Source organism: Sorghum bicolor, chromosome 1 (genome assembly GCF_000003195.3).
Source record: "Sorghum bicolor cultivar BTx623 chromosome 1, Sorghum_bicolor_NCBIv3, whole genome shotgun sequence".
Taxonomy (NCBI): Eukaryota; Viridiplantae; Streptophyta; class Magnoliopsida; order Poales; family Poaceae; genus Sorghum; species Sorghum bicolor.
Window position 1 is genome coordinate 57,358,636 of NC_012870.2, and position 70,053 is coordinate 57,428,688.

The window sequence follows — 70,053 nt, forward strand, 5'->3', positions numbered from 1 at the left end:
TACATTAGTGCTCCTATAGCAATTAGATACGGCACCTCAGGAAAGAATTTCACTATCACATTCTAGAGGTCGGAAAGGATCTTTGGTTACATCAAGGGATCTAACAACCATTGAGGTACTCAATGGATGTGCTTTGTCCATGTAAATTTGCTTTAGTATTTTTTCTGTGTAAGTCACTTGATGCAAAAGAACTCCATCTTCAAGATGTTCTATTTGCAAACCAAGGCAAAACTTTGTTTTCCCTAGATCCTTCATTTCAAATTCTTTCTTCAAACAATCTTTGGCCTCGGTGATTCCTTGAGGAGTACCAATTAGTTTAGATCATCAACATATGCAACTATGATCACAAATTTGGTTCTAGATCTTTTTATGAATATACATGGACAAATAGAGTCATTATTATACCCTTCTTTTATCAAATACTCACTGAGGCGATTGTACCACATTCTCCTAGATTGTTTCAATCCATATAGAAATTTGTTCAATTTAATTGAATATTGCTCTCGAAAACCTACTCCTGGCAGTTTAAATCCTTCTGGTAGTTTCATATATATGTCACTATCAAGTGACCCATATAAATAAGTTGTAACAACATCCATTAGACACAAGTCAAGATTCTCTTTCATTGCTAAACTTATAAGGTATCTAAAAGTTGTTGCATCCATCATGGGAGAGTATGTTTCTTCATAATCAATTCCAGGTCTTTGAGAGAATCCTTGGGCAACCAATCGTGCCTTATATCTTGTGATTTCTCCTTTATCATTTCGTTTTCTAACAAATACCCATTTATAGCCAATGGGTTTGACACCATTAGGTATGCGGGTTATAGGCCCAAAAACTTCTCGTTTTGCAAGAGAATTCAATTCTGCTTGAATTGTGTCATTCCATTTTGGCCAATCTATTCTTTCTTTGCATTCCTCGACTGAGTGAGGTTCTTGATCCTCATTTTTATCCATAACTTCTAGCGCAAAATTATATGCGAATGCATCATCGATGATGACTTTATCACGGTTCCAAATTTTTCCTAACATGACATAGTTTAATGAGATCTCATCTTCTGAAGAATTAGGTACCTTTGTCTCCTCTTGAGTCATGCCTTCATTTCCCTCAACAATTTATTTTGAATTATTATTTCCTCGATTTGACCATCTTGATTCTTTGCTACCTTTCGTTTTCAAGGATTTTTATCTTTGGAACCCAATGGTCTACCATGTTTTACAGTAGCCTTTGACTCATTAGCAGTAGATGGTTGTCCCTCTTAAATATAAATTTTTTCAGGAGCATTAGCAGCTGGAATATATGACTTAGTCACTCTTTTTAAGTCTGTAAAAGCATCTGGCAAATTATTTGCTAAACTTTGTAAATGAATTATCCTTTGACCTTCTTGCTCACATTGTTTTGTGCGAGGATCGAAATGAGATAACGATAATTCATTTCAGCTTATTTCTCTATTTAGCTATTTCTTTTCTCCCCCTGTTGTTGGGAAATTTGATTCATCAAAATGACAATCAGCAAATCTTGTTGTAAACATGTCACTCGTTGACGGTTCAAGATACTTTATTATAGATGGGGATTCATACCCAATATATATTCCCAACCTTCTTTGAGGTCCCATCTTTGTGCGCTTTGGTGGAGCAATTGGGACATACACCGCACAACCAAAAATTCTTAGGTGGGAAATATCTGGAATATCTGGCTCTTTGCCAAAAACCACCTGTAGAGGAGAAGAACTATGGTAACTTGTTGGCCTGATGCGAATTAATGCCGCTGCATACAAAATAGCATGTCCTCATGCAGACATTGGGAGTTTCGACTTCATAAGTAACGGTCTCGCTATTAATGGGAGATGTTTAATGAATGACTCTGCAAGACCATTCTGTGTATGAACATGTACAACTGGGTGTTCAATACTTATTCCAGTTGACATGCAATATTCATTGAAACTATTTGATGTAAATTCACCAGCATTATCCAAGTGTATAGTTTTGATCGGATTATTTGAAAATTGAGCTTTTAACTTGATTATTTGAGCCAACAACCGCGCAAACGCTACGTTGCGGGTTGATAGTAAGGAAACATGTGACCATCTAGTTGATGCATCAAATAAACCATAAAATATCTAACTGGTCCACTTGGTGGATGAATTGGTCCACATATATCTCCTTGTATACGCTCTAGAAAAGCGATAGACTGATGTCCAGTTTTAGCCAGTGATGGGTGCACAATCAATTTTCCTTGAGAGCATGCGGTACATGGAAAGTCATTTGATTGTAGAATCCTTTTGTTCTTCAGTTTATGACTGCATGAACTATTAATAATTTTTCGCATCACTACCGATCCGGGATGGCCTAGCCGGTCAAGCCATATTATAAAATTTCTATGGTTGAACTTCTGTTCCACCATCATATATGACTCATTCTCTTTGAGACTTGTATAGTATAAACCATAAGGTAATTCTGGTAATTTTTCCAACACATACTTTTTCCCTGATGATATCTTTGTAATGTTGAGGTACTCCACATTACCCTCACACATTGTCTCTATATGATAGCCATTTTGACGTATATCTTTAAAGCTCAATAATTTTTTTTGAGACTTTGGGGAATAAAGTGCTTTCTTTATGTCTACCTTTGTCCCACAGGGTAACATTATTGTGGCTCTTCCTGAGCCCTCTATCAATTTAGCACTTACAGATATTGTATGAACAATTGCATCTTGTAATGTAAGATAGGAAAAATGAATTTTACTCTTCAGAATAGTATGTGTTGTTTCACTATATTACATATATTTTCTTCACTTGCAAGATCTTGGGAAAATGGTTCATCCATTATATTCAAAATAAAATGTACTAATAAGCATTACTATCTATTTTAAAACAATTATTATGTAGTGAAACATATAAAAATGAATACTATTTAAATACAAGCATAATATAAATTTATTCATTACTTTATAAGATGAAACATGCTTCAGTAGACTACTGTTACATTGCACTTATTCATTCATGAAGAAGAATTAACGACAAGATCATTATTCTTGGACGAAGAAATAAGAAACATTCAGACGAGATGCGGTGTTGTGGTCATATCCTCCTATATCTGTTGCACTAAGTATATTGTCATCAAATATATTATCACCACTACCACTTGCAAAGTTTGTCTCCATATTTTTGTTCTTCTCGAGTGATTCTTGATAGAGATCAACAAGATACTTTGGTGTGCGACAATTGCGTGCCCATTGAGATCTTCCACCGCAACGATGGCATGCATTTTTTTTGTTTCATCAATTTCTCCTTTATCTTTATCTCCCCTTTCTTGCCTCTTATGAAAATTTCCAGTGTTCTTGAATTGAACACCATAATTTCCTCTACCACGACCATGTCCATACCCACGACCAAGTCCACGTCCGCGTCCGTGTCCGTGGCCACATTCACGACCGCGGCCACTCCCGCTATTTTGATTATCATATCTTGCTGCATTTACTTCAGAGGGTGGATTTGAACCACTTGGACGTGTCTCATGGTTTTTCATCAAAAGCTCATTATTTTGTTCAGCCACAAGGAAACAAGAAATAAGTTCAGAATATTTCTTGAATCCTTTCTCATGGTATTGCTGCTGAAGCAGCACATTTGATGCATGGAATGTAGAGAATGTTTTCTCTAGCATCTCTTCCTCTGTTACTTTTTCTCCACACAACAGTAACAGTGATGTGATTCTAAACATGGCTGAATTGTATTCAGAAACACTTTTATAACCTTGCAACCTTAGGTGCAACCACTCATAATGAGCTTTAGGGAGGATCACTGTTTTCTGATGATCAAATCTTTCTTTTAGTTTGTTCCAAAGAACAAGGGGATCCTTATCAATAAGGTATTCAGCCTTTAGATCTTCATGGAGGTGGCGGCGAATGAAAATCAAAGCCTTAGCTTTATCTTGGCTAGATGCACTATTTATTTCTTTGATCGTATCACCAAGCCCATTGGCATTCAGGTGAGTTTCGGTATCTAGCACCCATGACAAGTAATTGTTGCCCGAAATATCCAGAGCCATGAAATCAAGTTTGGCAAGATTCGACATAGTAAACTACAAAATATATAGATTGCAAAAATTCAAACAATCATAATAGCTAATTTGGTCAAACTTAAGATGCTTTGACTCTCCAAGATTCTTAGAATGATTTATACTTTAGGATGGAGGAACTAATATGTTAATGTGGCACCTTAACACGTTGTGTATATACGTGCATTTTTTCTGAGCGAAATACTAGCAATTTTATCACTCAATATATGTAAGCATTTGCCTATACAGTTTCAATACATTTGATACAACTTCACGAATCACGATGAACTAGTAAATAATCATCTGCGAATAACCATGTAGTTTACTCCCAATTCACCCGCCAACGCAATAGCAAGAATATCATGTAATCCAATTGTACTTGCTCATGACGCTTGAGGACATATTGCCTGCTTTAGCTACCACCATGTGCTCTTCTTTAGCCTTGATATATCATACCCCAACCCCATCCACCATATTCTACCGCAGATCCTTTGCCCAATTGCACTGCACCGTGGGAAGAAAAGATGTCAGATGGAAAGGAGGAATTGGATTTTTACTTTGGTTTTTTTCCGGTTATTTTTCCTTTTCCTTTGTTTCCACAATATTTTAATTATTCAACTATTTAATCCAGTAATAAAAAAATAAAGGTTATGATTCATTCAATCTCTTACCTCATAAGTGATAATTAGAGTACCGTAGCAAAGCCCGGTGATTAAAGACACACATGTAGATAGTAGGCTCCAAAGTACATGGAAAATACATCTCCATATCACAAGGAAACGGCCAGCATTTGAGAACCCTTTGTAAAAGCAACACCCAGGGAATCATCACTGTCCCCAAATGGTTTACTTCCTGTGATTCCCTTAGGCCATAGATGCCTGCATATGAGGGTAGGAATCACAAGGTTCATATGCCACTGGCTTTACTTTGGCACCACTTGATTCAGTGCCCACATGCCAATTCCCCAAAACCCCATCTGGAAATACAGCAAGCTTCAGACTTGATCCAAGCACATGCAGGTATCTACCAATCGGAATCCAGGGACTTTACTTTTCTTCTTCTTCTTCTTTATCCTCTCTCGCCAACTTGCCTATTTCTTTTACCCTTCACTAGTTTTATTACAAGAAATCCCCATTTACTAGTATCCGCAGACTGCATGCAGACCTTCATTTGCTACTAGCAATTCTCATGCATCTGACCTTTTCAAGTCTCCTCTTGGGAGTTGAAGTTCCGCCCTGCCTCACCGCCTCACCGGACACTCATCATTGGCAGCTGCAGTGCGGAACTTCAACTTCCCGTGGCCCTCCATCCATCCGTCCATGTTCTTGTCCAGCTCACAGCATTAGTGTTGTATATATATTGCGACGCTACAGCGCAAAAGGTGGCGCGCGGGAGGCGGCCGGCAAGGTGCTTGCCCCCTCCGATCCACAACCGCAAGCAAGGCAAGGCCTACATCTGCATGCCCACCACGTTCTGATCCTTGTTCTTTACTGGCATCTCTCTCTGTGCGTTCGCATCAAACTGTTCCGGATGCATGGAGTGAGGAGGAGTCTCGTGTCCTCCTGCTCACCGCACCCAACTGCGACTGATTTGTTGGCTGGCAGATTCAGCTGATAAACTCAAGCGAACATTGCTCTTGCACACCATGTCGTGCCTCCACGAAAGGTCTCATATGGATTGCCAATCAGATTTTACTTTTGCTCTCTTTTGAAAGGCGCCAGAGACAAAACTAAGATTATTGGCATTTCAGTCACTTATCCTCCTACAGATATCGGAGGTAAAATTTGTCACCATTTAGAGCCTGTTCGGTTAGTGTGAAATGAGGCCAGGAATTATTTTCGCTGATCAAAGGTTATACAAATTAAACAATCGTTCCAGGTGAACGTTCCTGGGTAACCGAACAGGCCCTTATTACTTGTGTTCCATCCTGGAGCAAATCCAGTCACTTGGGTGTAGGTGTCGTCGATTGTTTTGCAGTAACTTCACTGCATAGTCACTGCTTGTTTCTTATCTGAAGATAACTGAACTACGCTTTAAAAAAATCATAAAGGAACAAGACAGCAAAACCTGATGCTTTCCTTTTGGGTTACGCAACAAACCAATGACGCCATCGCTTGTTCTAGTGATCTTTCCTTTCCACAAATGGTCTATATCAGGTCTACTGAGATTTTCTGAGTGAAACTTCCACTGACGCTCTGCAATTTCAACCCGCTCGATCTGTGCATTCATTCTCAGAGGTTTCAGGTTACTGAGAAGTAACTGCATAACGCAGCGCACGTTTCCTGTTCCGACGACGCACACACAGTTTTGGGATGGACAGCCGAGGAACATGCCATGTTCTGACTAATAATCACCCGTTTCTTCATTGCCTCCACGATCTCCACCATCCCTCCCACCATGTCCGATCCCAATTTACCTGGCGCTCTGCTCTCCCGCTGCCGCCGCGAATAATCTCCACTCCACTGACTGGACTGGAGTAATAAGGCGGGGGAGAGAGAGAGAGAGAGAGAGAGAGAGAGAGAGAGAGAGAGAGAGAGAGAGAGAGAGGAGACGACAGGAGACAAGCAGTGTGCTGTGACTCACATGCGCACGCACAGCATGCAGCACAGGCGATCGAGCACCCACCGGTGCGGACCGGAATAACAATCGCGGAACCGAATCCCGAGCCGATCCATCCATTTCTCATTGATGATCCATGCATGATCCGTCGAACAATGGCAAAAATCCCGAGAATCCTGACCCCATCCACCACCACGATGCAATAATCCACCTAACCAACTACACACCACGAGCTCGATCACCTCACCTCACTAGGGACGACCAACACCTATGTACCAAGAACAGCAGCAGCAGCACCAAGGGAGAAGACGACGACGACGAATTGACACCACGCCACCACCAGCGCCGCCCAGGACCAAAAAAGAAGAAGAAACAGCGATCAGACGGTGAGCTGCGTCTGACTGTGACGGTGGCAGCCGGGCGCCGCTCCTGCGACCACGGCGGCGGCGGCGGGGTCGTCGTGGTGGTGATCGGACGTGCCGGCGGCGGCGGCGGCGTAGCAGTGGTGGTGCAGCCGGGGCGCCTCGACGACGGGCGCGGGCGGCGTGTCCAGGTAGGCCATCTCGCTCTGGAGCACGGCGCAGTAGGAGGCGAAGGCGGCGGGCGTGACGTTGAGGTCGAAGGCGATGCCGAAGAGGAAGTCCACCTCCAGGTAGTTCATCTCCACCAGGCTGATGCCGCCCACCCGCGCGAAGTAGGCGTTGTTGTAGCATCTGCCACCACCAGCAGCAATGCAAATTTTGTTTTTTTTTCAGATTATATGTATGCAAACAAAACAACACACACAGACAATGGCGTATCGAAGCGACAAACTATATGGACCCGTTTTGGAACACACGACGACGCGAATCGTGGGAGTATATATATATTTTTTACCAGGAAAATGGATAAAAGTTCACGCATTTCAGCTTTAGAATGTAGGTTGTTTTCGAAGGCGATGTTACTATCTTAGCATATATAAGACAGACAGGTTGCATTGGGTAGGACAACAAGGTGAATGTGCTTTGGTAAGAGTGGTGGATCTGCGCTGTGAGTGTGCTGTGGGCGCATCAGCCTCGGGTTCGACAACTGTCCTTGTGACCAACCCAGTGGCTTGTCTTTGATGCAATGCCAGTTGGAAATAATGACAGGGAAAAGCCAGGTTACCCAGATCGATCTGGGGCCCATGTGTATTCCAATTCCAATTCCAATTCCAGCCCTGTCTGGTCGTTGCACACAGTCATACGAGTGTGCAAATCATGCCAACGCCAGATGGGATCATCGCAGAGTCGGATTTTCAAATAAAGAAGGCCGGACGGAAAACACCAAGCAAACGAAACTAGTTATACCGGATCACGCGATCATGCATTTTCGAAGCTCACCTATATATGTGACGACCATGACCCTGAATTTCTAGTTGGACATATATAATGTACTAGCATGTCGTTTTCAGAACAAATTGTTTCCGAATTCTGAAGTCAACAGTTTGCAGAATTCAACTTGATCAACAGCTATGCTGAAGAAGCACTATGTTTTCATTTTTGTTTCCGTATTTTGAAGTCAACAGCTGAGCAGAATTCAACTTGATCCACTATACTTTTTTTTTCTGAAAACTTCCCATTTAATCAGCTATACTATCTGGCCATTTACATCGCTACTAGTGAATTCTGGTTGTTCCTGACGATCGATCGTTAGCAGTTTACCAACGCCAAAAGATAATGAAAAGGGAGCTAGGTAGTAGGCAGCACGTACATGTCGTCGACGAACTTGACGGCGGTGAGGACGGAGGTGATGAGGAGTCGGTGGACGTTGAAGGAGTCGACGGCGAGCGCGGGGCGGCGGCGCAGGAATCGGTCGAGGTAGATGTAGGCGACGACGTAGCAGGACGGGCTGCAGCTGGCGAAGCGGAAGATGCGCTCCAGGTAGCCGCCGATGGAGATGGCCGGCTTGGTCAGCCCCTGGAACGCCGACACCGGGCGGCCAGCGGCGGCCGCCGCCGCCACCACCGCGCCGCCCTCCTCCGGCTCCGCCGCGGCGGCGTCGTTGCGCTCCGCCACCCGCTGCAGCAGCGCCGACAGGATGGAGACCACCCGCGGCACCGCCGCCGCCTCTGTCGTCCCTTCCCCCGTCGTCATGGACGATGGATCGATCAGAATTCAGATGGTGAGTTCTTGTCTGCTGCTGCTGCTGCTTCTTGATGCTAGTGGCCGCTTGTTGCTTGCCTTGGGCTTGGGACTTGGGACGCCCTTGGAGTTGAAGTTGGAGGGAGGAGAGGTGATGGTGGTGGTTATAAAGGGTGGGAGGGAAAACGCTGGGAAAGGCCGTCGTCGTAAAAAAAGAAGAAAGAAAAGATTTGAGCTTTGCAAGTTGGCATGATTAGCCAGCCAACCAAGCCATCTCCCTCCTGGACCCTCTCCCTGTCATGGTCTCCATGGTCTCATGGATGGAAGGTCACTTGCTTTTTTCACCCCTGCCCTACTACGTTCTGGTACTGCAGATGGAGGATTTGTCGGCTGCCAGTAGCGGTGCAGTAATAAAAGCGACAGGCAGCGGGACTCTGGTAGCAGACTTGGGATCGCCTGTCAGGTTGCCTGGATGGACAGGTCTCGTGGCCTCCACGACCCGGCGCATCCGAAGCTCAGCGCTCTGAATGAAAAAAAAAAAATAAAACAAATCAAATCATCACCGGGAAGGGGACGGGGACGGGGACGGGGACGGGGCCGTGCCGCCCGTGCGTGCGTGGGCGCACTGCATGTCGCTGTTACAGAGAGAAGAGAACGGAGAAGAGGGCGGCAGTTTCAGTTTCAGAGTTGGCTAGACAGCACGGCCTGCCTGATGACGATGTCTGTTTCCATGTCATTTCCACAGCTGTTAGTGTGTTACTGTTAGGTAAGTAGGCAGTTTGCGCGCGCGCTCCGGGTTCAGCGAGAATTAGGTGTTCCGCAGTAGTACTAGTAGTAGTTTCGGCGGCCAGGTACCGTCGGTGTCTGTGCAATTTCTCTTGTTTTAATTTTTTTCATTCATTCACACGCCCATCTCGTGCGTCCTAGCAATGGCTGATGGCTGCCAAACATTTTCCGTGCGCGGCTCACCGCCGGGGTTCAGTGTTCCTCTGGCCTAGTACTTGTGTCTGCCCTTGATGAAGTGCTTCAGACAGTACAATGTTTTCCTAACGGATTTCGTGTTGAATTGAACAGACAGAAGGTCCCAGTCAGTGATCAGTTAGTCAACTCGATCGAGAGTGTGTCGGTGTCAGCTGCAGCGTGCGGTAAAATGATCATCTGCCGCAGTCGTCAGGAGTGACAGATAAACAATGCCTGGACAAGTGAACACATTTGAAATGGCAGTGTGGATTGAGAGTACAGTGACAGATAATTAAATATGATTATTCATCAGGAGGAAAAATAAAATAAAATAAAAAAGCCAGGGAAGGAAGGAAGAGGAAGCATGCGAATATGACGACATGCCTGTGTGGAACAGACATCTGGTTGGGTAACGGAATCAAGGTCAGTCACGCTCACGCTCACGCCGGGACGACACGACAGGCTTGCTGCCTGCCCGCCCTGGCGGTCATGCCAATGCCATGCCGCGCAACAGTACGGCGCGTGCATGCAGCAGTAACATGCACGCTGTTCAGCACGTCGCCAGGCGAGAGAGCGTCCACGATCCACGCATGTGCTGGCAGCTGCATGCCTGCCTGCCTGCCCTGCACCATCACAAGCAAGCAACGAACGGAGAGCGAAAGTGTTGGTCCGATCATCGATCGATCCCTTCACATTCACAATTCACAAAAGATAAGCGGCAGATGGATGGAATAAATGGAACCTAGCTAGCTAGCCAGCTTAAAACACTTTGTTAATTAAAGATTACTACTGATAGTGTCTGTAGAGCACTCTCTCTTCTCTCGTCGATCGGAGGGGGAGGAATATGCCCACAAGAGAAAGAGAGCACATGATGGACACCTTGGCACGTTGCTGCTATGCAAGCAAGAGTGTTGTTGGGTTCATGTGTGAGCTCCTCTTCGCTGCAATTGTCTGCTTGCCCCCAGGCCGGGCCCGGGCCTTTCCGGATTTAATAGCCGATTTTATCGGATCCCGTGGTCCACCGATCCCCCGCTAGCTGCCTGATCCATGCATCATGTGGCCAGGAGACTAGTTTAATTATCCCGCCACTAATCAAAAAGGAGGGGGCCTCTCTGGTAGTTCCCTCACAACACAAAAACTCCTCCTCCGTAGTCCGTACTCACCACCATCTTGCAATTGCGCGCGCAAAAGCCGGCCTGATCATGCAGATGCGTGCTAGGTGCATGTACTGTACTGCATCATACATACCCTTGCCTGTGCGCCTCAGATGCTAATCATCGATCACATGCAACAAAGACATCATCAGTTGTTTAATTAATTGTGTCGTTTTGTTTTCCTAACTAAAGATGGAGATCAAAAGAGCGAGAGAGGAAGAACGTAGTACTGTAGCAGCTAGTGTGGGCATCGCATGACACGAGATCCCATCTATGTGCCTGCCAGGCAAATATAGCAGCAGCAGGTAAAGCTAGCTAGCGATTATTCAGTTTGCAGCAACACATATATCATCCTAGGACTTGTTTAGTTGTAATTTTTTTACAAAATAAACACGGTTGCATTTCGTTTGAATTTGATAAATATTATCTAATTATGAACTAATTAAACTTAAAAAACTTGTCTCATAAAATTATAAACAAATTGTATAATTAGTTATTTTTTATCTATATTTAATATCCTATACATGTGTCTCAAAATTTTTTAAAAAATATGAGAAATCTTAAAAAATTTATAATTTTTTTTGAGAAGTAAACAAGGCCTAATCTATCATGAGCAGAGCAGGGGCAGGGGCAGGGGCAGGGGCTGAGGGACAGGCGGACAGCATCTAGTGTGCCGGCCGCGTGCGAAACCGTCACGCTTAGCTCTGCTCTGCTCTGCTCGGTTGCTTGATGGTCCCTTGCCTATTTTAGCTGACCGACGGCGATCAGTTGGCGATTCCGGCCTCTGGAGGCACTAGCGAACCAAAAAAAAAATCCCTAGCCTGGCCCAACTATTCTATTCTAGGCCCAATGTGGACTGGCATAAGCAAGCTACGCTTGGAGCCGACAAGAGATGCAGCATTGTGTTAAGAATCGGGCCTGTACAGTACAGATGTTCAAATCCATTTTCCCATCCCGAAAAAAAAGTGTGACGACATGGTAAATCAATTTATATCTTTTCATCGTTCAACAATTAATATGTGTATTCTAAAGAGCCAAGTTTGCTCTCTATTTTAGACTAGCAATAAACTCAAAATAGGGGATGACTATGGCCTTGTTTAGTTCCCAAAAAAATTTGCAAATTTTTTCAGATTCCCCGTCACATCAAATCTTTAGACGCATGTATGGAGTATTAAATATAGACAAAAATAAAAACCAATTGCACAGTTTAGTCGGAATTGACGAGACGAATTTTTTGAGCCTAGTTATTTCATGATTGGACAATATTTGTCAAATACAAACGAAAGTGATACTATTCCTATTTTACAAAAAATTTTGGAACTAAACAAGGCCTATATTGAGAGATCAAAGAGCAACTCGAAAAATAATTTTTTTACTAATTAATATGTTGGAGATTTTGATAAAAAGGACCCCCCTCCCGACATTTTTTTAATCAAATCTCCAAATACAACTATCCTCTATTATGCATTTCTCGCTACTAAAGCTAGAGAGTGGGGCTGACTTTCTAGAGTGCGCACAAAAATAGAGAAGCTATTGAAGGTTGGAAAGATATATAGAGTGATTTGTATTCAAATGTCTCTCCAAATGATAACTTAGAGAGTAAATTTAAGACAGACTCATGGAGATGCTAACTTCAGTAATGGATCAAGCCATCAAGGCATGTACCATGTTCACCTAGAAACAAACTCAACAATTAGTAGAGGCTCTCTAGTCCAATACCTGACTTCTCAGTTGCCATCATTCTTATTAGAGAGGCAAGATTTCTTATTTCCATAATTTCTGTTCAAGTAGATGTTGTCTATGTGCTACTTTTTTGTGATGAGTGTGCACATGAACTCGCTCGGTTTCGGTTGGGATCTGGATCGATCTCATATTTGGATTGATCATTTCCAAGAGTTTGTATATTTTTGGGTGGCTCATGATTGAGGTGAACCTCCGGCAAGACAATAGATGGGTAATCTGATTAAAAAAAGAATATCACATCTAACACATGCCCTGTTAAAACTCTTAAAACCCAATAGAAAATTATAGACGAAGATCACACTTAATGATTTGCGCATTGTGGCCTCGTTAAAACCTTGTATAAGAACCTTTAGAAAAATCACTAATAAAAAAAATACAATAAATGTCTTTAGGATAAATTCTGATCTTCTAGATATCATCGTTATGGATTTTCCAAATTCTTTAACAAGCATTACATTGGAATACTCCGTACACTTGTACGCACGTCCTTGCTGCAATTGCTAGACCTTGTTGAAAAAAAAAGAGAGAAGGAAAGCAACACAGAAACCACCACGATCAACGAAATGGAATGAATACTTTGGTAGTCGCATCCGCCGAACATTTGGGAAGAACGGCAACAGCAGTCCAGTGCAGCGCGGTCCACGGGCCACGGCTGGTGGGTTCGGCCTCGGCGACGGACCCCAGAGACACCACCAGAAAAGGAGGGAGGGGGCCTCAAAACCCAACGAAACCGACGCGGACAAGTGGAAAAGTCACGGTTTCTGCCAACACACGCCGAGTGGACGGGGGCCCTTTATTCCCAGTCGCCGGCGCCCAGCGGCGAGCAGACCGTGCGACCCGTTAAAAAAAAAAAATACGCGTCCAAGCTTCTCCTCGAGTCCCTTGACCCAACTCGAGCCTTGCGTGTGTCTCTAAAATAAAAATAGCGCCCGAATCGTACGCCGGATCGCGGCGGCAGGGAGGGGGCACATCGAGTAATTTATCGAGCCAGGTGAGGTGAGGAGGGGGGCGCGGGGAGCAGATCTCGCCGGCCGGGGGCCATGGGTGCTGCCGGCGCGATCCGGCGGGCGGCGGCGTCGGTGGTGGACAGGGCGTGCGCGGGTGCGCGGGGCTTCCGCCGCGCGCTGGCGCGGTTCGCGCCGCGGCCGTCGGCGTTCGGCCCCGCCGCCGACGCGGAGGCCGCGGCGGTGCGCGCCGTGCGGAACCTCCGGACCTTCCGGTTCCACTACGCCGTCCTGCAGTGGGTGCTCCTGCTCGCCTCCCTGGCGCCGCGGCACCGGGCCTCCGTCGTCTTCCTCATGGCGGCGTCCAAGGGCCTCCTCGTCTACGGGGGCCTCCTCAGGGCGTTCCCCAACTCGGCGCTGCTCCGGAGGCTCCTCGACCGCCGCCTCGTCGCGGCCGTCTTCGTCGCGCTCGTGCTCGCGGACATCGTCGCCGCGGGCGCCGTCGCCAACCTCCTGGCCGCGCTCGCCGCGGGCGTCCCGGTCGTCGTCCTCCACGCGTCCTTCCGCGTCCGGGACGACCTCGAGGGGCCCTCGCAGGACGCGGCAGCCGAGAACGGCAAGGAAGACGAGGCGTCCGCGGTCGTTGAGAAGAAGGAGGACGGCGACGTTGAGGCGGGGCCGACGCGGCGGTCCATGGCGGCGGCACCAAGATCGCCCAAATGAGGAATGAATTACTAGTAATACGAGCTAGTAAAAACCACACATTTTTCTTTTTTTCCATAGATTTTAATTAACTACTGGTCCCGTTGTCATGGAATATAGGAACAATTCATGGTCAAACCTGTCTTCCTGCCTGCTTCTTCATTCATACATACTGTGAGCCTAGGAATTTTTTTTTTGGGAGAAGTTCAATCAGTAGAATGTAGTGGTAACTGTGACAGTGAAGGTGGAATTGAGGATGAATACTTATATATTATAGGAGACTCATTTGTGAAGTCCTCTATTCATATTCCTTGAGTGTTGACAGATCCTTGATATAATCTAATCTAATACACTTATAAAGCATGCTCCACTGATCGATTATCTTACTGCTATTCGTTCTGGCTTTTTCAGATACATTGATTTTTACTATGTATCTGGACATACTCCTAGTGTATATTTGAGTGTGCAGTGAAAACTTATGTGATTTGATCATACCGTGTATGATGTATGTACTTCATGTTAGCAAGAAAATTGGCCCACGGCATGGTTGAGTGCAGCTCAGACATGCGGCGCTAATGTGCTCCGCGTGGTCTGCGTTGGGCTGTAGGCATGGGTGAATCCTGTATTCACAGGCTCACCGCTCACAGTGGTGTTGGTGTTGATTCCCCAGATCTTGGAGCGCCGTGGTGGAGACAAGACGAAGTGAGGAGGAAGAAGAAGTGCACCTCCCCCCTCCTACCCATGCGTGCCCACCTAACAAACAAACCAACCAACCGACTTGGAAGTGCTCTTTTCACCGACAGCTGCCCCATCAAGCCAGCACAAAAGACAGGTGATGCCTCGAAGGAGCAAGCAACTCGCCTTCCCCAGTTGTTGACACTCAGGGGATGTTGATGTGTGGGCCTGTCTTTCCGTGTAGCCTTGCAAGTGAAGTTGCAGTTCGCAAAGAAGACAACTATAGTCGACAATTACAAGAAAATGTGAAAATCCTTTGCAGTTACACCCTAGATAGAGCAATCACAAGCATTATGACGACAATCCATCACACGTCCCACAAGCTGTAGATCATATGCAAGCAGTGGCGGAGCCATGATTTTAATCTTGGGTATTCTCTTGCTGGTATCTGGTTGGCCACCACTCAGCTGTTGCCTCTAATCTCATGACCGACGTGTGCTCTCGTCGGTCGCCATGTAGGCATAGTATAGAGATAGAGGTTGCGCCCGCACTACATGCCCTGCGCGCTAGGAGCTCAGGATACTAGAAACCAGCAATACTGCCACCACGTCATGCTTGGTCGACTAGGGTTAGAGATTTATGAATAAGGATTATGGAATTGTCTCCCACTCATGCCTCATTCACTCACACGAAAAGAATACTTTATTATACATGTTGCCATGTATATTGAAAAAGAGTTTGAAAACAAGATATGATTTGTACTAATATTTGTTGGCATGAGTCGATATGTATGTGGTCTGGAGATAAATAATTAGATTCATATTCGCAGAAACAACAAAATAGAATAATTTTGGCAATCGAACTAACGTAGAACCTATGTGGAAAAAAGAATACAAGGATAGACTAAAAAGAATGAGAGAGAAATTTTATTTGCTAAATATGAAATTCTCTATATATATATAATATACATACATACTTAGTGCATAAAAAAGTTAGATATTCTTAAGAATATTAGAAATACCCTATGTATCCCCCCATGTATGCAAGTCCTGTTTCCTTTTCTTCTTCAGTTTCAGAAGAGTGAAAGAATGAGGAATAGAGAGGTGGATCTTGAACTGATATATGACTAGCAGTCCATGAGTATCTTGTTCCAAACCCGAACTGGACGTCCAACTGTTGTCTCAGGAAGGCCCATCAGCCGGAATGCCCACCCTTCAACAGCCCACAGGTGGATGCTGCGAATCCAGTGGGTTGGGCTCCTACTGCTTCCAAAAAGACTGGTCTAATTGAGCCCACGCGGTTTCTCGAGTCTCTAGGGTTTGCACGACCGACGACGCCGCTGAGGTGTCGGCGTTGGGCGGCCTTGCCGGGCCGGGGGCCCTATATATGAGAGAGAGGACCTCCGTCTAGGGTTTCCTCCGACGGCGCCGACGAAAACCAGACCAAACCCCCCCAAACAAGGACCCAGCGCCCTTTTGCAGTCGCCGCAATGGAGAGCACCTTCATCATGATCAAGCCTGACGGCGTCCAGAGGGGCCTCGTAAGCATCATATTTTCCCAGTTCGTTTCCGTTCATTCGATTCGATTTGGTGATGCGCGCGAGCTTGGTGCTCCGATTTGGTACTAGATTGTGTTAACTTGATTCTGATTTTTTCCCCCAGATTGGTGAGATCATCAGCCGTTTCGAGAAGAAGGGCTTCTACCTCAAGGGTAATCTAGCGTCCATGTTTTGATTCAAACTTACATTGAATTCTGAAACTAGCTACAGTTTCTTCTTGTAAAGATTGAAGCTGTGGCTTTAGACGGAAATTGAACCGTTTGGGCTCAAATGAGTTGTCATTTTACCAAAATCTGTTGATAAAATTCAGTTTTTTTTGGTGCACAGCTGCTAAGTTTTCTTTAATCTGATTACGGATTGTAAACAATTTTTTGCTTGGTAACCTGCCATCTGAAAATGCAGCCTTGAAGCTTGTGAACGTGGAGAGGTCGTTCGCCGAGAAGCACTACGCTGATCTGTCCTCCAAGCCCTTCTTCCAGGGCCTCGTGGACTACATCATCTCTGGCCCTGTGGTGGCCATGGTCTGGGAGGGCAAGAGCGTCGTCACAACTGGCCGCAAGATCATCGGCGCCACGAACCCCCTGGCTTCTGAGCCCGGCACCATCCGTGGTGACTTTGCTGTCGACATTGGCAGGTCAGATCCCAGTCCCAGTTTTGTAGCATATGGTTTATATTACTGTTATTCATGTCTGTGATGCGATGGTTATGCTTGATTGCTTAATTTGTTAATTAAAGCTGTTAAATCCAATAGGAGCTGCCGTACATTGTGGGTAAAAAATGTTCACATTCTGAGTTCCTTCATCATAGTAATATCCTAAATTTGCTGTATTTCATGGTGATGCTAAAATTCTTAACTGACTAGTATACGATTTGTCTAGAGGAACAGTTATTTATTTTTTGAGAATCTGTATATAGATGTTTATGACCAAAGGTGGGCTCCCAGTTCAGTAGTTTGTTTCTATCTTAGGGCAATGGAAACATTTTTGGTTGTCTCATGATTGCAGCCATGCTGATATTCAACTGTCTTAATGCTTGCATTATGACTTGTTACATCCAACTCATGGGTCCAGCTGGTACATCCTCTGTGGCATGTGGTCACCAGATCTCAGCTTATACTTGTTCTGAATCTGATGTGGAGTCCACAAAACCTTTAAACATCAGTACAGTCATGTGATGTACTTTCCTGATATTAGTTGTGGGGTCTGGTCTGGTTGCTGTTGAGTCTGATATAGTGATATCTGTTAAGCTTGTCTTACCCATGAATAGTAGGGCACTGCATCTGATTCTGGTTGGTTGATGAAGGTCTGCTGTATTGCACTTCTGATTTAATCAAGAAGAACCAATTTGAAATGTAGTGTTAAGCCTTTTGGATTCTCTGTGATATATTTTTTTTACTATGGTGCCAAGTTCTCATAAGACCTTTTTTTTGTGCTATAGGAATGTCATTCATGGAAGCGACAGCATTGAGAGTGCTAACAAGGAGATTGCCCTGTGGTTCCCCGAGGGCCTTGCTGACTGGCAGAGCAGCCAGCACCCCTGGATCTACGAGAAGTAAATGGGGGAATGTTTCACATTGAACCTTGAGAGCCAGAGGAAGCATGGCACCAGCTGTGCTTTAGCAATATTTAGAGTTTGAAAAGATTATGATCTGTATCTCAAAACCTTATTTCCGTGGACCGAATTTCCTTCCTTGCCTTGCATTTTATAAATGCTTGACATTTTGCTTATGAATCTTATATGTTTATGGTATTGATTTCATGAGGTACCCCCAAGCAATACAACTGGCTTTCTTAGGCTTTTCAAAGTCGGGGCTTGAGGACGACCCAAATTGAGCGTTCTGGTGCCTGGTTTTGTCTTGCGGCGTGGGAACTAGGTCGTGGGCGGTGGAGGCATGGTGCCTGGTTTTGTTTGGTGCAACACTCACCGGCAATGGCATCTCAACTCTATAAAGTACTCCGTTCCAAATAAGTCAAGTCATTTCAACGAAATTATAAGTCATTTCAACGTACTAGCGGAGTCGAAAGATCTCATGTCTTTGTTCCACCTTGCACAATTGAGCTAGCTGCCTCGTGTATGCAAAAATAGTGTTGATCAGAGAGGTGTTCCAAGTCTTTGTAGAATGTCCGAGAAAATACTGTTTGTTGATTTGTTGTGAAAGAAAAATACCGAATAGCTGATAGATTCGATAGATAAACTCAAAGCTTAGATAAACTCAAAGCTTGTGGGTAACTAGAATTTTCAAATGGAAATCAATTTGGTCCTATATATGGCACCAAGGTTGGACCAAATGCAAGAATTCCCATTATAGATTTGATAAGTGCAAGTCTTATGCAAGTGATGTCCAAATATTCGATATAAGGTATAAGGCCTTGTTTAAATCCAAAAAGTTTTTAGATTTTGACATTGTAGCACTTTTGTTTTTATTTGACAAATATTGTTCAATTATGGAGTAACTAGACTTAAAAGATTCATCTCGTGATTTATAAATAAACTGTGCAATGAATCTAGTTTTAGGGTTGTAAACGATCAAATGAAGTTAGGTCTGGTTAGTACCTAAAAAATATTCAAGATTCCGTGTCACATCAAATCTTACGACACATGCATAAAACATTAAATATAGATAAAAAATAACTAATTACATAGTTTGTCTATAATTTGCGAGACAAATCTTTTAAACCTAATTAGTCTATGATCAAACAATAATTATTAAATATAAACAAAAGTGATAGAGTACCTAAACTAAAATATTTTTCCAACTAAAGAAGGCGTTAGGCAAACAACGGATCTGAGCCAGTGTAGCCGCGGTGGACAAGCATACCATGGCTTGCCTGAGATAAAGAAAAGGCAGGTGGTTGTCCTCCAGTCTCTTATGCTCTATGTGTGTTGTTAGGCCTTGTTTAGTTCCAAAAAAATTTACAAAATTTTTTAGATTTACCGTCACATCGAATCTTTAGACGCATGCATGAAGTATTAAATATAGACGAAAATAAAAACTAATTGCACAGTTTGATCAGAATTAACGAGACGAATCTTTTAAGTCTAGTTAGTCCATAATTAGACAATATTTGTCAAATACAAACGAAAGTGCTACAGTGTCGATTTCCTAAAAAAATTTTGGAACTAAACAAGACCTTAGTATATGGTACTCTATTATTATGTTCTTTTGAGCGTTAATTATTTGTATTGCCACTCTAATGCAATATATTTACACCCTCCATTGCAAAATTTGTGACATTCTCACTTCTCGATAAATCAAATATTTTGATTAGATATATTTTAAAAAATATTAATATTTATGGTTTATAATTAGAACCATTAGATGACTCGTAGATTTATTATGGTTTATTAATATTTTCTCTCAGCAGAATGAAATCAGAAGTCTGAAGTTTCTCACAACCATTGGATGACTCGTTGCAACGTCAGACTGCTGATTTCATTATGGTTTATTAATATTTCTCACAGAAGTCTGCGTTGCATTCAGTTACCATAATGAAATCAGAAACATATTTTCCAGAAATATACTAGTACTATCACTCCAAACTTCCCATCGGTTTTGCTCTTAAAGCTGGTACAATTCAACAAGAATCGGTTTAAGCTTAAATCTCACTCGCACTTGCATGGACTATATTAGGTTCCCAAGCCTGGTTTTGTACACGATGATTGGAGTACCATGTTATATAGCTAAACTCTTGCAGCCGTTCAATAGTGGCCAAACAAATCTAGGAAAGCAGTATAAAATCTGGCTTTGATGCATCCCTTATTCAGGCACGATTCACACCATGCACGTAGAGGTCCATTTGGATCATCCGTAGCAACGGATGGGGTCATTGCAGCCCTTGGATGCAGACTGCCTGAAGCCGAAGCGGCCACCCTTCTCCAGGTACTGCTGATGGTACTCTTCTGCTCTATAGAACCTCTTCGCCGGTAGAATCTCAGTGACGATTGTCCGGTTCAGAAGCTTCTGCTGCTTCTCCAGGGATTCTCTTGCCGCCTTCTCTTGCTCCGGGGTGTAGAAGTAGATCCCTGACCTATACTGGGTTCCAACATCATTGCCCTACATGCAAGTATGTCGTCAGAAACTTATTCCTGTCAGACATGCTTCAAAGAATTGATTGACTTAACTACTTTAGCTTATGCGATTATTCAGAGACAAGTTCCGATGCCAGATTCAAACAATGCTTTGGTTGCTCAGAGATTCAGATTAACACTTAAGAAAAGCTTATCTAGCACAGAAGTTGGATGCAGGGTTACTGTTAGAAACACATCGATTCAGTATATAGGTTGATGACGCCCTAGCAAGATTGTAGATAGGCCAGAAATAGAAACTGCAGCTCAAGGTAAATCATGCACCACACGACTGTTAGTCTAACACAAGAACTAGTACGAAAGCTGAAGTTGTAGGACTATAGTACTCCCAAACATCTCGTGGTCTGCCATTTTCTCAAATTCAAGTGTCTCTGTAAATTTGCAATCAACTAAGGATACCAGATTGGACTCGAGAGCCATGATGGTTGATCATTGATCAATGGCAGTCCCTCCTACAGGAAGCAGTGCCCGCTACCTTGATACATCCATAGCAACCAACGATGGCAACCTTAGTTATAGACTTCTAGTGCTACAACTACAAGCCTACACCAGTCCTTACCCCTGTTCTTGTTCTTCCTGAAAAAGGGAGATTCCACAGCGACACGGTCTACCAGAAGCGTCGCTTTGGCCGAGTGGTTAAGGCGTGTGCCTGCTAAGTACATGGGGTTTCCCCGCGAGAGTTCGAATCTCTCAGGCGACGAGTTTTTTGTTTGTCCAATTTTTTTTTTTTCGCAACAGAATTTATTTGTTCCAGTGCCGACTGCCCCCATCGAACAGACGAACCTAACGAAAGAGCAGCCTAATTCCGAATCCCCCGTAAAATCGTTCACAAATTCGCATCAAAACCCCCAAAATTCTGTCTCAAAATCAAGTGCCTGGGTATCGCTGACCTGTCGGTTGGGCGTGGTGGGGTCGTGGCGCGCCCAGAAGGTGTCGAGGAGGTCGTCGAACTTGCAGGCGGCGGGGTCGTACTGCACGCGGACGACCTCGTTGTGGTTCGTGGCGCCGGTGCAGACGTCCTCGTAGGTCGGCTCGTGGAGGTTGCCCTGGCTGTAGCCGACCTCGGTGCGCGTGACTCCCGGCACGCGCTGGAACGCGAGCTCCACGCCCCAGAAGCAGCCGGCGCCGAACTGCGCGAACTCGTTCCCGGGCGCGGGCTGGTCCTCGTCGGGCCCCTGCGCCAGCGCCGCCGACGCCTCCGACGCGCGCGGGCTGCCGCCCAGCCCGCTCAGGCCCAGCTTCCCAAGCCAGCTCATCGCGGGGCCCGGGGTCGGGCTCGGGCGGGTCTTCCTGCGCGGCGCGAGGAAGTGGACCGAGGCGGCGGCGCGGTGGTGGAGAGCGCCGACGCGGGAGGCGAGGAGGAGAGGGGAGGAGGCGGAGGCGGGTGAGGTGAGCAGCGGAGGCATCGGGGGCGAAGAAGGCCTTGTTCCTTCCCCTTTTGTGGCGGCGTGGCCCAGAACCTTCGACTCGACGGCTCCAAGCCTGGTTGGTTGGGAGTAGTTGGGTGTTTCCACGTCCGCAGCTGTGGTATTGTATTGTGATAGGAGGCCTCACCCTGAATTGCATGGCCTCCCTTTGCTTGTGCGCTGCAGCAGGCTCTGGTATTGCAGCATGGATACCCTGCTCTGTACGTGATAATCATGTACGGGTATTTTCAACTACTAGCACAATAAACAGTTTATAGTTTTCATAAAATCTTGCAAAATAATCAAAGTTAAAAGATTCACTTCGGAGAAACCTACCTAGAATTTTGCACAAATGAAGTAATAAGAATACTCATGTTCTAAGCCATTCCTTTTTTATGAAACAAGATAGGTCTAAGCCTCTACTAATTCATGCTCCATTCATCCAAAGATCCAAGGTATCCAAGCGATTTTAAGACAAAATAAAAGTAATTGGGATTGAGGGAGTAGTTTAGTTGTTATTTTCCTTAATTATTAGTTGTTTGTTTGGTGAAGCTAAGATTAAAAGGAATCTCATATTTTCTGTCAAAACGAAAGAGAGAGGTGGGTGTTGAGGACCTACAATACTTTGTATTTTGATAGAAATTTTGAACTTCGGTCACTTATATATTTCAGGACAGAGGTCGTTTATAATATCTAAACGAAAAGGAACAATGGAAAATAGCTTAGGTTCCAAGTCATTCCCAAAATTGCCTCGGATCAGCAGCTCAATGATTTCTACCAAAAATGGGACTGCAGTTTTTTCTCTGAGCCCTTTGATCTATAAATGAACAGGAGATCTCAATGAACAACCACCTAAGGCTGTCCCGGCTCCATTTCAGACAGAAACGATTGTGTTTTCAGAAGTATGTCAAACCTACTGCCTGAGCGCCGGTTTTATCAAAGCTATGATATTGCTTCATCCTCGCATGTTTCGAACTAAGAACTTTTTGCAAACAAAATTAGATAACCTCTACGTGATACTTTAGAATTGCAGACAAATTCTTGTTCAAATATACGGTGATTGAACGAAAGGTTTCTGGTATGAAAACTTTGACGTTGCTGAAGCCGAAGTGCCTGTCTTTCACCGGGGGAATGGACATGTGGCTTTGTTATGGTACAGCATCTCTTGGATAGGGATAAGAGAAGATCGATGCGGATTGCGAAGGCGTTGCGGCCCTCCGGGACACGTAAGGACGAAACAGGTAAGTAATTGCTGCGAAAATGGTCTCCTAGAAAACATGAAGTATGATGTTGACCGATGAAAACTGGACGTTAACTGTTAAGCATAAATTGTGTGATCAAACAACGGAACACGTCGACCTCGTCAAGTCGTCGTGCACATAAGGCCTTGTTTAGTTCACCCAAAAAAACCAAAATCTTTTTAAGATTTTCCGTCACATCGAATCTTACGCCACATGCACGAAGTATTAAATATAGACGAAAATAAAAACTAATTACACACTTTACCTGTAAATCACGAGATGAATCTTTTAAGCCTAATTACTCTATAATTGGATAATGTTTGTCAAATAAAAACAAAAATAGTTTTCAGAACTAAACAAGGCCTAAGTATACGCCTGATAAGGTGAAAGCAGTGCAATCATGTCCCCAAACTTTATGAAGTAAAACTACGGATTGCGTTGCCAAGTACACTAACAAAACTTACTTCCATAAAAAAAAGTACATCTAAAAAAGGCGCAAATCGCACGCTTGCCGTGTACGGTGCACGCCCAAGTTAAATATTAGTATACTACAGTACAACACTAGCAACACAACGGATTAGTACGTCTTCAGTACAAGTGTTTACTTACATCAAGACGGGAACACATTTAGGCTATTGTCTTGCCTGTATAGCTAGATGGTCACAATCAGCTTACTGGTGTTAATATATAGGTATGTACGGTGGAACGACCTATGATTGTTTTGCTGTAAGTGCTGTGTTCTGGTGAGACGATGAACATGCAGCATCAGAACCAGCTGATCTCCTCAGCATCCTGGGCTTCCTGAAGCTATCGTGGCATGGAGCAAAGAACTCATGCCTCAACGCGTCCTCTGATGAGAGCCTGCACCTGGGGTTGACGGCCAAACATTTGTCCACAAGATTAAAAAAGGAGGTAGGTATCATCTCGAGTAAATCTGGCCTGCGTGTGTTGGCTGCACACCACTCCCTTAGATTCACTGGGCACAATGGAAATTTGACGTCAAAGAGATCCTGAAAACGAAGAGGAATGTTTTAGGAATCATTCAGCAAGCTATTTGAAGGATGTCATAACTTGAGTTGAGAATTAGCATACGGATGGGTACGAAGATTCACAGCTGTGCAATTTCGCTACTTCCCATAGTTCTTCGCTGCCTTTCAGCTTCGCTATTTCCTTGATATTTCTTTTATCAGACAAATGCAACATTTTAGCAACATTCTTCAATAAGAAATTGAGGACACACAACACTGTAATGTAAAAGTCAACTCACTGTTCAGGATCTCCGCCAAAAGGTGTTCTGCCAATTATCAAATACAAGAGCGTCACTCCAGCCGACCAGACATCAACTTTACAACCCTGGTGGAAGGACCTAAGGAGAACCTATACCAAAAAAAAAAAAACAAAGAAATAACATCACTTCAGTATATGTATCTTCAAGGATGAAATACTCTTTGCACAGCAGAAATCATAATCAAACCTCTGGAGCACGGAATCCTTTAGTTCCAACACATGGACCTTCTCTTCGATGTTTTCCATGTCCTGCACTGCCAATTAGTTAGATCATCTAATATCTAAGGATGTTCCACTGACTGGCAACTAGCAATAAAGTGCAATAGACAGTTACTGGGAAAACCCACCTTTGTTGTTGAACATGCCAGAACCAGCAACAGCACTACCACCAGACCGCAGGGGCATTGGCGTCAGTATAAAGAGCTTTCGATCCACACTACCAAAAGGGGCAGCAACCCTCTTCCTTTGGGAAACAGGAGTAGGCATAGTACTTTTCTTTGGACTTTGCATGGTCTCATGTAAGAAGTTCATTAGTTCTTTTCGCCCTTTGTAAGGCATTGGCTGCTTTAACCTATCTAATGATGTTTTAGTGCTTGTAGGATCCTTCGCAGATGTTACACCAGATACATCTGCAGCTTGGTTACCATGCCTACTTTTATTGTCAATCTTAGGCGCACGTGCACTATCCACTGGGCTTCTATTAGATCTTTTCCTCTTCAAAGGAAGGGGTTGCTTTGAATCAGCAGCTGGTTCTTTGACATGAACTACGGGGGCAATAGTTGATAGAGCTTGAGATGTGGTATCCTTCCCACTTGAAGTTGCATCAGATTTGCCTAATCAAATAAACAAAAAATTCATTTGCATCAGTGAGGCGCAGAAAACAAAAATACATATGCACTAATCTGAAAATACAAAATCAATAAGCACTTCCTAGCATTTTATTAAGTAATATAACTTCCAGTCAGATAGTGACCATTAACAACTACAGTACATAATGTTGAAAATTTTCAGTAGCTCTGGTTCAGTCACTATGCCAAGTTACTTTCAAAAAAAGTCATTATGCCAAGTTACATTAAAAAAAAGTCATTATGCCAATGAGCAAAGAAGTAGTATCGAACCAAACTTTTCATTCCACTTGTCGCTCAGATATCTTATGTGTACAATGTAGGTGTTCAAGCTAAATGAAATTCATCACCCTATCAGGATCATCACTATGACAATGCTTTTTCAACAAAAAGTTTGATCTGATCCAGTGGATCCGGCTCTGGGACTGAACTATTGATTATATCTGAACTCAATATTCCAATCCAATGCTCTTTTAGGCCAACATGATGACAAATGTTCCAATTTTTTTGTTTTTTCTAGGATAGTAATAGCATGGAAAATAATATGAACTGTGTTCAGTGCATGGAGTCAAAAACTGAGACAATAAGGTATTCTGACAGAAAACAATGAGAAGAAATTCACTATTACACACCAATTAGTTATTCAAATTTAGGAAGTGAACTTACAGTTCTTCAAGAACTTTTGGTGGAGATCCTGCATGTGAGGTCAGGAAAACACACAATGTCAAAATTTCAGACTCACTTAACAGCAAATAGTAGACTTAAGTAGGAAGAACAGTAAGTGTACTAACATTTGCCAGGTTAAAGTCAATAAGATACCCCCTCTTCAGTTTGCGACAGAAAAGGAAGTTTCCAGGTTTGACATCTCTATGCACTACCCCCTGGAGACAGGAATACTAGTTATCAGATACCCAGGATTAGAAGTAAGCAACTGAAATCAAAAGTTGACTAGGGTAGCATGCAGTTATACAGACCTCTTTATGTAAGCTTGCAAGAGCTCTGAAAAGACAGTGCCCATACCACTGCAGCTCAAGCAAGGTTATGTCCTTTTTCAGAATCTGTGATATAAAGAAATACTTTAAAAAAGGATGAATAAATATGGGTGCTTAATAGGACAGCTTCAGAGCTAGTAAATTAGAAAACACTAAACCTCTGGTCTGTCATGCTCAACATGTTCTAGAACAAAACAGTCTAGGTCACCGCTTTTCAAAGAGCATTCATATTTAATCACACAACTTTTGCCTCTGCATAGGAAATCATGGCAATCACATTAAGGTTACTATGGATAACAAGAACTCATAAAGTTTTAGGGAGAGGGACAGGTAATTAGTACCCAAAACGCTCCAGCATCTTTAGTTCATTGTTAACATGGTGCGAATGAGCATTTGGGTGAGGACCTGTTAGCATAAACATACATAGTTAATATCTTCCTCACAAAAAGCCTTCATAAAAAAAGGAGAAATGAACACATCAAAACTAGTGGTTTGGTGTTCATACATTTTATAGCGAATGTCTTTCCATCTTTTGTCCTTTGAGCCCTATAAACAGTCCCATAACCTCCTGAAATAATGAACATCACCACTTGGTCAGCATTTAGAAAAGAAAAACCGAAATGATAGTTCTGAAATAAATTTACAGGATTCTTACCAGACCCTTCCTCCTCTTCTATGACAAAACCCTTGAAGACAGGAAGTGGTTTTGGTGCTACATGACCCTGAAAACAATGGCAGCAGAATGACAACAGATTTACATAAAAAGGTCAATAAATAAAATCTTGTAAACAGTGATGCATAAAAGAAGTTACTAATCATGAAGTCACCATATGTAGTCAAACTAACCTTTTGAGTCTTTGCATTGTGGTCCTTATCTTCTTTTGTCTGTTCATTTTTCTTGCACTTCTCCTTTTGCTTCACAGCCAATTTATCCCGCCCATTCTTAGATACATTGACCTCCACCTTGTTCAAGGACTGCTCTCCATGATTTAGATATCTGATGTCTCTATTTTTAGAAACAATATTCAGGTTCTTCCTGTTCATGCCATCTTGCCTTGTAGTTTCTTGCGGTAATGTTTCAGATTGAACATTTATGTTCATTTGAGGTGCTATAGATCCAGCTTTGTTGCCCATAGAAGGCTGTAACAAATTTTGCGTTGTCTTATCCGTGCAAACTTCTGCATATGTACTAGCACCAAGTGGATTCTTTTCCTGAACACAACTTGGGGCATTCTGATGATGCCCATCATTTAGGGAATTGTATTGTAGAGCATCTGCTTGGTTGAGATTCATATCAAATGCTTCAATACTATCAGTTGTTTTTGTATTATGATTAATCAGACTGCCATGATTTTTGCCAACAAGATTTAGGTCTTCATCAGCCCCATATTTGCTTTCTCCAACTAAAACATCATGACTGACCATGGGAAGGACAGACTCTTTTCGTAGATCATCACTATCCTCTACTCTACAGTTAAGTAAGGAAACTTGTTCAGATTCACTAATCTTGTTACTTTTACTATCAGCTTCCACATTGATGTTTTTCAATTTCTCAGCATCCAGTGGAGGAAGATTGACAGAACAAGGGCAATCTGAAAAACCTGTTGGCACCAGTGCTAAAGACATGTTCCCAACAACTGTGCCATCATCACCTCTAAGAGGCTGGTAAAGTTTGGGCTGAAGACCAAGCATGGTAATTTTAGCAATATTGGGAGCAAGAGTAATCCCAGTTGAGAACCCCAAGGAAGGTTCACCGAGAAATGTGCTGAGAGTGGGAGGCCTATCCTGCAACTTTTGCATAACCTCCAAATGTACCTGAGTCAGATATGACACAACATGTTGGATGTGAACAAACCAATATGGATGTGAAAATATTGCACAGAAATTTCATCATCATTATCCTTGTTAAAATGTGTCCCAATTAGTATTTTATTAAGCATTACAATTATGAATTTCAACTCAACTAGTGTCAACCAAAAACAAGAAAGAAATGATGTCTTGAAGATTGAGAGGCCAAAAATTCACTTCAAGCTATCCCCCATGTCATTTACTCTAGTGATGGACCACACCACTCCGAAATTGTGACAGCCCACTGATGAAAACCAGTAAGCACTACGGGACAGAGAGCCAAATATCTCTAATATTTTGTGCAGATGGCCTATAAAAGGAAACAAATGAAAGGATTTCAAATGACCAATCAAACTAACTACAAGCAAATGAAAGCAGATAGGGCTAGATTGGCAATTTGTTGGGGATTTGGATCTTCGAGATCTTTGATTTAGGACATGCTGCAATGAAATAACAAGCATACAGCCAGGAAGAGACATCATACCTCTCCAGTAGCAACCGTTGTACAGGTCTGCGCAACCAGCTGACACGACTGATGCTCCGTTTGCTCCACCAAATCTGCAGAAATGTTCCCGAAATGAGCTCAGAAAAAACGGATAGCCCTCGAGAACCAGCATGCATAGAGCACGGAAAAGTGAATCTCCTCTCTAAGAAATTAAACTACCTGCGTCCGCTGCCAGTAGTCGGCGCCTCTTCGCGCTGAAGCACCTTGCATCCGACCCTTGCCGCTTACGCTCATACGTAATCGACACCTTCCCCAAGCACCGCCTCGCCTCCGAAGGTCTCAGGCTCACCTTAGGCCTCGGGATATCCCATCCCATGAACCTCAGAAACGCCTGGACGGCCGTCTCGGAGGGCGTCACGACGCCGTCGTCAGAGATCCATAGTGGCGACCTAGGTAAGCAACACAGCTGCTCGACGGCGCGCGTCGAGATGGAGGGCGCTGCGGCGGCGGCGAGTTCCGAGGGGGCGGCGGGGCGGCCGAGGCGGATGAGCACGGTGAGGAGGTGCCAGGCCCGCTCCATCTCCGCCGAGGAACCCCCGCCGGAGTCCATCGTAGAGGGCGAGGCGCGGGGATCTGATTGACTAGGCATGGAATGGAGGCGGAGGCCGGCGAGGTTTGGCTTGGAGCTGTGTTCTTCTCTCGCTTGCTTCTTCTGTTCCACAAGAGGGGGAATATGCTTTTGCGATTTGGTCCTCCGAGTTGTTGAGTTTTGTGGATCGGAGGGCAACGGGAGGCGGGAAAATTTGTGCGCTAGTGGAGTTTTTGGGAGCGGCGATGCCAGTGCGGTGCGAACGCGTGCCGTTTCCCGCCCGAGCTTTCCATCTCGGACTCGTAATTGCTACGGTCCCACACAGCTAGTGTACACACAACTCCAGCGAGCGAAAGCTATCCAGGCGCTTACGCGTGGGACCCACACCCACATGACTCTGAATGAGGCGCTTACGCGTGGGACCAACACGACTCTGATGGGTAAAAATGTGTCTGTTATAGGTTAGTTCTAAAAAAAATTGCAAAAAGTTTTAGATTCATCGTCACATCAAATCTTGCGGCACATGCATGCAACATTAAATATAGATAAAAATAATAACTAATTAGACAGTTTACCTGTAATTTGCGAGACGAATCTTTTGAGCCTAGTTAATATACGATTGGACAATATATGTCAAATACAAATGAAAGTGCTAATATTTCTATTTTGCAAAAAATTTTGGAAGTAAACAAGGCCATAGTGTTATTTTAGCCAACCCTTGCAATTGCAAGCTTGAAGCCCCACGTATTCCAGAGAGTAGCATACATATTACATACAGCACTGAATAAACACCTGACTCTATTTATAAGATTAGTACAATTGTGCACAAGTAAAGAAACAGCGATAAGAGCATCGTGTCATCCTTCTTACATTCAGACATTCAGAACAATGAGTTCTGCATCAATTGGAGGAGCAAACGTTACACACAGCTAATGGATATCATTACTGGCAACTGTACTTTACAATCAGAGTTAATCTACATTTTCTCAAAGAGAATTGTTCTAATGAAATGGATATCATTACTGACAACTGTACTGAACAATCAGAGTTGATCTGGATTTTCTCAAAGAGGATGAAATCAAGTACTGCAAGCTACTGAAAAAACTATCAAAATTTTGCTAAAATGCAGAAAGGCGATGCCCACTGCTATCTGGTTGTTTTCCGACTTCTGCGGCGGCATTCAAAGCAGTCTGAGCATGGATAGTAGGCCTTCACTCCAGTTTTATGACCTATTTGTAATTTGGTTGGTGAAACCTTAAGCTCTTCTATGAGAATCTGACGCAGATTTTCATTTTCCTCTCGCAGTTCCTCAATAACTTTTTGGTGCTTCAGTACCTGGAAAAGCAAGAAATTCAGAACCAGTAGGCTTGCATTTTGCTAGGAAAGACAATTAGTTGTGAGCTAATCTTAACAGAAATACAATATGACCAAAAAGAATAACCAACCACCAAATGGTTCTCTACTGTCTCCCTACATGTAATGAGAACTTTTAGTAGCTAAAAGGATTAGAGGCAGAACATTTTGGGCTAAAATTGGGATGAACGAGTAAAACACAACACAAGAATTCAAGAAAAATGGTTAGAATTGCCAAGCAAGCATCATAATAGTGACTGAACTCACCAACTGAAGTACACTATCCATTCCATGTAAATTTCCAGGCTGTAAAATTGTACAGAGAAAATCGTTCATTCAACTTGAGCAGCAAAAGACATAGATGAAGCTACAATGGGACAAACAATATGCTTAAGAATGTTTTAGCGCGTACAGCATCTCTGAAGTCCATCTTTGTATCATTCTGGAACAGTGGACTCTGTAGAAAATTGGCAATGACCTTTTCAGTTCGACTTGCAGTCAATGCTTCTGGCTGAGTAGGTACTCTTGACATTTCATAACTTGAAGTGTGGTTCAAATTACTTTCTGCAGTCTTAGCCTCTAGATCCATGGACATGCCATTATGAGTTTGTTGATTGCTAGTAAAAGAATGAGCCATAGGATTTGATGAAGACGGCATCTCAGGGGTATCTTTTAACTTTGACGTCAATTTGGACATAATCTCCTAAGGAAAAAAACTAATGTTGTCAATGTTAATGCACTGAAAATGGAAAGAGAAAAATTGGGGGCAAACTACAGTTCATATTTGTACCCCAACAGATGACTGAATTCCATGAAGCACTCGTGGCTTCAATGCGATTCCTGAAAGTTGAAGAGATACTTATTAGTTTTGCTTAATCTCACAGGAAGCAACTTCACAACTTGGTGCAGGAAAAGGTAAGTGGTAAAAACCAGCTGAACGCATTGCAGCAGTGGAAGAAATGGCCATACACACAACTTATGGATAGTGCTTGCTGCAAGAAATGAAAAGGCAGTCTCCTCCGTTATCATGAAAAGGTATTGGAGTAAGGCTCAAAGGATAGATGAACTAACTACACGCATGCAATGAACAGAACCGCAAATGAGGCACAGAAAATGAACCAAAGGATCACTATGTAAGAACAATTACATAAGTCCTGCATTAGTTTTATGAGAAGGAATAGGCGAGAAAAAGGCATGTATACACTGTTGCTCTGGATTTAACAGGGAAAGAAGTAAAGGAAACTGAACTGGAGACAAGGCATCATAATTGAAGATAAGCGAGGATAGTTCTTATAAGAACATGGACAGAGAGATTTACAGAGTTAATTATTTAAAATAGCTGAAACATATACCTATTCCAAAACCATGGCCTATACCAACTCCACAGCCAATCCCTGCTTCGATGTTCTTTAACCCAGCCGTCCTTAGCTAAAACACAAAAACAGAGATATATCACACTCAGATAATGACCAAATAAAGGATCAGATTAACATTGTGCTTGTGCATTTGTGGGCACAGAAAAGTGCTACTCTTATCCTACCGCGGAATTGACATGCCTTGTGACACCAGAAAAAGTATCTGTGGCTCCTCTTGTAGCACTCATAACTTGCTGAAGCCCAGGTATCATACCTGACCATCGATACAGAAACTAACCGCTTAGACAAGAAGTTGATCATGAAACTAATCCATTACCCTATCAAGCTCAAGACTGCATTTGACGTGCAGGTACCAGAATTACAAGCATGAACCAATCATATAGTTATATATTTCGAAACGCAGTAATCTCGATCTCAAAACATATAGCTTTATTCGATTAATTTACACACAACACGAACTGTTCGACGGAATGCCACAGTCAGTGAGGAGACAGCCCCTACTTCGACAGTCAACTGTACCACGAAATGCCAACCCAAAGCACACTACTCAGCTACCTATGACCGATTCGACTTATCTGAACTCATCTCAGTCACCTAAACGAGAATTCATTACCTAGGTAGATGGGTCGTCCGACGCCGATGCCGACGCCGCATCCGACGCCGAATCCGGTGAAGACCTGCAGCACCTTCACGCTGAAGGGGTTCTCCATCCGGAACGCGGGCGGCGGAAGCCTCCGCTCCCGGGGGCTCGACATCGACGACGGGCGACGGACGCCGGCGACAGGAGGGCGGAGGAGGGGAGGTCGCGGACCGCAAGTTGCAATCGTTGGGCTTCAATCCGGGCTGGACAGTCACAGCTTGATCCAATCCAACAAGGGCAGGCAACGGGAGAGCGACCAACGAAAGCAGCCAGGAAAGGCCGCAAGATGGGCTGGCCCATTTAGGCTTGTGCTCGCCCTTCACGTCGGCAAGGTTAGGTAGCACGGGCCTGGCATGTCAGTAGACCGGAACTACGCTGGAGAGCATTGTATTTCTTCCTAGCACGGGCCTGGCAATTGATCTTAGGCTCTCCAGTTCTCCACAATGTGGAGTGGTGCTACGAAAAACAGGCATCACATTTAGTATTTGGCATCGCTATACAAATCCTACAACGTGCAAGCATCACTAGAAGTACAGTAGGTCATGCGTAACAGTCAATTCAAGAGTCTTTGAGCTCATCTAGCATGCGTTGTGGTAGTTGGAATCAACAGTAAAAAATACTTCTTTTAAGAGATGGCATCGCTGCAAGTACTTGCGCCGCTCCATGTTTTGCTAGCGTTAGCATCGGTGGTCGCGGTGTGTGGAGTGACTCCATGATAATCTCTCTTCTTTTAGCAGCGCTTAAGCAATACATTGTGGAGGGCCTTAGTGCCCGCTTGGTTGGCACCAAAAGTTGCCATGCCAAAGTTTTGGCAAGAAAAAGTTATCAAAAGTATGGCAAAAAAAATTACCATAGATTTAGCATGCTAACTGTAATATGTTGGCAAAATTTAGTAGCAAACCAAATGCCTACAAAAAGTTTGGCTTGCCTAAGTTTTAGTAATCAAAATCTAACCAAGCTCTATATCCATATCCAAATCAAAACAATCCAATAAAGGTCCAACTATTTACACATCCATCCTTACTCTAAATTAAGGCCCCCAATAGGCTCCAGCTTTTTCAGCTTCTCACAAGGAGCCCTACGGGGCATTAAAAAATGGTCATAAGAAGTCGGAGCTATTTTTTATAGAGGAGTCGGAGGTAGAGAAAATAGCTTCTCTGATATCCTCCTCATAAATCTAATACAAATTATTATAAAATTGCTACCACATATGTTTTTGCCAAACATTTTGTTAAACGACTCGAACTCCATGAGTGAAGCTGCTACATATGAGGGCTAGAACCAGAGACCTCTTAAGAGGAGCCAGTGCTCTACCAAATGAGTTCTAAATCAAAGAAAATATATTCCAATCTAGTCCATCTACTCAAAATCCAACGTCCACCTACTATGGGCCTGTTTAGTTCCCCAAATTTTTCTTTTCGTCATATCACATTGAATCTTTGGACGCTAATTAGTCTATAATTAGACACTAATTATCAAATAAAACAAAAATAATATAATAACCGAATCTAAAACATTTCATGAACTAAACAAGGCCTATATTCAAATAAAGTCACATAAACCAATGAACCTCGTTGAAGAAGTCGACCAACATCATAGTGAGGCCCAATTTGGCAGAGATCGCATAGCTAATTCTCTGCTGAATCTAGAAGTAGGTATACAATGTGATCCAATCTATTATTTCCATACATTGGTTGTTTGCGCCATACGGTTGTTATGTTGTTGATGTTCAATTTAACTAGTATGTTAGAGTTTTACATGAGTATCTATTTTCATGTTGATTTATGTTCTGAAATTAATCATAAACGTATCCAATTATCCAACTGATTCTAGCTACCAGGTCCCTCGCTCGTGTCGTCACTAAATTTCGACTGCATCTAAAGGTGATGAACTCTGATTCCTTCTACCAGATCCGCGTCGCCTGTGATCGTGCCATGTGAACGACGATAACCCTTTCTCAATCAGCACCTGGCACCTTGGGAACACCGAACACAAGCACGTCCACCATGTGAACTACTACTCCGTAAGTTGGGTCAACTAGGATCTGTACGCGATTCACGCATTGACTAGCTTTATTTTTTTTCCAAAAAAAAAGATAACTTTTTTGTTTTTTTCTGCGACCTTGCCCTTTGATGCTTTGACTATGCTATCGTGCCAGTGGTACTGGAGTGTAGTCTAGAGTATCTAAATCTACAGTACTCTAGCTACCAACGTTGGCGCAGCGCAAGAATTTTTCGCCCATTCCTAGGTTATAATCTGGTTGTATATTGTAACGTGTTCCTTCCGACCTTGTACATGCAGCGTGAGGAAGTACGGTGCCCTCGCTGGCCGGCCACCTCGAGATCGAGGAGCACAGACTCTCGGCCTGGTTCGAAGCAAACCCAGAAGCAAATCAAAACCAAAAAAATAATTAAAAAAATGGTCAAAATCTGCACCTTATCTTCGGAGATCAGATCATCTTCCCAATCTCGTGAAAGGTCGGCGAGCGCTATCTCATGATCCTCGCGACCATTTTTCTATCGATCCCCCAATCCCCATTCCTTTTGCTGAAAGCCTTAAAGCTAACGGTGTGTCATGTGTGTCGTCGACCCTCCACCAGCACCGCCGCGCACCGGTGGCGGTGGGGCACCGGCCGGGGCCCCCCCTCTACCACTGCCGTCGGTATGTCGACGGACGGTGAAGTGGTCGCGGCCGCGCGGGAGCAAAACAGCGGCGGCCAAAAAAGCCACCTCGATGGGTCCCGGCGCCCCGGTGTGGGTGGCCGTTGGTGGCCACGTCCGCGTTGCGCGCACGACGGTGATGGGCTGATGGCGCCGCACGCGGGCCTCTCACCCGCCGTTCTCTGCCCGTCGTCCCTCGTGCTCGTGCTCGTGCTCGTGCGTGGACGGACCACATATCCCTGGCGAGATCCACATATCCCGTTCCAGATTCGACCTCACCCTTCCTTCATCTTTACCTGTCTGTTTCTGTTTCTGTTTCTGTTGTGGATAGACTGTGCTCCTTTGATTCAGAGCGGCATCTCATCTCATCTTTGTTCGCTGCCATACGGTCACACACATCGACCAACGACGGGATGGCCCAATTATTGTTGGGGGGGTGCATCGGGAGCTCAGAGCCACACGACTCCTTGCGCTCGCTGCCTCCTCGGATTGGAACAAGAAACGAACCCACTTGCAAGGAGACAGGGACCCATCAACCCCCCAACCCAATCGGCTAATCCCAGTTGATTCCCCTCCCTTGATTAGTTGATTTCATTCACATACTGTACATACTACAGGTAGTACAATGCATTGCAATTCAGGACGTACTACTGACAGTACATAGCAGTACAGTGCAAACTAGCATCGGCTAGTAGTCTGTCAATCCGATTTCTTGCGCAACATACAGTTTTGCACCAACGAAAACGAACCAGCCAAAACTTAAGCATGCATGCAATTTCACAAACATTCCTTCTGCACCACCACTGCTGCTACAGCTGCTAGTAGGAGCATAGTATCACACGGAACTACAGAAAACCAGCACGTACGCCATCGACGAACAACACACAAAATTAGCATGACAAAGACCAACAAGACGGGAACTGCTGGCTGCGGCAGCCTGACGATCGAGGTGATACTGAACGCAGGGCTCGCAGGAGTCTGGGAGCCGATGCGAGTAGCTCGGCGGCGTCCCCAAAGTCACAGGACTTTGATGGCCCCTGCCAGGCCACCGCAGCCGCACCGAGCAGGGGGCGCGATGCTGAGCTCCAGACTGTCGACGGCGATGATGCTGAGGTTCAGACTGTTGGTGGATGATGAGGCTGTTTCCAGGCCGGAGGCCATGGAGAGCGATGTCTCCAAGTGAACATTTGGGTCCTTCTTGAAGTAGTAATAATCAGTTAGTTGATGATTAACCTGCCGGAAGAATTGAATCAGGTGTTCACTTGTCAGTTTTTGCATGCTCAGATTGTAACGTTTTACTCCTAATTAATACATGAATATGTCCTTAGTCCTTACCTGCATGTTATTGCCTAAAATCTCCCCGAAGTCGCCTCTATAGGGCACATCGCCACGGTCGGTATGAATTATCTCCTGCGTAGGAGCCGGCTTGGTAACAATGCTTCTCTGAGGGCTTGGCACCTGAAATTGAAACAAAAAGGGGGAAAAAGAGAGGATTAATTAGCGTTATTGGCTCCAAGATATACTATCTGACAGCCATTGGAATCATTACAGTATCAGACAGAGTGCTCACCTGATCGTCCATGTAGTTGAAGTCAGCGATGCCGACGTCGAAGAGGCTCGCCCGGCGCTTCTTCTTGCCGGGGTTGGTCTGCCGGAGGAAGTACTTCTGGGCATGGCTGGCCACCTGCGTCGCCGTCCTGGTGGTGACGAAGCCCTTGGAGATGCCCCTCCAGTCCCCCTTGCCCAGATTCCTTAGGCCTTCCAGGAATTTCTTGTGCTCCTCCTCCGTCCATGGAATTCCTGCCCCGATTTCACCGACCAAGCAGTACATAAACACCAGATCAATTCACAGTACTAATAAGTATATTTCTGGATTGCAAGAACTGGCGTTGACTCGCACGTAGATGCAGTACTTCCGGTGTGTCGTGTGTGTAATGAATGTTTACTGGTTGATTCCTGAATCCAATTAAGGACAACGTTTTTCGTTGGAATCCATCCATTCTGGGATTATCGTCGGTCCTCGACAAGAAGAGGAACAAAGAAAGCGATCGATCGATCGAATCCGGGAGACCGAGAGAAGGAGAGAAGGGGGGGAAAAAATAAAGCTCACCTTTCTTCCTCTCCTGTGCCTTGCGGCGGCGGCGCTTCTGCTGGCCGGACGCCAGCTCCGCGTCGTCGGAGGCGTACCCCTTGCCGTCTCCGGCCTCCCCCGGCGGCAGCAGCGGCTGGTGGATGGTGAGGTTGGGCATGCTGGAGCTCTTTTTCAGGTCCATCGGCAACTCCTCCGGTTCCCCTCCGTCGCCCCAGCGGACGTCCACGCCGAACAACCTGAGGACCCCCGGCGTCATCGTCGTCAACCTCCCCTGCTCCTCCTCCATTCCCTTCCCCTCCCCTGCTCCGCTCGCGGTCGCGGCTGTCGTCCGCTGCCTCGTCGCTGCTGACAGTGCCTGCTTTGGATGGGGTTGCTTTGGAGGCTACTGCAGGCCAAGCAGGAGATCAATACCTGCTGCCCCCGATGGGGGCCTTGCTTAGTCGCTCTGGGCTATATTTATAAACCCGCGGTCTCTTCTGTGTTTTTTCTCTTGAAAAAACCGTTATGTTTTGAAAGATTTTAAGACCTTTTTATGTGTTTTTTGAGCGAATTTGATTGGTTTCAGAGCAAAACCATGGTTGACCGATGCGACCGAGGGTAGATTTCGTGGAAAGGCGCGGATAGGATACGATGGTTTGCCCAGCTCCAGCTAATACATCGGTAATATATAATAATATAAGGAATAAGAACAGATTTAGTGACCTCAGTAATGAGCTCCAAACTGAATTCCTCGTTTTGTTCTTTTTGCAGTGACCGAAATTGCAAACGAAAATATCAGCACATCTGAGTGTATCGGACGTACTAGGTATCGTGCAAGCTTATTGGCATTCCACGTCATTTATGAACATGTCGATGTCTGCGTGACTAGACAGACCATATGTATGCTATTATCAATGTAAAAGTATACTTACTGTGGTACTAAGCAGCTCATCTATGTACTCTTGGTATGTCCATACATATATACCGACAGGGCTGAGATGTGGAAAAACTTGGAAGTTGAGAAGATTTTTATAGGTCTCACTTGCAGCGTGAGGAAGTTTTTAGGCGTGCAGAAGTTGATTGTCCAGCGATGAGATTTGGCGGGATCATTTGTCGATCAGGATGCAATTACTTGCAGGTTTCCACTCACTTGCAGAAGCACGTACAGATCCACACACAGCCAGCAGCTGGGTCATCACGGCAGTATCAACATCATATATGATATCCTGACTAATTTCCTCGCACCTCTTGTAATAAGCGACACGCACGCACCATGCGCCTCCAGCTCGATTAGCTGCGTCCTTCTCAGTAAGTTCCAAATTGGTCGTTCCGATCTGTTAATTCTATCTGCCAAAAAAAAAAAAACGCGGTGATTGATCCACTCTGGGTCGTCACAAGTCAGTACTAACAAGTCGTCACTACGCTAGTGCCGAGGCGAGAAACGAGAAGCAAGCAGCAGCAAGCATGGTTCGTGATGGCCTTTTGACCGGGCCGGATCGAGTTGGCACTTGGCACATGGCACGTAGATAGATGGGTGCCAGCCGACCGGCCGGCCGGCCCGTGGCAATAGCTAGATGGTTGCCGTTGCCGTTGCTGTGGGAATTTCGCCCGCCCGGCGCCCGCACGCACATGACCACAAAGGACAAGGAAACCGCACGCTGCGCTGCGCTGCCTCTCTCTCGATCGGTCATTCGGTCGCGCGCGCGTTTCGACCGTGGCGAATCCGGCCGGCCGGCCGGGCACTAGCTCATCTCTGACCGGCGCGGCAGTCATCACGCGCGCCGTGCGTACGCAGGCCAGGGCAGCACGTCTCCGTGCGTACCGGCCGGACGCACGCACGGCAGACAATAGATTCGCATGCGCATGCGCATGCATGCAGGCCCGGCATTTCTATCTGGAACGTGGCATACATATATTGATTCTCAATCCGACGGCCTGCTATGCTAGCAGATGCGTACACGAGCACTACTAGTACGTGCTACTACTACACATGGTCGATCAACGTACGGGCGGACAAAGATATCTCGTTCCAGTCGCTCGTCCGCTCGCGGTACGTACTGGCACGCGCTTTCACCGGCCAAAAAGCTAAAAACTGTTTAGTGAAAGTGAAAATGATGGATGTAATGATTGATTGTATCAGTGAACAGTGATTTTACATATATATATATATATATATATACAAGAGGCAGTTATTTGTGTCAGTGACACAAGAATAGTGCCTTGGTGCCCACGGAGCCTAAAACGATTTGACGACGGTTCGGTAATTAGCACATGTCTAATTACAGGAATATACTAATTGATCATCTAATTAATTATTCTAATTAATCCTAACACTCCCCCTTGATCAATTGATCTCCTTTGGCACCGTTGCTTGTTCATCAGTAAATATCTTGAATCTTTGGAAAAACCCTGTGAGAAAAATCCAAAATATATTGATATACCAGGCAAAACTCCTTAAAAACCCAGTAGGAAAAATAAGGAGAAACTCCATGATATACGAAATCAATGTTAATAGACCCTTTAGGTTACCTAAAGACTTAGTCTAAAACAATTTGATCAGAGATCAAAATGTCAAATATTATCCTTGAAAAACCTCAATGAGGAAAAATAGATAATATGACAATCACCTTGTGTTACTATTACCTCATTAAAAACTTTATGTGAGAAAGCTCTTAATAGAGTAAAACTCATATAAAAGAAAAGAGTATAATATAATGATGAAGTAGAATATCTTTTAGAGAGATTCTCCCCCTGATCTTTGCAAATCTTTAAGCTTTCTCATACCAATTCCATCAACACATTTCTTGAATGTGGAGTATGGCAGAGATTTTGTGAAAATATCTGCTAGATTATCACAAGATTTTGTTTGCAAGATCTCTATTTCTCCATTCTTTTGGAGCTCATGAGGGTAGAATAATTTGGGAATAATATGCTTAGTCATATTACTCTTAATATATCCTGACTCCATCTGAGTAACACAAGCCGAATTATCTTCAAAGATAATCGTCGGTGTCTCAGCTGTACCAATACCACATGATTGCGTTATGTGGTGAATTACTCTGCGAAGCCATACGCATTCGCGTGATGCTTCATATAAAGCTATTATTTCAGAGTGATTGGTAGAGGTGGACGTTAGTGTCTGCTTTGAAGACTTCCAAGATATTGCTGTCCCACCTTGTAAGAAAACAAAGCCCGTCTGGGATCTACCATGATGTGGATCTGATAGATAACCAGCGTCTGTATATCCTAACAAAATTGGATCTTGATTTCTGCTATAGAATAAACCAAGATCTTTTGTGCCATTAAGATATCTAAATACCGTTTTGACTCCTATCCAATGGCGCTTGGTAGGTGCAGCACTATGTCTTGCCAGCAGATTTACTGCAAATGCAATATCCGGCCGGGTATTGTTAGCAAGATACATTAGTGCTCTTATGGCACTGAGATATGGGAAATGTGGTCCCAATATCTCTTCATTCTCTTCCCGAGGTCTAAATGGATCCTTTTCCACATCTAAGGACCTTACTACCATCGGTGTTTTTGTTGGATATGACTTGTCCATATTGAATTTTTTCAATATCTTTTGGACATAGGTAGATTGGTATATGAATATACCAGAAGGTAAGTGCTCAAGTTGTAAACCCAAGCAAAATTTGGTTTGACCCAAATCTTTCATCTCAAACTCCGTCTTTAAATGATGACGTGCTTCATCAATATCGGATCCATTTCCGATAATATTGAGGTCATCAACATAAACTGATATAATACAGAATCCAGCTGATGACTTCTTAATGAAGACACAAGGACAGTCATCATTATTTGTGTATCCCTTTTGCTTAAGGAATTCACTTAACCGATTGTACCACATTCGGCCTGACTGCTTTAAGCCATATAATGACTTCTGCAACTTTACGCAATACATATTGCGATTTGCCTTCGGGTTCGGTATATTAATTCCATCTGGAACCTTCATGTATATATCCAAATCTAATGACCCATATAAATATGCGGTCACGACGTCCATCAACTGCATAGATAGACGATTTTGTACTGCCAATGCTATTAAGTATCGGAATGTTATTCCGCTCATTACTGGAGAGTAAGTTTCGTTGAAATCAACGCCAGGTCTTTGCGTAAAACCTTGTGCTACTAGCCTTGCTTTATATCTCACCACTTCGTTGTTTTCGTTCCTTTTGCGGACAAAAACCCATTTGTATCCCACAGGGAAGATACTAGGGGGTGTTGGCATTACAGCCGAAAACACTTCCCTTTTATAAAGCGAGGCAATCTCTGTTTGAATTGCTATTTTCCAATTATCCCAATCTGAGCGCTTCTTGCACTCAGTCATGGACTTGGGATCTGTATCAGTTTGGATGATATTTGCAATTTCTTCAGAGAAATAAATGTCGACAATTATGGACTTACGATTGTAAGACTCTCCAGTCTCAGCGAAATTTATAGAAATTTCGTCTACCCTTAAAGATTCATCATGATTTCCCAAGATGATGGATCGAGGGTTTTCAGCTGTTTCAGCCTCAGTGTTTATGCGCATAACTGAGCTAGTTGATGGACAATATGTGTCCTTTGGGTGTCTTTGCTTGTCAATAATCAGATCCTGTTTCTTGGAAGTGCTTCTCCCCCTCTTTTTACCAAATTGGGATTGAGTGGTTTTATTAGGTACCTCCACTCGTTCAGGCACATTCCTTGCAGGATGTAAAGACTTTGTGACACCTTTATGATCAATGAAAGCGTCTGGCAGATTGTTTGCAATATTTTGCAAATCAATGATTCTTTGAACTTGTTGTTCAGTTTCCGTAGTACGTGGATCAGTAAATGAGATGCCTTTAGCATCCCAATCTATTTCCTGGCATTCTTTTTGGTACAATTCTCCCCCTAATGCCGGGAAATGATCCTCATTAAAAATACTATCAGCGAACCGGGCAGTAAATAGATCCCTGTAAGAGGCTCTAAATACTTAATAATTGACGGAGATGAGTATCCAATATAGATACCCAATTTCCTGTGAGGGCCCATTGATGTTCGTTGAGGTGGTGAGATGGGTACGTATACAGCGCACCCAAATTTACGCAAATGGGAAATACTCGGAGGATTTCCACGTACTAATTGCATTGGGGAGGTTTCGTGATATGCAGTTGGTCGTAGTTGGATTAGGTCTGCAGCGTGCAGGACTGCATGACCCCAACATGACGTAGGCAATTTGCAATTCATTAGCAATGGTCGTGCAATGAGCTTGATTCTTTTAATTAACGATTCAGCCAAACCATTTTGAGTATGGACATAAGGTACTGAGTGCTGAACATGAATTCCCAATGCCATGCAATAATCATTGAAAGCACGGGATGATAATTCAGCAGCATTGTCCATTCGGATTGATTGAATCCGATGTTCAGGATAATGAGCTTTCAACTTAATAAGTTGAGCCATTATTTTGGCAAAGGCATGGTTGCGTGTCGATAAAAGACACACGTAAGACCATCTAGTGGATGCGTCTATTAAAACCATTAAGTACCTGAACGGCCCCGATGATGGTTGAATCGGACCACAAATATCTCCTTGAATTCGTTCAAGGAATTTAAGTGGTTCAGCTCGTATTTTAAGATGTGATGGTCTTAAAATTAATTTCCCCGTAGCACAAGCAGTGCAGCAAAAATCTTTATTTTGGGGAAATCTTGCTTTTTCCATGTCATGACCAGTAGAATTGCTAATAATTTTCCTCATCATCCCAATTCCAGGATGCCCAAGTCGATCATGCCAGTTACGGAATGTATCGACATCTCGGAAAATTATTTTGTAGGCAATATGTTCTACAGGTTTTATGTATGTGAAATACAATCCATGTTGGAGTGAAGAAATCTTTTCGCAAATTCGTTTGCCAAATGCCGTAAGTTTGGTAAAGAGAAGATATTCCTCTTTACTATCTTCATGTGTTTCCACATGAAAACCATTCTTACGGATATCTCTAAAACTTAGAAGGGTACGAGTTGATTCGGGATACAACAATGCATCCTCTATCGTAATCTGTGTACCCATTGGGAGTGTAATAGTGGCCCGTCTAGAACCAACTATTAACGCATCATGACCAGCAATAGTCAAGATGTTCCCTTCTCTTTTCTTAAGAGTTTGGAAATATTTAATTTCTCTAAGTATAGAGTTTGTGGCCCCTGAATCCACAATACATAGTTCTTCCTCCAGTGGATTGGGCTCATTAGACATCTATATGTATAGTAAAGAAAATAAATACTATAAGTGAATCATACAAGTATATAATAATATATTGAATATCAAGTATGATATATTACAATATGAATAACTTGTTACAAACTTGATCTAACAAAACAAGTATGTACAATACATAAGCACACTAAATAAAGGTATGACTTAGACTAATTACAACACTTTATATATATAGGATTATATATATATTGTGATATCAAGGTTCAGATTATGAGATTATTCTAAATCTCCAAACATGTCTCCAGATTCAAAATCTATGAGCATGTTGTCTGTTGATGGCATTTTGTCTTCAATATTGAGAGATGTACTACGTGTTTGTTCCTTAGGGGCTGTCTTGGAAAAACCCGCTTCCTTGTTAGCCTCAGTTGCAAGATTGAAGTGTGCTTCATATTTCTTATCTCCTGCAGGCTTAGCCTCTTTTAAGGACTTTTGGTACAAAGCAACTAAATGCTTTGGAGTACGGCAATTCTTGGCAAAATGCGAAAAATCTCCACATCTATGACACTTGTTGTCATTTTTGGGAGCTTTTGCATTGTCCTTGTTCTTTTTATTGTGATTAAATCTTTGCTTTTTGTTGAATTTACGTTTACCAAATTTGTTCTTTTGAAACTTTCCTTTGAACTTATTCTTAGGCTTTTCCTGTACATTGTGAACCTCAGGTAGAGGCGCCGAACCAACAGGGCGCTTATGATGATTCTTTAAAAGGAGTTCATCATGTTTTTCAGCCTGAGTTAATGTATGGATAAGCTGAGAATATGCTTGGTAATTATGAGCCCTGTATTGCTGTTGCAAAACTCTATCAGATGGGAGCATGGTAGAGAGTGTTTTCTCTATCTTGTCTTTATCTGATGGCTCTTTTTCGCAAAATTTCAACTTAGAGCAAATTTTATGAACAACATGGTTATAATCTGCCACAGATTTGAAATCTTGGAGACGTAAGTGATTCCATTCATGGTTGGCCTCAGGCCAAATGAGTTCTTTTTGCTGTTCATATCGTTCTTTAAAAGCGTCCCATAATTCTTTGGGACTCTCAATCATAAGGTATTCAGATTTTAAATCCTTATGAATATAAAACCGTAGTAAAGCCAAAGCTTGATAAATTTGCTTTTCTTGCAGGGCATCCCCATTTTGGGGGTTCTGTATTGTTGCCAAAAGACTACGAGATGCAAGTGCTATCTTGATATCAGAAGCCCATGTAGGGTAATTCTCTCCGTGTAAAGAGAGTTCCTCAAATTCCCTAGTGGAAGTCATAATCCTACATGTGCATTTGCAATCATGGATTAATTAATTTACCCTATGGTAAATTAAAAACAACATGGTAGAGTTGTAATTCTGAATGCAATATATTTTATGATTTATATCTTATCTTAGTGTTGGATTTGTTGTGATTAGTCACGAGATTGTGTAGACCATACAACCAAATCACCATTAATTTTGATAAACACAAGTGAGATAGTCTCTATGTCATAGACAAAGAGTAGATCTTAATAGTAGGCAATTTAGATTGCTGCCTAAGCACGGTCTCAGGGCAAGATAATTCATAAAGAATTAAATGCAGCCTTTGCTTAGGACTCTACTACCTTGTGTATAATCAAAATAGTATGATGATATAACAATCCAATACCTTTATTTTGGATAAAACACAATGTAGGTAATCATCAAATTTCAAATAAAAATGATGTAGACCTCTCAGTAATAGGTGATTAAATCACTGCTATGGCACGGTCTCTAGGCAGAATAATTCATGAAGAATTACGCGCAGCCTTTGCCATAGACTCTATTACCTTGTGTATATTTAACCAAAATAATCAAGATATGTATATTGCAATTTTTAATCTTATGGTAATCTAGAAATAATTCTGATTATAAAGATGTCATAGTTAAATTGTGTCTAAGTCAAATAGCAATTTAACTTGTATGTGGTGCAAAAATTTGTGGTTTGGGGCACCAACATACCCTATTTCTATTATAAATTCCAAGTGTAACTTTATGTTAGTGCAAAACAGGGGGGTTTGGGTGCACTAACAGATCACAAAATAATTATCAAAGTCACAAATGTAGAATATATATGTGGTGCAAAAGGGTTTGTGTGCACAACATATATCAAAAATATAATAGAAATAAGCCTTGGATTGTATAACAATATAAACAAACCATAATTTATTTACAATCACAAGGTACAGCAGGTACTGAGCAACAACAATCATACAAATAACGATGTTCTTGCAATCAATAAACTAGCAAATCATATGCTAATTAACTTAATAGTACTGCTGAAAGAAAATAAAAGAAAACGAAAAAAGAAAAGGGGGCCAGGCGGCCAGCCAGGCCAGCGGCGCGCGGCCCAGCCGAAAGGCCAGGCGCGGCCCAGCCAAGGCCAGCCAGGCCCGCCGCCGCATATAAGGAGGGGAGCGGTTAGGGTTTGGGGAACCCTAACCGCCCACCCGCCCCAGCCCGCCGCCGCCGCCTGCCTCTGACCGCCGCCGCCGGCGCGCCGCCGCACTGCCGCCGCCGCCGAGACGCCTCGTCCGCCTCCCCCTGTGCCTTCTCTTCCCCCTCTTGCTCCTCTCATGGCGGATTTGGGCCCTTGCCCGATCTCCGGCCATGGAGGTCGGCCGGCAGTGGGGTCCGCCCGTCCCCGGCGACCTCCGGCCATGGAGGCCGACGCTGCTAGCCGTGAGCGGCGGGATCCCCCCCCACCGGCCCCACCGTGATGTATCAAGGGCGGCGGGTCGCCTCCCCCTTCACCGAGGAGGAGACAAACCCAGCCCCGAGTTTGTCGGCGGGCGGAAGGGCGTCACAGCCCCGGGCGGAGGTCGCGGCCACGACGTCGGCGTACGAGCGGCCGCGAGTTGGTGGAGGAGCGATCGGGGAGAGCGCCGTTGGACGGTTTGGAGGAGGCGGTGGAGTGATGTCGAAGTCGTAGGCGAATCCCGGCGGCCAAGCCGGCATGTCGACGTCTCGGCGTGCGGCCGCGAGGCCACCACCTCCGTTCCATGGGCGAAGAAGTGCGGACGACGTCGGGAGCAGCGCCGTTGGAGTCGGCGCCGGGAACGGGGATGGCTTCGGCAACGACGACGGCTTCGGCGAGGCCACCGGTGTTGCCCCAACCCGGCGGACGAAGGTGGTCGGGCCGTGGCGGGGGCAAACACCAGTGGTGTACTGTATCCGCGATGAACGCGGTGCTTGCCGTGGCGTCGAAGGTCGGCCACCGGCGTTCGGTCCGGTGGCGAGGCGGCGGCGAAGGGCGATGCGGTGCTGGCCAATGTCCCTGAGGACTCGGCGGATGGCGCCCTGGAGGATGAACCTGCGGACTCCTCCAGGGTGGCTGTTGCCACGAGCGATGGCGGCCTCCACGGCGTCGGTGACCGCGTCAACCATGGCGTTCATGGACGGGAGTGGAGGGGTCGACATCTTCTACCTTGGATGAATAGCAACTCCGGCGAACTCTCGACGAGTGCTCCGGTGAACTCCTTCCCTCTCTGCCTGTTAGCAGTTGTTGGCAGAGCGCGTGCGTGATAACGTGTTTAGTGAAAGTGAAAATGATGGATGTAATGATTGATTGTATCAGTGAACAGTGATTTTACATATATATATATATATACAAGAGGCAGTTATTTGTGTCAGTGACACAAGAATAGTGCCTTGGTGCCCACGGAGCCTAAAACGATTTGACGACGGTTCGGTAATTAGCACATGTCTAATTACAGGAATATACTAATTGATCATCTAATTAATTATTCTAATTAATCCTAACAAAAACAATATATATCTGCCGCCATGTACCATCAGGCACTCCTATACTTAAAATACCTTATCATCTGGTAGTACCCCTAGAATTTGCCAGGCCAGCCGGTAATCAACTAGCTAGCCGATGCAATGCAAGAACGTGAACGTCGCATTGTAAACATCTCCAGCGATTCGGCTCGACATGTATCATCGCTTCCCTCCGTACGTATGCGTTTGCGTACGGCGTACCTAGCTAGGCTATACCTTTCAATTCAAGCTGCCCCGGCCGGATCCGTGTCGATTGATCTGATCGGCCGGGGGGCCGCGGCGTTGTCTCTCCTCGTGACAACCGAGACGACGTCGTCCGGGAACACATCACCAAGTACCTATGCAATGCTGATGCATGCACCTGCGCGATCGGAGGCCCCAAAGAGGGAAGCGGTCGAGATCGAGATGCCGATCGGCCGGCCTTGGCGCCCAGCGAGCAAGAGGAAAACGGGCGAAAATTAACGAACGGCCCAGCGCCGCCTATTCGTGGGCTGCGCGTCTAGTTTCCGCCTCCGATCGTCGACGACGTCCTTGTCCTCGTCTCCCTTGTTCAGGACCACCGGAGAAGAGACCGACCGATCGCTAGGCTTAGCTATCTACCACCACTAATGTACTGTAGGAGTAGTATCCGATAGGTAGGTTCTTCGTTCGTGTCTGGACGGCGGCTGATTCCTTCGAGACGCCACGTCCCTGTTACCGCTCACTGCTGCTAATGATTATTACCTGTCGCAAGCAAAGCAAAATCACTTCTCAGTGTTCTATATGTACAGCAAACTAATGAGATTGATAAGGGCGTACTAAGATTAGCAGTGGGTTGTTACTATCTGTTTACTCTAATAAGACAGATAATGAGCTGGTTTACCATACTTGACTGGGTGAGTAAAAAAACTGCTCGATGGCTTCGTGTTCGCCTAGAAATGCAATGCAAGGACGAATCCAAAGGCGTTGTCGCCGTCTGGGTGACGCAATTGGCTGCGTTAAGACTACACCGGATACAGATAAAAAGTGCGCGGCGATTCGCGGTTGCCGATTACTTTGATGACTAGACTAGATTCCCCAGTAGTGCTAAGCATACTTTGGGTTTGTTTAGATGTGAATTTTTTTTAGATTTCGCTACTGTAGTATTTTTTGTTTGTTTGTGGTAAATATTGTCCAATTATAGACTAACTAGAGTCAAAAGATTTGTCTCGCGATTTACAGGCACACTGTATAATTAGTTTTTGTTTTCGTCTATATTTAATACTTCATACATATACCGTAAGATTCGATGTGACGTGGAATTTTAAAAAGTTTTTGGTTTTCGGAGTGAACTAAACAATGCCTTTGTAAATCGTAGCATCTGCATAGAATTTAGAAGTTGTTTATGACAACAACATGACTTCTAAAATATAACTTTGACCTTTTATTTTATAAATATATTTAGAAAATAATAATAATATATATATTTATGAAAGTATTTTTTAAAATAAATTTATTTATATAATTTTCATATTTACAAACTCAATAAGTTAAAAGTTATTGAACTTTATATAAAATGACTTCTAAATTATATACGAAGGGATACACATATAAGAACGGTAAATGGAAGTGGACTTCTAAGCCTAGAGGCTGCAGTGTCGACTGGGCCTAGCCCAGTCTCTGGATTGGTGAGCCCCATCTGCTCTCTCCCTCTCCTAGATGAGCTTCGGAACCGTAGATGAAGAGCATAGCAGATGCAGTGGAGATTTTGCGACAGATTGGATGATGTTGTTTTCATAATTTTTAGGTGAATGTTCGGTTGCCTATACGTTCGGTAGTGTATAAAGAAATACATGAATGATTCATGATGCATGCACGTTTCGTACGCCTTCACAAGTCCTAGAAAGAGAATAATTCTAGCGGTATAGACGGTGGCATACATATGTGCTCTCTTTATACGAAACTAATCGGTCTACACGTTTCACTGTTAGTGTACCTGTAGAAAATTTCATTTCAGCCCAACCCCACAAGAGTATATGTGCAGAAATGAAAGTCTGATCTCTAGATTCAAAGCTAGGTACTCCGATATATATTCCCTAACATATATCGCAGCACACTATCCATGTGAAGCACGTCTATATATACACCAAACATGTACCAACTACCCACAATTAAATACCTTCATATAAACATGTGTGTAACATGTAAATATTCCAGTAACCATATCTAACACTCTCCTAGACCGACGGTTGGACGGTCATGCTCTCATAGCTCTCACTTACCATAGCGTAGAGGCATATAGATCCATACATTACCACTCAAGCAAGTGGCATCCATACAATTTCATGTCGTATGGACGACGAAACAAAAATATTGCTTATCGTGGCGTAGAGGTATATGATCCATTCATTATCACTTAAGTAAGTGACATCCATACTGTCGGTGTCTAGACTCGACGTCTAGACACTAACAAGCAATAAGTCTGCGTGTCCCCCTAGACCCGAATGGTGATGCAAAGGAAATACATGGAGTTATACTCGTTCGGGCTATGGATGCCCTACGTCCAGTGAGAGAGTTGGTGTCTGTATTGCTTTGCACCCGAGAGTGCTTGTAGTAGGGGTGTACAAGCTAGTTGCGAGAGAGGGCTAAGTTCCAAGTCTCGGCTTTGAGAAATAGACAGAGTGATGTTCATTACTCAGATGTGGAGTGCTATCTGTGGCTTGAGCGTGTGTGTTCTCTCATCTTGTGTTCTGGTCCCCTTGATGTGTGCCCTGCCTCCCCTTTTATAGCCGCAAGGGGTGACAGGGTTTTTACATGTGTTAGCTTGTAAACTATCTTCAGTAGATGGTGGAGTAGCAGTGCCGACCCTGTGGAGACTTGTCCACCTCGTCCTTGGAGCATTGTCGTCGGCGTGGTTACTCCTGTGGAGGGTCGCCGAGCTCTGTTGAGGTCATGGTGGTCGGATGTGGGGCACTGCAGCTTGTCCTACAGTAGTAAGGAAATGATAGTCACAGTGACAGGGGTTAACTCTTCCCATGCCTCCTTTTACTGTAAGGCAATACCCCATAGTGAAAGAAGTAAGGTCCTACAGTGACTGGAGTAGTTGGAATAGCTGTCATGCCCTGCTGCAGCATGGGGGCATGGCACGCGTCACATCGGTGGTATGACCGTCGTGTGTTAGAAGCCTGGCTCCGAGACGGAGGCTCGGGCGAGGCGGTGTTTGCGCCCGAGCCTAGGGGGGTCGGGCGAGACGAAACTTGTGTCTGAGGCCAAAGGGTCGGGCAAGACGGAGCCCGCGCCCGAGCCTAGAGGGGTCGGGCGAGACGGAGCTTGTGCGCGAGCCCGGAAAGTTTGGGCGTTTGCCTTATTCCTTTTTGTGATTTTTATCCCTTAATTTGGGTATCTCATTTTATGGTACCCAACACATACTATTGCACACCATATGGACGACGAAAGGAAAAACCCCCCAGTTAGTATTACTTATAGCCACCTAAAAGTCCTTATTTGGGCATAAAGGGTATGACCACTGACATGGTATACTTTCTCTCAAACATTTTAAAACAGCCCCATGTTTAGCCTAAGTTGTCAAATAGTTTGAGAAAAACAAATTCATTTATTTTTAATTACATCTATGATGGTTAAATGCTTAATCTTGCTCTGATGCCACCTATAATAGAATCGTCCAATTTATAAGAATTTAAGTGAATTAGCGACCACGAGAGTGGTCAAGCCAATGGACTTGAACCCATATAAACCCGGTAGTCCGACGAAACCTCAAAAGATCTCGATTCAACCAACATACAACCAATCGTATATGATCAAGCATCTCCATCATAGATTACATACATTCAAACACAGATCACAGTTTTACAACCATCGGAGTCCAAGTGAACCTTATTACAACACAAGTTTGATAGCGGAAGCAAAGTAGTTTTGAAACATCACACACATAGTCTGTTACATGCCAGTTCGTGATCAACCCAACAAAAGCACAAAGTGGAGAAACTACAACTGATCTTGCCCAAGATCTACTCGTCATCCACAACCGGATGGTGAGAGTTAGCACAATACCCGTGGTACACGATGTCATCTGCAACAAGGGTACATAAAACCCTGAGTACGAGATTGTACTCAGCTAGACTTACCCGTCATAAACTAGAAATAAAGTGACACCAAGGATTATGCAAGGCTCATATCTGTGGCTGGTTTGACTCACATTTTGCATAAAAGCTTTAGTTTAAAGTTAAACCTTTACCTCCTTATTAGCAGCAAGTTAATTACTTAAAATAGCTATCCACTAGATTAGCACCTGTTCTAAGCATGGATAAAGTATTTTGGAAGAGAATGTGCACTTGTTTACATTGGTCACACATTACTATACACATTATAAGCAATATAAGCAATCAAATCACATAGGGTATATATAAAATGACATGTGATCATGGTATGATGCTTATGAGTGAGTATGATGATGCTCATGCTTATGAGTGAGTATGATGACATGTGATCATGCCAAACCATTGGATAGAAGTTTTTAAGACTTTTGTTTGCAAAAACAAGAATGCAATGCTCATTTGCAAAACCGTTGGAGATGCTCTAAGTAGTATAAATAATTTTCTTAAAATAGGGTTTCCCTCACCCAGCAGGAGAGGGGTGGCAAGTTCATGGAAGGTAATCCCTTCGGGGATCAAACCCACAGTCTTTTCTTTTTTTATCACACTCCTCGACTTTATAGCCTTGTATTAATTAATGATAGCTAACTGAACCGTGAGCTACAACAACATTTGCACGACTAGTAAGGTCATCCATCTATAGATACACCTAGCCCCGATCTCATACTCTAGCTAACTGAGCAACCTTGTGCGCAGACGAGTTACAAGAGCGAGGTACATGCTATAAAGACAAAAGATTAAAACGCAAAAGTAGAAGCTGACGAATGGCTTTGAAAATCATTCCGCTAGGGCATATTGGTCGACAAGTTCCAGCGCCTTGAGACATACCCGAGCTTCAACCATTAGAGCGTCATGCGCCTATCCCATATTTTCAGCTCCAGCCAATGCGACACCTCCACCTTCATCACGGATTATGACCCCCCGTGCCCCCACATTCGAAGATGGTGAAAACGCTCTGTCGATGTTTATCTTTGTTGCTTGTTGCACAGGCGGACACCATCTGCGTCTTTTGAACACCAGGAGTGCTGCTCTCGGTGAGTGCTTCTTCTGGCAATTTTCAGACATGCTAATGACAACCTGTAACACTGAATCGATCATTAAGATTTTCTTATCAACATTCACTTTGTTACGGACATCCCACCATTTCCACAACAGCTAGATTCCAGTCATGCATATCTTGAAACCCACGGTCTTTTCTAACTTTGTATCCAAAGGAGCCCCTAAAAGGAGGGTCAAACTGGATTCAAAACACGTCTAGTTGCGGATGCATTGCCCTCCTCTATCTAATATTTGATGGCCACGTGTTAATAAGGCCTTGTTTAGTTCTGAATTTTTTTTTGGTTTTAGGTACTATAGCACTTTCATTTTTATTTGACAAATATTGTTCAATCATGGACTAACTAGGCTCAAAAGATCCATCTCTTGATTTATAGGCAAACTATGCAATTAGTTTTTGTTTTCGTCTATATTTAATGCTTCATGTATGTGTCGCAAGATTCGATGTGACGATGAATCTTAATTTTTTTTTGACTGTAGATAAGCAAGCACTGTTTGTCTGGCTCATAGTTTGTGAAGTCTGGTGCCGATCAGGCAAAGCGGTCAGGTACGAGGGTGCTTAGGATGTTGCCCTGTTTTGATTCAGTTTTTTTGCTAGCTTATTTATATTTGCCAGGAGAAGCTGAAACACACGGTCCAACCAGTATTAAATTTTTTTATTTTGTTGTAACACTTACGTTTATATTTGATAATTATTATCTAATACGAGACAAATCTTTTGAACATATTTAATTCATGATCAAATAATATTTGTCAAATACAAACAAAAATACTATATATAATATCTATTTTGTAAATTTTTTTGAACTAAACAAGGCCTAAATAGCGGGCTAGAGCCCAGAGGCTTTAGCGGCAAGGTTTTGTAGAGGCTAAAAGGCTATAGCTGACTATATAGCGTCTAAATTTTTTTACACAGTTTAAACACCAACAATTTTACACAAGAAACATGGAAGACATGAAAAATTTCCAAAAGTTTTTATCATCACGAACTTGAATTGAATAAACAAAACTAACTACAGTAGTACTGCCTTGTCTAATAGAAAACGAAACATAAAGACGCACGGGGTGTGAACAAACGTACACAATCACTTGTTTGTGTAAATTGCACTAAAAAGAATATTTATTAGAACAAAGAAATTTTATTTCAGCATCCACAAGAGCTTTGCATTTAACCATCCATCATTATAAAGTTTCAGCATCCAGCTGATGAAAAGAAACTTTTTTAAAAGCAGAAACGTAGAGAGACCAAACAAGACTAACGACAAACAAAGCACAAAGCCAGGACAGTTCCAATACATATTAATTTCTATAGACACTATATATAAAAATCATAGTCTCAATGAATAGTTTCTACAAAATAATTTTTTATCCAATCACATCCGATCCATTCTATCTCCATTCTCAAACAATCATATATATCACTTCATATCTTGGATCTCATGTAGACATGGTTTATAACTTAGACTCGGTTTCTATATTTTTACTCTCTTTCTCTTCAATAATTATCTTGTCACATTAGCAAAATGCTAAATAGATATTATAATTAATATTTATAAAAACTATGATAATTTTAGTGCTCTGCGTGTCTAGTTTCCGCCTCCTATGTCCTTGTCTTTGTCTCCCTTGTTCAGGACCGGACCGGAGATCTTGCTTAGACGGCTTACAAAGTTTCAGCTATATACTAAGGCCAGTCTCAATGCATAGTTTTATGGCACAGTTACCAAGACTATAAACTAGGTAACCGAGCCACAAGAGTTTCATGGGGATGAAACTCCTCTCTCATCTGATGAAACTCCTTCATTTAATGACACTGCCAAGTCAGCAATTTTACTTATGTGGCACCCTATTTAATGTGCATGACACTCTCATGAAACATGCATTAAGACTGGCTACCAATAAGTTATTATCCGATAAGTAAGTTGGTTCGTGTCTGGACGGCTGATTCTTCCGAGACGCCACGTCCCTGTTACCGCATAGGGTAACACATCCGCTTAATTACCTGGTGTAAGAAAATCCCTTCTGTTCTAGATATGATGTTACGGAGCAATTAATAAAGGTGTGCTGAGTTTAGCAGTGGGTTGTTGTTATCTGTTTACTCTGACAAGCCTGATGATGACCTGCTGGAACTCTGGAAGAGTAAAAAAAAAGCCTGGTCGCTGCGTTCGCCTAGAAATGCATGATGCGAGCTGATAATAGTGAGGCCCTGTTTAGTTCCCCACCCAAAAATTTTTAATCCATCCCATCGAATCTTTAGACACATGAATAGAACATTAAATGTAGATAAAAAAATAAACTAATTACACAGTTTAGTTGAGAATCGCGAGACGAATCTTTTAAGCCTAGTTACTCCATGATTAGCCTTAAGTGCTACAGTAACCCACATATGCTAATGACATATTACTTATGCTTAATAAATTTGTCTTGCAGTTTCCTGACGAACTATGTAATTTGCTTTTTATTAGTTTCTAAAAACCACTCCCGACATCCTTCCGACATATACGATGTGACACTTAGAAAATTTTCGTTTCCAATCTAAACAGGCCCTGAGGACGATCGACAAGGCGATGATGCAACCGTCTCGGTGATGACGCAATGGGTCGTGTCAAGTGATGGACCAGATGCAGATAAAAAATGTGTGTCGATTCGTGGTTGTTGATTATGATATATAATATAACAATACCGACTATATATAGCAACAGTATATAGAAGGGGGCTTTTTGGACCAATGAATCAAGCCCAGGGGCTACACTGGCGAGTGGGCCTGTTCCAAATTTTGTATTGTTGAGCCCCATCTACTCTCTCTTTCTTGTCTCATCTGGGCGAGCTTCGGAACAATAGATAGATGATAAATTGAAGAACACAACAGACACAGTTTAGAGATTTTACAATATTGATTTGATATTGAATTTTCTTGATTTTTAGGTGGATTTTCGGTTGCATGATTGTTTGATTTTGTGACACTAACTTGGGGCTTAGGTTTACTTTTATTGATGCTCAATCCAAAAGATCAAGCTGTGACTTGTATGTATATATCTGGTCCATGAGATGATATGTGTTTTATGTTTTGTTGCCCAAGGGAGGTTAAAATGATGATGAGTTTGATTTGTTTCTGGTCCATTTGGCACAAATATAGTTTCAAGATCTATATTTGTCTAAGTCTTGCAAGACGACGAGCCTCTCTGGTGTAAAAAATGTTGTGCAAGAACTAAGTAGTTAGAGGTATGCAAACCTCACTAAACACTAGGCCTAAACCTAGAGCAAGCACTAAAATAGTGGTCTAACTAACCCTAAGCACTTTGGAAAGCACCAACACTAATCACCGAGTATATCACGAATCACTCTTGTGGCTACAATAACTAGAAATGAGTTTACACTCGCACAACTCTTCCTTGAGCTCTACACCACTTCAAATGGCTGGCTAAAGGGGTATATGTACCCCCAAAGTGAGACATAGCTGATGGAAGCACATGCTTTCTACGCAACCATCAGATGGTCCAATGGGGGTCATCGAATCAGTCTGATGCCCTGTCCTGCAGCTAGCCATTGCCGACTATTGCGCGCCTCTATAGTCTATGGTCCAGTGCAACCCATCGGACTAGTCTGATGCCCAACTTCCCTCTTTGGAACCGCCTCTTTGTATGCTGTCGGATTGAAAGCCATCAGTCTGATGCTTTGTTGCTGGCATAGTCCAGTGTAGTTGTTCACATGATCAGTGGTGTGGCATAGTCCGATGTCCACCTTTCTGCTCGGTTTGATGCATCTACTGACGGCGTGGCTTAGGGTTAGCTTCGCCTATGGTTCGGTGCCACTAGGGTTCGATGCCCCTACTTGACTCTTTTTTCAACTTGCTTCTTTGTGATCTTCGCGTTGGTTCCATTTTGTGTCTTGGACTTTTCCATGTATTTGTAGGTCTTCATCACTTCTTCTAATGTATTATTTGAGGTGTTGATCATCTGGATCACCATGTTGCATGAGTCCAAGTCCACTTTTACATCCTTTGAACTATATAAAAAACACTAACAAACAATATTAGTCGGTCTTGTTGATCTTCAACACCAAAATCCAAACTAAATGACCAAGCCATTCATTTTCCTTATATCTCCTCCTTTTTAATTAGTGCTTGATGACAACATGACCAAAGCAAGCAAATAATAGATACAAAACCTAAAATGCAATCTATTTCCTAGGATGCAATGCAAAGGTAAGATCATATGATGCTAAAAGATACCACTTGAAAAGCTTTTCGTATACCTATCTTGCCTTTGCCAATGTCCCTTTATGTGGCATTTATGGACTTAAGCCTTCCCCTAAGTCCATAATCCACTCCCTCCCTTCCTTGGCCCACCTCTCGAAAAATGGCATTTCTCCATTTTCTTACAATTTTCCCACAACCAATATCACTTATATGCTAGAAAGTTTTTGTGTGATTTTGGTATTTATCACGGATTGGGCTTGCTTTCGGTCCTTCAAATTCTCGCCCTTTGGAACCAAACACAAAAAATGAAGGCATTAGTAGCACAAGGGAGGGTCAAATTTTGTTATCCTTTATATGTGGAATGGAATTGATCACAAAACTTGACTCTCACATTATTTAGACTAAGCTCCCCCTAAGTGTATGCATATATATGATGGATTGCAAAGCATACGCATAACCAACAAATAGTGCACAAGAGAGTTTAATCTATATAATGCATGGAGAAAGCATAAAAGATGCCTATTTGAATAATAACATAACGACATCTGTTCAAGGATACTAAATGTAGAAATCCAATTGATCACTTGCAAGTAATCAACCATGCTTGCCTCCAGGGACTCCATTTTCTTTGGAATGAGACTTCTACACACATGATAAACTTGGAAAGGGTGTTAGTCTCAAAGATACCAACTCGTAGAGTAACATCCCCCTACAAGCATTGGATTATAATATATATATGACTATGAGAGGACATAGCACCTAGTATGATTGTATAATTAAGTGTTTAGTTAGGACCTAGAATCTATATTATTAATTAATAAAATCTATAGAGAGAGGGTCTAGAGTTACTTGTGCAATAAGCATTTTTTCTGTTTCAACTTAACAAGGGAAGGGGAAATTTCTCTTACAATTTGTAGTAGATAAACTAAAATTCATGATAGATGGGCTGCCTACAATTGACATAGCTCAAGCCAAGATTCCATCTAAACACAAGAGAAGATACACAATGCAAAGAGAGGTAACACTACAAATGTTATGGTGGAAACACATGTAGAGTGATTGGAACTTAACTCTATCGTAGTTAGATAAAGATAGCCCTCTGTTTATAAATATATATGATGTTTAAGACAAAGTAATTAGTATAAAGATAAACATAAATAAATAAACTTTAAAATAGATTAAGTACAAAAATATTTATATGTACGTCATGTTAGAAAAATGAACAATCAAACAGACAACACATACATTGTCTAAACCAAAAGATATTAGGTTTTAATTTTCAAAGACCTCAAAATTAGGGTGAAATCCATGTAATATATCTTAACCATATACCATTCGTTATATGCTTGTGATAAAAACCATTCCAAATGGTAAGTTTTATAGCATGGTTTCCAAAAATACCACATTAGCTAAAAGAGCCGCGGGATAATGAAATTAAATAAGACCCGCATCATCTTATCTCTTCTTATAATTCTTAATGCACATTATGTTGACAGGTCACCTCATTAATTAATATGTAACCCCCACTAGAACTAGCCCAAAAAACAAACTCTTCTTGAGATAGGATCATAGTGTCACATTCACAAAGATTTCATAATTATAAACAAAAAAACTAAAAGTTATGGACTGCTAGCTTAGAGTATAGAAGAGCCTTGCAAAGATTGATGGAATAATATACTAGAGATACTATTGCATTCTTGAGATCAAAATCCTTGCTTGCTTACAAGGTATTCTCTCCATTCTCTATTTTCTTTTCTCTATCTTTTTAGAGTCCTAACTTAACTTTGTGGTCCATGTGAGGCACAACTTTTAAGGAACTTTCTTCTCTCTTTTTTAAAGGCTTAACTTATCTTTGTGGTCCATGTGAAGCATAACTTTAAAAATCTCTTCTCTCGCAAGACATGGGTCGTAAAAGTCCAAGATTCTTATAGAGTAGCTCCGTACCATATCATAAAATATCTTACAGCGAGATACCACATTTAAAACCAAAATACTCCCTTCATTGCCTATATATACAATACTCCTACATCTCAACAGGATGTTTTCTAAGCATCCTTAGAAGTTTAAACACAGCACGCTACCCACAGTGCTGCACTTGCTCCGCCGCTCGTTCGATCTCCAGTGCCCGTCTCGTTTTTTTTTTCTCTCCTTCGACTCAGAGGGCTTGCTTCGCTCCTGACCCGTTCCTGGAGTGAGTTCGACGATGGACCTCCTCTCGTGGATCGTGGTCGGCTCCATCATCTTCCTCCTCATCGTCTGTGTCCTCCTCATGCTCCTTGAGAGCTACCTGAAGCATCGCCCCGCGCAGGACCTGCTCCCCGGCGGAGGAGCTGCGCGTCGTCTGGGCCAGCCGCCGGCGCCGGGAGCTGCATGAGTCCTCGGTTTCTTCGGTCCGGAGGCTGATGTGGTGTGGACTCAATGCATGTGTGCGAGCGCATGCTGGCTATATAGTTGCTTTAATTTATCTTTGGTCTGTTGTTCAGTGTGTAGCGAGAATAGGGTTTAGGGTGTGACGATGTGTCTGTAAGATAAGTTTGCTCATCGATCGCTATGGTGTCTGCCTGACTCTGCCTGTCGTCTGGATGGTTGGGGTCAGTAGCAATTACTAACTACTGCATTAGCATGACTGTGTATGGTAATATTCTGTTGTAGCTAGTAGTAAACGTGCAGCATTTTCATATGTATGTTCCTCTTGTTCTGTTTCTTCCAAATGATCTGTTCCAGTACTTTTTTTTTACTGATGATCGCATGCAACGCGAGGGTGTTTATTTCAAGCGACCCAGCTGGTTGGCCGTCTGAATCAGTTCAAGATCTCAGGTGGATCATCGGTGGCCCATGGCCGTCCCGTCCGCTCTCCCTCTTCACAGCATCGTCACTTCTCCTCGTTTCGACCTGATGACTGATGTTGGTCCATCATCGTGAGGAGAGATGAGCTGAGCAAGAAAGTTGCCGGTGGTGTCATGCTTTTTGTCACTGAGATTCAGGTGTCTGGATGACATACAGGCTAGCTTCTTCAAGTTCCAACTGCATGCATGCGACAGGGGCAGGGCTTCCGAGACGGCGAGACGCGTCCTTCTCCATCGTCCGTCCGCGCGCGCTCTGGCGAGGCCGAGGAGTGAATGCCAACTTGTAGTCTCCGGCCGCTCGCCGGCGCACGTCGCCGGAGACGAGGAAGACGACCCCTGGTGAACACACACATACACACACGAACGCACGCGAACACACAGGGATGAACACGGCTTGTTTTTGTTCTGCAAATATCACAGCTTTTCTTCTTCTATTTGTAAGCATAAATAGGCAAAGATTACATGGCCTGCATGGCCCTTGATCTGACTATACCGCGCACGCCATGGACTCCGACAGGTCCGTGCCATCCCACACGGACGAGTTCTCAGCGAGTGCGATCGCCACTACTTGCTAAGTCTACTGCGGCTAGAAGAAAGATAGTTCCTCTGCATGAACACGCTCTCCATCTGGCTGGGATCGAGCATTCGAGCCCACGAAACTATCTATAGCCGACTCCAGTCTCCATTCTCCAAGGCCTGGACGCGATCGCGCGGACGTGGCGGCGTGCCGTTGCCGAGACCGAGAACCGGCTGGTACTGGTGGTACAGTGCAGCAGCTAGCGGACGCGTCGATCGGGGTGTCGTCTGCCGTGAAGTGAATCCTCGTCTCGGCAACGACGTCCTGTTCCTGTTCCTGTTCCTGTTCCAATCACGATCATGTGGTGGCCCGTGGCCGCGTCAGGGGATCAGGGGCTGGCACACTTGGGCTCTCGGCATGCATGGACGCGCGCGCTGAGACTGAGAGCCTGAGATCGATCGATTGAGTTGCACGTACCTAGGTAAACTGAAGTGATAACTTGGTACGTGCTACGACGTAGGAGTAGTATGTAAAGACATCAGCAGGCTGCTTGGGAGGATAGATTCTGAAGCTGCGACGATCGATTCGGTGAACGGCAGCAAATTAAAAGTGCATGCATTGAGCCAACGCGCCCGGATCAAAAGCGCCCCCGGCGGCCCGGCCTTCTTCATTTCACTTCACTGCATTGTGCGTGTGTACTGTGGCGGTGCTGGTGTCCGTGTCCCACGCAACGCAGGCCTCCTCGTCGTCGTAGCCGTGTCGACCAATGGCGCCGTCCACGCCACTCAAATTTCCGAAGCAGGGTGGGAACACCATTCTGGCGTTGCAATCCCTCCCTTCCGCTTCCGGCGTCTAGCAGCTAGCTAGCTAGTCTCATCATCTCAGCTACCAAGGTGGATAAGACATAAAGAGGCGCGCGGGGGTCACACGAGATAAAGAGATGCCATGCCATATTCCAGTTTCTTGCAAATGCTTTGCCTTCGTCGTTGCACCACACCACTACTTTATATCTTAGCTTGGCATGGCACGGCCGCATGGGTGGCGTGAACGATGCATATTTCCTTTAAGAGAAAACCCCAGCAGGTAGCCCAGCCGCTGCCCTCCTAGAGTCCTATAGGTCCTAGCCCATCTCTTGTCGAGTCGTCGTACAAGTCCTCCAAGGCCCTAGCTAGGTAGGTAGTAGCTACACAATCCATGGACACCTTCCTCTGGTACGTTGTCATCGGCGTCGTCTATGCTGTGCTCTGGCTGCTCGTCACCGTCTGCAGCTGTGTGGACAAGCATGTCCGGGCGGCGGGGCAGGCACAGCAGGTCCCCGCTGGAGCTGCTGCCGGAGGGGCTGCGGCGGAGGGACAGGAGCATCAGCCTGCTGGAGCTGGAGCTGGAGCCGCCGCAGGAGGGCAGGCAGCGCAGGTCCCCGCTGGAGCTGCCGGTGGCGGAGGGGCTCCGCCGGGGCAGACGCAGCTTCCAGCCGGAGGAGCTGCAGGTTAGGCTGACCCGTTGGGGACTGGGGTGGTGTGGGATTGATGATGATTTCTCTGTACTGATTAATTAATTAGTGTGACGAATGATGATGATCTATTGCCGGGCTGTGTGGAAATGTGGTTTTAGTTAGCAAGCATTAATTACACTATTGTTCATATGATGCTCCGTGCTCGAGAGATGGAGAGTACCATTTTTCTATTAGTGCTAGTGGTAATATGTAGGAATGCAATGAACTTGCCCGTGTTCATGTGTTTTTGTTAATATGATATGCTTGTTGGGTTTTTGTTAGAAGCATCCACACCCTTCTTTGTTCATTTGACTCATAAACTATATGGTAGAAAGTATTGTTGACTAATTTGTTTTGAGATAAAAAACACTATTGAATGTCTCACAAATTCGGCTGATAAGCTCTAAAAAATTGTTTTGGACAAAGTTTGGGTTAAACATTTTGGCATGAGTAACATTTAAGTTGTTGAGTTTAAAAATATGAAAATCATATAAATAGATTTGTCTTAAAAAATAATTTTATAAAAATATGCATATACCAATTTTTTATAAATATTTTTCTAAAAACAAGGAGTCAAAGTTAGGCTTCGGAGACCATGTCGCTGTCCCAAACAATTTTCTTTATACGTATGGAGAGAGTATAAATTAAGTTAAGCCATGCATTCATGGCCATCGAATTAACGACACTCAGCCAAGTCACCACTCACCAGCCAACATCAAATAATTTATTAGTTGTAAGGCCCAGCTTGGCGAGGCTTTATTTTACTAGTGAAGTTTTTTTCTTTACCTCTATGAATGTCTTCATCGGTGGAGTTGTAAATCACAATACAGATTCACCTATCTGTAATTCATGGTTAAGAGAGGTCAATTTTCCAAGGTACCCCTTATACATACATGTGTAGTAACATTTGTAGTTGTACATTGTCCTAGTGACAGATCGCGTATTTCATCAAGTCCCAAGTGTAGTGGCGCACGGGCCACAGAAGGAGCCACGAGAAGTCACTTTTTTCACTCCATCCAACCGTGAACTCCTATGAGAGTTTATTTTTAGGGGTTTCACTAGTGAAGCTATTTCACTTTACCTTATTTGCAGAAAACAGCTACAAACGACTCCTGAAGCCAGTTAAAGAGGCCTCGTAAACATGTCTAAGATAAAAATTCAATATATTATTGAAATTTTAATATATGGCCTTGTTTAGATGCAAAAGGTTTTAATACTTCATGCATGTGCCGCAAGATTCGATGTGACAGATAATCTTGTAAAGTTTTAGGTTTTTGAGTATATCTAAACAAGGCCATAATCCTACTTGGACTAAATTCAATTCAAGGTAGGAAACGTTAAATCGTGTGGATGACTTAGAGTTGGACTTGGGCATGCCCCATTTGAAGGCAAGCCGTGGCACAATCTTTTGGCATGGACCAAAGCACATTGCGACACGAAATATTTTGGCTCATGTTGGTACAACATGAATGCGAGGGTCGTGTCGTACTTAGAATCTTGTCGGCGTCAAGACTCGTGGTCTAGACACAAACAAGTATAAGAATGCGTGACTGTCTAAGCCTGGATGGTGATGCAAGTGGAACACAGAGAGTTTATACTGGTTCGGGCCAAGGATGCCCTACGTCCAATGAGATCGGGGGTCTGTATTGCCTTGCACCCAAAGATGCTTGTAGTAGGGGTGTACAAGCAGGTTGCGAGAGAGGGCTAAGTCCCAGGTCTCGGCTTGGTGTGGTGGACAGAGCGCTGATTGCCACTCTGTGTGTGTGGACTCACTTGGAGTGTGGTGATCGTGTGTTGTTTGTATGGGTGGACCTGTCTCGGTTGTGAGCCCTGGCTCCCCTTTTATAGCCTCAAGGGGAGGCAGGTATTTACATGAGTGATCGGAGATTTCCTCTATTAAGTAGTGAAGCCACAGTCCTGACCCTGTAGAAGCTTGCCCATCCCGTCCTTGAGGCATGGCTGATATCATGGCTGCTCCTGTGGAGGGTTACCGAGCCCTGTTGGTGTCGTGGGGGTCGGATCGGTGACACTGCTGCTTGTCCTGTTAACAGTGGGAGAAGACAGCAAATAGTGACGCTGATTAATCTCCCCCATTCCTCTTTTACTGTGAGGCAGTACACCACAGTAAAAGAGGTAAGGTTGCATAGTGAAAGAGGTAAGGCTGCAGTGACCGGGGTGGTTGGAATAGTCGCCACCATGCCCTGCTGCGGTATGGGAGTCACTGCGCTTGTCACGTCGTGGGTACGGGCGCCGTGCGTCGGAAGCCTTGCACCGTAATGGGGGATCGGGCGAAACGGCGCCGGCACCCGAGCCCTAGAGGGGTCGGGCGAGGCGGAGCTTACGCCCGAGGCCAAAGGGGTCGGGTGAGCCGTGGTTTGGTCCCGAGCCCAAGGAGCCAGACGAGACGGGGCCCGCGCCGTGGTGATTACGGGCGGTTTGTTTTGTCTTTTGTGATTTTTATTACTCTGATTTGGGTATCCCTTTTTATGGTACCCAACAGTAGCCCCCGAGCCTTTGGAGGGGTGAAGGCACCCTTTCAAAGGTTCTCTTTCGATGGACTGTTGGATTTGGAGCTTCTTTACTTTCTCCGGAGGGTGCGCGCGAGCGTACCCGCCGGGTGTAGCCCCCGAGCCTTTTGGAGGAATGGTGTTATTCCTTCAAAGGCTTTTACCCCTGAGTGTTGTAGTCGGGAGTATTGAGAGATAGGTTGCGTGTTCTTTACACGTAGTGCCTATCCCCATTGTGCGAGAAAGCCCCCGAGCCCTTTCCCCGCAAGGGTCGATCAGGTTCTTTCTCGTCTTTGTAATTACGTCCCTCATTCGTCCTTTCGCACGGAGGAGGGGTGGGTTGCGCCGTACTACCCTCGATGGGCGAGTATCGACGTTCCCCGAGAGCTGCAAGCGGGTAAATCTAAGTGGATGTCTGAGTCCCATTCGCTAGGGGTCGGCTAGTGGCCTTATGGGCACATCTCAAAATACCCGAGGGCAGTTGCGGTGGATGTCGGAACCGTTCGCTAGGTTCCGAGGGCTCGGTGCCTCCCTCGATGGGATCCCACTCGCACGACACCCGCATGGGTCTCGAATACGACTGGCAAAGACGCGCCGACCCCCTGTGGGGCTCGGACCTTGGCCTCTATTGTGCTCATCTTCAGTCATCCCTCGCTCAGTCATCCTGAGGCGACTGTTCGAACCTGTTTTGCAGGTCAGTCTTCGCAACCTCTAGAACGTAGGTGGCCATGGCCTGGGGGATTTTGCCTCGAAAGGTTTTCAGATTTGGTGTTAGGGTCGGGCGAGACGGAATCTGCGCCTGACGAAGACCACCTGGCAATTTTTTGCTCGGGGTCAGTAAGGGGTCGGGCGAGACGGAGTCCGCGCCCGACGGAGACCGCCCTGTGACTTTGGTCAACAGAGGGTCGAGCGCCGCTTGCCCTGGAAGGAACCGCCCTGACATATCTTTTTAGGGCGCTCCTTTTGAGGTGCCGCGCATGGGGAGTCGAAACGGCCGTGCCGTTGTGCCCTCACCGGACGAGACGTTTCACCTGCGAAATTAATGCGCGCGTGCGGCGGGCTTGAGAATCGGAGGTAGTGGGCGCTTTGAATTTTTCACCTGATGAGGGAGCGAGCGACGGTTGCTCTTTCCCCCCCCCTTGGTCTTCTGCGCAAGCAGCGTGGCCGTGGTGCGCTCCTTCTATAAAAGCAGTCACGGGGTGTTGGTTTCTTTCCTCCTGCTCTCGTGCAAAAAAGTCCTTGCCTCCTGCTCTCCCTTTTGCTGTCGTCTTCTCCACTCCACCCCCAAAAGCCCCATTGTTCTCGCAGCCATGGCCGGCGATGATGTGTGGCCTCCCAGCAATGTGACCAGGTCCGCGCTAGATGCCCGCGTGAAGGCCGGGATCCTCCGTCCCCTCACGGATGTCGAGCTGTCGGAGTGGATCGTTCCCTCGGCGAACGACAGGGAGCCAAACCCGCCCCCGGGCTATGTGGTTTGCTTCCTGTCGTTCCTAGATTGGGGGTTCGGGACTCCGGCCGGTCGCCTGATCTGTGCGATTCTTCATTACTACGACGTGGAGCTGCACAACCTCAACCCCAACTCAGTGATGCAGGCAGCCGTATTCGCGACGGTGTGCGAGGGGTTCCTGGGGGTTCCTCCCCATTGGAATCTCTGGCTTCACCTTTTCAAGGCGGATATGGCTGCCCGCTACGAGGGGGGGAGAAATTTCCCTTGCGGGTCGGCGGTTGCACGCTGCAGCTCCGCCAGCAGCGATCTTCCCAGTACATCTGGAGCGCGATGCCCTCGTCGAACCGGGGGTGGCAGAGTGGATGGTTCTACCTCCGGAATGACGGCAGGCTGCTCCCAGGGTACACCGGGAAGATGGTGGTGCAGTGCCCCCAAAAGTGGGTGTGGGGCGCCCCTGCGGAGGAGCAGAAGAGGCTCGCCCCGCTTCTTGCAGGGCTCGAGAAGCTGCGCGACACCAGAGTCATCGCGGCCACGGTGGCGACGGCGTTCCACAAGAGGAGCCTGCTCCCGCTTGCGCAGCGGCGGGCGTTCATGTTCGAGATGACCCGGGATGTCCCCTGGGTCGGGACAAGGATGCTGGCCGAGCCGGTGTCGGCGTCAGACATAGCCGCCCGTGTCACGAAGACCACGCACCCGGATCTGAAGAACTCCCGGGTGGTGCCGATGCGCCCTGAAAAGGGTATTTCCGTGGTAAGTCGCTACTTTTTGTCTTAATTTCTTGCGCTTGTTTCCTTTTTCTTTCTGCCTCAATCCCTTTTTCTGCTTGTCTTGCAGGGGATAGGGATCGTCAAGGATTCCCTGCCCCCTGTCCCTGAGGACAAGGCGACCCGGGCCAAGAATCGGGCCCGGAACGAGGAACAGAAGAAGGCCAAGGAGGCATAGAAAGCGAAGGCTGCGAGGAAAGCGTAGCGTCGTGAGATCTCCGCCAAGAACCACCGCGAGGCCGAGAAGGCGGGAGTCCCTCCGCCCGATTCTCCTAAGACCTCGGTCTCGGAGATAGAGGGTGGGGGAGACAATGTGCACTGGCTCGACGAGCTTGTGGCGGAGGAGGACGACGTGATCCCCCCTGTCGGCGGGGGGATCGAGATCCCAGAGGGGTCAAGGGCCCGAGGGGGGTCGGAGGCCCCCAAGGGGTCCCAAGCACCGGGGGGCGGCCAGGCCGTCCCCCACATAATTGTGGACGAGGAAGACGCCCCAGGAGAGGGCTTTGTCCCCGAGGGTCCCCAAGAGGGGGAAAGGGCGTCAGGGGGCGGATCCGAGGTGCCCCCACAATCGGTAGTGTCGGAGGGCCCAGCTGAGCCTCGTCCGGCGCCCGGAGCGGAGGCGGGCGGCTCGGTTGAGGCGCCGTGGGCCGAGACCACCGTCGAAGTCCCTGCACCGACTGCTGGGGAGGCGGGGGTCCAACCAACGGCTCCTGGTGCTCCGGGAGGCCCCCAGGGAGCGCCGAGCTCCCAAAAGAAGGCTGCCCCCCTGGCAAGGTATGTATAGGTTTTCCAATTTTCCTTCTTTCGATTTTTTATTTTTCTCTTTCTTCTGACTTGTGTTATCTTTTCAGCCGGAAGCACAAGGCGGCTCCAGTGGCGCTGGCTCCCCTGAAGGCCATAAAGAGGGGGGCGCAGTCGACCCCTGGGTCGGCGAGGCCCAAGTCGCCGCCCCCCTGTGTATATACAAAACATGAATGTTTATATGATTGTTCTTCTTAAGATTTCCTTTATATTTCTTGTTATCACTTTTCCCCTATGCCGACCCGACCTCGGCAGCGCGGGGTCGGGTGAGTCACTTAGGGTCTGCGCCAGTCAGAGTGCTCGAGCCTAAGTCCTTTTCCTTTTCCTTAGTAATTTTTAGAAGTCCGGATCCACCCCCCGATCCTAGGGGGTGAGTAGAGGTCGTCCTTGCCCGTGGGCGCGGATCTTTCCTCGGGCTCATGCCTTAAGGTTTAGGGGATGGATCTGCGGTTTCTTAAATCCTTTTAGGAAACGGAAGAAAGACCCTGGGTCCAGGATACTTTGACTTGTGCGAAAAAAAGGAAAAAAGGAAAAAAGATTCGGAGTTTGCCACAGGGGGTTCCCCCCATGTAGCCCCCGAGGGAGGTTCGGACTCGACAAGGCAGGTCCGAGGCTCACTCTCTAAAAAGAAAAGACCATATAACTTAAACTTTCATTTATTCTTTCAAGGTGATGAACAAATGGATATTTTTATAAAATTCTAAGGGTAGAAGCGACGTAGCTGTTCTATGTTCCACGCGTTCTTGAAGACCTCCCCTGCCTCGTTAGCGAGCTTGTAAGTGCTGGGTCAGAGGACTTCGGGATGACGAAAGGTCCTTCCCAGGCGGGCGTGAACTTGTGACGACCCTTGTTGCTTTGTCTGAGCCTCAGCACCAAGTCGCCGACTTGAAAGGCTCGGCCTCGGATTCGTCGTGCGTGGTATCGGCGGAGGGCCTGTTGGTACATGGAAGAGTGTAGGAGGGCTACATCTCTGGCTTCATCTAGCTGGTCCAGCGCGTCTTCTTGGAATGTCTTACAGCTATTTTCGTCGTAGCCTTGTACCCTTGGAGACCCGTACTCAAGATCCGTGGGGAGGACGACTTCCGACCCATAGACCATGAAGAACGGGGTGAAGCCTGTGGCTCGGCTTCGGGAAGTCCTTAGACTCCAGACCACGGCCGGAAGCTCTTTGAGCCACCTTTTTCCGAACTTGTCCAAACGGTTGAAGATCCTGGGTTTCAGACCCTGGAGGATCATGCCATTGGCACGTTCCACCTGACCGTTGGTCTTTGGGCAAGCAACCGCTGCCCAGTCCACACGTATGTGGTGTTTGTCGCAAAACTCCAGGAATTTCCGCCCGATGAACTGTGTGCCGTTATCAGTGATTATGGAGTTGGGCACTCCAAATTGGTGGATATATCTGTGAAAAACAGCACTGCTTGTTCGGCCTTGATCCTAGTGATGGGTCGGACCTCAATCCACTTGGAGAACTTGTCGATCATGACAAGCAAGTGGGTGAAACCCCCGGGCGCCTTTTGTAGAGGCCCGACGAGGTCGAGACCCCAGACAGCAAAGGGCCAGGTGATGGAGATTGTCTGCAGGGCCTGAGCAAGGAGATGAATCTGCCGAGCATAGAACTGGCATCCCTCACAGGTCCGCACGATCTCTGTGGCGTCAGCCACGGCGGTGGGCTAGTAGAATCCTTGCCGGAATGTGTTTCCTACTAGCATTTGAGGCGCGGCGTGGTGGCCACAAGCCCCCGAGTGTAAATCCTCCAGGAGCTTGATTCCCTCCTAACGTGGGATGCAGCGCATGAGGATACCTGAGGGGCTGCACTTGTACATCTCTCCGTCAAAAAGGACAAAAGTCTTGGCACGACGAGCCACACGTCGTGCCTCAGCCTGGTATGAGGGCAAAGTGTCGTCGACGAGGTGTTGTAGCAAGGAGTAGCGCCAATCTGGCGAGTCGTCGGATGCAGGGGGCTCGGACTCGATGTTCTTGGCCTCCTGCTCCTGAGCGGTGGAGACCTTGGGGTCGCGGCCTAAGTCGCCTTGGGGTTGATCCGAGCCCCCGTCGTCTTTGTAGTCGACAGAAGGCTTGTAGAGGTCGCCGACGAAAATATCCAGGGGGACCGTGGCCCGTTCGGATGCCATCTTGGCGAGCGCATCGGCGGCCTCATTATATTTTCTTAACACGTGGTTAAGTTCGAGGCCATCGAACTTTTCCTCCAGGCGCCGGACTGCTTTGCAGTACGCGTCCATCTTGGGGTCGTGGCAGCTGGACTCTTTCATGACTTGGTCGATGATGAGTCTGGAGTCGCCTCGGACATCAAGCCGCTTGATCCCGAGCTCGATCACGATATGGAGACCATTGACAAGGGCCTCATACTCCGCTGTGTTGTTTGAGGCGGGGAAGTGGAGTCGGATTGCGTATCGCATCCTTACCCTGAGGGGCGAGATGAAGACAAGGCCAGCGCCGGCCCCGGTTTTCATCAAGGACCAGTCGAAGTACATGGTCCAGCACTCGTGCTGGATCTGAGGTGGAGGGAGCTGGGTCCCTGTCCACTCTGCTACAAAATCCGCTAGAACTTGGGATTTTATAGCTTTGCGAGGCTCATAGGTGATCCTGTCACCCATAAGCTCTATAGCCCATTTAGCAATCCTACCATTAGCCTCTCGGTTCTGAATCACTTCCCCCAGAGGGAAAGATGACACTACCGAGACCGGATGGGACTCAAAGTAATGGCGAAGTTTGCGTTGGGCCAAGACTACCACGTAGAGTAGTTTTTGGATTTGGGGGTATCGGGTCTTTGTGTCGGATAGTACCTCACTGATGAAGTACACCGGTCTCTGGACCGGCAGGGCGTGCCCTTCTTCCTTCCTTTCGACCACGATAGCTGCACTGGCCACCTGATCGGTGGCTGCTACATAGAGGAGTAATGGTTCCCCCTCGGCGGGGGGTACCCGAATGGGAGGATTGGTGAGCAGAGCCTT

The 70,053-nt window shown here is 45.0% G+C and overlaps 7 protein-coding genes and 1 non-coding gene across 9 annotated transcripts; 3 read left to right on the plus strand and 5 right to left on the minus strand.

Moving 5' to 3' along the window:
- Positions 6,699-9,065, minus strand: LOC8055631 (cyclin-P4-1). Its single transcript, XM_002467430.2, has 2 exons — positions 8,349-9,065; positions 6,699-7,330 (listed from the first exon to the last, which is right to left on the minus strand). The coding sequence occupies exons 1-2, from the start codon at positions 8,729-8,731 to the stop codon at positions 6,997-6,999; spliced, it is 717 nt and encodes a 238-aa protein (XP_002467475.1). The 5' UTR covers positions 8,732-9,065; the 3' UTR covers positions 6,699-6,996.
- Positions 13,308-14,529, plus strand: LOC8055632. Its single transcript, XM_002464875.2, has one exon. The coding sequence runs from the start codon at positions 13,617-13,619 to the stop codon at positions 14,241-14,243; it is 627 nt and encodes a 208-aa protein (XP_002464920.1). The 5' UTR covers positions 13,308-13,616; the 3' UTR covers positions 14,244-14,529.
- Positions 16,213-18,255, plus strand: LOC8058066 (nucleoside diphosphate kinase 1). The gene is made up of 4 exons (XM_002464876.2): positions 16,213-16,437; positions 16,559-16,607; positions 16,858-17,089; positions 17,893-18,255. Exons 1-4 carry the CDS (start codon positions 16,387-16,389, stop codon positions 18,008-18,010), a joined length of 450 nt encoding a protein of 149 aa, XP_002464921.1. The 5' UTR covers positions 16,213-16,386; the 3' UTR covers positions 18,011-18,255.
- On the minus strand, positions 19,946-22,068 carry LOC8058067 (peptide methionine sulfoxide reductase A4, chloroplastic). Its single transcript, XM_002467431.2, has 2 exons — positions 21,432-22,068; positions 19,946-20,509 (listed from the first exon to the last, which is right to left on the minus strand). Exons 1-2 carry the CDS (start codon positions 21,945-21,947, stop codon positions 20,258-20,260), a joined length of 768 nt encoding a protein of 255 aa, XP_002467476.1. The 5' UTR covers positions 21,948-22,068; the 3' UTR covers positions 19,946-20,257.
- On the plus strand, positions 21,160-21,241 carry TRNAS-GCU. Its single transcript has one exon. It is a non-coding gene; the product is annotated as a tRNA-Ser (tRNA).
- Positions 23,653-29,370, minus strand: LOC8055633 (probable serine/threonine-protein kinase cdc7). Of its 2 annotated transcripts, none has more exons than XM_021449413.1 (15): positions 28,825-29,370; positions 28,645-28,718; positions 27,159-28,127; positions 26,968-27,034; positions 26,818-26,880; positions 26,654-26,717; positions 26,471-26,564; positions 26,295-26,378; positions 26,112-26,201; positions 25,987-26,014; positions 24,823-25,308; positions 24,663-24,724; positions 24,456-24,565; positions 24,281-24,368; positions 23,653-24,198 (listed from the first exon to the last, which is right to left on the minus strand). In XM_021449413.1, the coding sequence occupies exons 1-15, from the start codon at positions 29,252-29,254 to the stop codon at positions 23,899-23,901; spliced, it is 3,009 nt and encodes a 1,002-aa protein (XP_021305088.1). In that variant the 5' UTR covers positions 29,255-29,370; the 3' UTR covers positions 23,653-23,898. The 2 variants fall into 2 exon arrangements, with proteins under 2 accessions (XP_021305088.1, XP_021305090.1); XM_021449415.1 differs by having other exon boundaries at positions 27,159-28,470; positions 28,825-28,854.
- Positions 29,976-32,786, minus strand: LOC8055634. The gene is made up of 7 exons (XM_002467433.2): positions 32,537-32,786; positions 32,088-32,176; positions 31,900-31,975; positions 31,338-31,387; positions 30,960-31,250; positions 30,815-30,853; positions 29,976-30,529 (listed from the first exon to the last, which is right to left on the minus strand). The coding sequence occupies exons 1-7, from the start codon at positions 32,676-32,678 to the stop codon at positions 30,341-30,343; spliced, it is 876 nt and encodes a 291-aa protein (XP_002467478.1). The 5' UTR covers positions 32,679-32,786; the 3' UTR covers positions 29,976-30,340.
- LOC8055635 (transcription factor MYBS2) lies at positions 35,801-37,757 on the minus strand. Its single transcript, XM_002467434.2, has 4 exons — positions 37,334-37,757; positions 36,794-37,023; positions 36,559-36,681; positions 35,801-36,456 (listed from the first exon to the last, which is right to left on the minus strand). The coding sequence occupies exons 1-4, from the start codon at positions 37,599-37,601 to the stop codon at positions 36,241-36,243; spliced, it is 837 nt and encodes a 278-aa protein (XP_002467479.1). The 5' UTR covers positions 37,602-37,757; the 3' UTR covers positions 35,801-36,240.

Coding starts and splice junctions, on each gene's coding strand:
- LOC8055631 (XM_002467430.2), bottom strand. CDS start 8,731: ATGACGACGGGGGAAGGGACGACAGAGGCGGCGGCGGTGCCGCGGGTG. Junction 7,331..8,348: donor GTCAAGTTCGTCGACGACAT/GTACGTGCTGCC, acceptor TGGTGGTGGCAG/ATGCTACAACAACGCCTACT.
- LOC8055632 (XM_002464875.2), top strand. CDS start 13,617: ATGGGTGCTGCCGGCGCGATCCGGCGGGCGGCGGCGTCGGTGGTGGAC.
- LOC8058066 (XM_002464876.2), top strand. CDS start 16,387: ATGGAGAGCACCTTCATCATGATCAAGCCTGACGGCGTCCAGAGGGGC. Junction 16,438..16,558: donor ACGGCGTCCAGAGGGGCCTC/GTAAGCATCATA, acceptor TTTTTCCCCCAG/ATTGGTGAGATCATCAGCCG. Junction 17,090..17,892: donor TTTGCTGTCGACATTGGCAG/GTCAGATCCCAG, acceptor TTTGTGCTATAG/GAATGTCATTCATGGAAGCG.
- LOC8058067 (XM_002467431.2), bottom strand. CDS start 21,947: ATGCCTCCGCTGCTCACCTCACCCGCCTCCGCCTCCTCCCCTCTCCTC. Junction 20,510..21,431: donor CCACCACGCCCAACCGACAG/GTCAGCGATACC, acceptor ACTTGCATGTAG/GGCAATGATGTTGGAACCCA.
- LOC8055633 (XM_021449413.1), bottom strand. CDS start 29,254: ATGCCTAGTCAATCAGATCCCCGCGCCTCGCCCTCTACGATGGACTCC. Junction 25,309..25,986: donor CCAAAAGTTCTTGAAGAACT/GTAAGTTCACTT, acceptor TTATTTGATTAG/GCAAATCTGATGCAACTTCA. Junction 24,199..24,280: donor GTGAATCTTCGTACCCATCC/GTATGCTAATTC, acceptor CTTCGTTTTCAG/GATCTCTTTGACGTCAAATT.
- LOC8055634 (XM_002467433.2), bottom strand. CDS start 32,678: ATGTCGAGCCCCCGGGAGCGGAGGCTTCCGCCGCCCGCGTTCCGGATG. Junction 30,854..30,959: donor AGATGGACTTCAGAGATGCT/GTACGCGCTAAA, acceptor ACAATTTTACAG/CCTGGAAATTTACATGGAAT. Junction 30,530..30,814: donor TGGATAGTGTACTTCAGTTG/GTGAGTTCAGTC, acceptor TTGCTTTTCCAG/GTACTGAAGCACCAAAAAGT.
- LOC8055635 (XM_002467434.2), bottom strand. CDS start 37,601: ATGGAGGAGGAGCAGGGGAGGTTGACGACGATGACGCCGGGGGTCCTC. Junction 37,024..37,333: donor GGCACAGGAGAGGAAGAAAG/GTGAGCTTTATT, acceptor AAATCGGGGCAG/GAATTCCATGGACGGAGGAG. Junction 36,457..36,558: donor TTTTAGGCAATAACATGCAG/GTAAGGACTAAG, acceptor TTCTTCCGGCAG/GTTAATCATCAACTAACTGA.